Here is a 72,089-nt window from a genome sequence, read left to right as displayed (position 1 = left end):
GACAAGGCATTAACCATGGTAAAAATATCATATGCTCCTGGCATGTCTAACTCGGCACTCTCAAAGATTATCTGGGAGGTCTTTTTTGGACTGTAATGTGGATTTTGGATAGGGTTAGAAAGAAAGGCATGAAGGCTCAAATTCAAATTAAGACCAAATGGGGTATAACTTTACAACTTTTAGAACCATCTTTTATATAAAACAAAACTTCTTCCCTAGTTTCTTTTGAAGTGAGGAATTTTAGAATTTTTTATTTGGTGTGACCGAACCCTGGAATAAGGCTGCCTACCTATCTTGTCGACACAAGAATCAGGTCGAACGTAGTTCAAAGGAATACTTCTTGTTGTTGCTATTTTTGTTTCTACTTTTTCTCTTTTTTTTCTTCTTTTTCTCTCTTTTTTTCTTCATTTTTTTAAAAACATTTTCTTTTGGAATGAACTTTCTAAAACAAACCTTATGGGACATGATTGTTTTTTTTAATGACTCTAACTTGATTCCAAAATAGGGAGGTCAAAACAAATCAGCACAGGCTCAAAAGGGTACCGAAGGGTATAAAGTGTTTGGGTAGGTGAAAGAGGGCCTCCCAATCTCTGAAAATGTCAAGTACAACACATACAATTTGAGGAAGAAAAATGAATATCATGCACAACATTTCTTTTGCAGTTTCGGCATCGATATCAGTGATATGCCTTAATCTTTTCTTTAGTGCCTTCTCGAGTGTTGAACTCTTGTTGGGTAATTCTTTTCCACAATGAGTGTCCTCCATCAGTTTGGGCAAGTTTACCTTGGCATTATCTTATCACGGGAGATGTACTTGAACACAGAGTTCCTTACTTCAAATTGTCCGTGACGCACTCTCTTGTAACAAATTCTTGTCGTCCTATTAACTTCCCAAACTATCTGCCCCAGTTTCACATAATTCGGGTTTTAAATGATCTCAAAATGTCCCAATCTTTACTTATTTTCCTCAAATGTCCGTGTCATCTTCAAGCCTTGTTTCACTATTTCATGAATAGACTAACCTTTAAGACCAAGCTGAGAATTCCATGTGCATGTCATGACACTAGAGTCACCATGAAAAGAACTATAAAAGGAAAAGAGAACTAAACAATAGCTGACTAGAAATAACAGAAAATAGGAGATTGCATTAGACAGACGGTGAAAGGGTTTGAACAACAAAACAAGCAAAATAAACTTGGGTTACAACCCTGGAACAATTCTCGGTAACACTAAACAAGTTACTAAGACTAAATGAACTACGCAAAAATAAAAGGAAGAAAGGTTTGAGTCACAAGACAATATCTGGATTACAACCCAGAAATAACCCGGACAACAGAAATGACAACAAAATAAATCACCAAAACTCCTCCCTGGCTAGTCAAGAAAGGAGTGTCTTTCCAATTACCGAGCTCGACATCCTATCCACTGAGTCGCGCATCAACATTACTATGACCTTCACAATCTCCATCACGTTTACCTTAGCAAATAGCTTTTGGGTCCCTTTTGCCAACTCGTTCTTAAGATCAACTTCTGGAACCGATACTCATAGCGTTGAACACTTTGCGGTAAGTGGCCCTCTAAGGGATTCAGAAGAGTTCTCATATTCCTTTACAACACAAATCATGCCCACCATATGCGTCTCATTATAAACAGGTAATGGACTTTGTCTAGTATCTACTGCATCTTGATTTTGCACGGTAATGTCACATGCATCAATAAGCTTCTGGACTGCTCTTTTCAGATGCCAACACTTTTCTATACTGTGCCCCGGGGCATTAGAGAAACATGCGCACCTTTGAGAATAATCAAAATTCTTTGGGAGAGGGTTTGGCATTTTTATCTGAATCGGCTTCAACATGTCCAATTGCCTCAACCTTTGGAACAGACTGGCATATTATTCTATAATAAGAGTGAAAGACTTTTCCTTTTGTTGTTTCCTTTTCATTTTTTACTCCGACCTCGGTTGGAACCTCTTGCGGGTAGGTGGTTGATATGCTTGTAGAGGTGGGTAAGACATTTGTGGAGGTGGTGCAGGTCATTACGGGTCTTGTGGATATGGAGCATATGGCGGTGCATTATGGATAAAGTACTGGAAGGTGAGGTATGGCTTTGGGGATTTTGTGGAGAGAAGTAGCATTAGGTAGGATTATCTGGAGTACAAGGATATTCATGGGGTCGTTATTGAGGCTAAAAGCATTGAGAAGGAACGCCCACTGGATCTTGTCGTTGGCGGGGTTCAACAACATCTTTTCTATTTCTCTTTCTTCCACCCAAACTTACTGAGATGTTCAGAATGTCTTTCGTAGTATCCTTCATTGCAGAATAGCTCATGATTTTGCCTGACTTGATTCCTTCTTCTACCATCTCCCACATTCTTACCACATCATTGAAAGGTTTACCTAAAGTCGGGATCAAATGATTAAAGTAGGTGGGTCCCTAAGCTTGTAGGAAAAGCTTAACCATTTCTTCTTCATCAATCGGGGCACTGACCCGAGCAGCTTGTTCCCTCCATCTGAGCCCAAACTCCCTAAAACTTTCCTCGGGTTTCTTTTCCATATTAGTAGGGAGTAACGGTCTGGGATAATGTTTATATTGTAATGAAAGTGTCGAACAAAATCTTGAGCTATGTCATCGCATGCATGCCACTTACTGACATCTTGACGAGTATACCATTCCAAGGCTGCCCTACTCAAACTCTCACTTAAATACGCCATCAATAACTCATGTTTCCCGCCAATACTTCTCATTTCAGTGAAATAACCCTTCAGATGGGCCACTGGATCTTCACCCTCGTCATACAAGTTAAACTTTGGCATTTTAAATCCCGCGGGTAGACGAATATCAGGAAACATACACAAGTCATTATAAGACATGTCAATCTGATTTCCCATACCTTGCATGTTCTTTAAGGATTGTTCTATACCCTTCAGCTTTCTGGATATCTCATCCCGCCCTTCTTTTCCTTCGGACTTTTCATTTTCAACATAAGGCTTATTCCGAGGGTTACAATTATAGGAGTTCGGGACATGGTGGGCTAACTCTGGGGAGTAGTATTGGGTATCATGAGATCTGAACGGGTGTTCTCAGTTGGACCTATGAAGGAAAGGTTGTTGAGAATTTGTGATAGTAGGGATAGTGGATATGATAGGAGGGCAATTTTTGGGAAATGTAGTTGGAGGACGAACAATTGTGCTACTAGGGAGGTTGGGAAAGCTATGATAAGTGGGAAAATCAGGAGAATATGGTGGATCATCTGACATTATGACTGGATCTTGGGTGAGGGTAGCATCTAGGAAGCTAGGTGGTGGCGGGGTTGGTGCTTTCCCAGTCATCCAAGCCTGATACATATCTGCCATGTGTTGTCTTAACATCCTTACCTCTTCAACCAACACAGTGTCTTGTTCAACCAATTGCTTTTGGGCACCAGTATCAACCAACTCAATTTCGTTGTCGTCTATAATTGCCTTTCGACTTTATGTTGTAGGGAAGAGTTACCAATTTAGGAACCACAAACCAACCACCCTTCTGCTATTTTGAAGATAACAAAGAGGAACAAAATGAAATCATCACATTAGCATTAGGGCATTTAATATAAGATAATCTCACATTATGTGCAATGCACCTAGTCACAATTATCGGTTCTAAAATAACTTTGAAGGTACGATGGTCATATTGGCATCATCCCAAGTTCATTCTTCTTGACCCTTTTCCGCTTCATTTTTTTTCTTGCGCTCCTTGGTTTGCTCATTTCCTTTTTTTCTCTTTTCTTTCTAATTATCACTCTTTTCTTTCCTCTCATTTCTCACATCCGTCCACTTCATCCCCTTTTTTTCTTCTTCTTCTTTTTAATTTTTAATTTCTAAAATTATTCGATCGAACCCGATGTAGGTTGCCTACGTATCATGTTCCACATGAATTAGACCAAGCGTAGTTCTGGAAATGTAATGGACAAAATAAACTAAAAACAAAAATCTTTTTGGTTTTCTCATTTATAAATTCTTTTTTCTTTTTTCAAAAATACAAAATAGGAAGTACGGTAACAAAAAACTCAACAACCTCAACTTGACTACTTCATATTTGTTTACTACTCGATTTGCATATTATCGATTCGATGAGATATTTTCCCCAAAATTAGGGGGAGAAATTGGTGAAACTAAATGGGAAATTTTGTGAAAAAATCCACCATTGTTTCATATTGATCCACGTGCCTCTATTTGTGAAAATGAGGTGTAAAAGATTGTCCATTTTCAGAAAATAGCAAATCAAATGCTAGATGCATTTATGAATCTGAAAAGGATAACAAAATCACATATCTGTAACGACCCGACCGGTTGTTTTGAGCTCTAGTATGTCGCTCGATGGTTTGAGGCCTTGAGTAGTATCACTTCATATTTTTTTGACTTCTACGCGTAGTCAAAATCGAATTTCGGGAAGTTCATAGCTGATTCGGATGGAAAATTCTAATTTCGGAAGCTTTAAGTTGGGAGAATTGACTAAGGTTTGACTTTTGCGTAAACGACCTCGCAATCAGGATTTGAAGGTTCCAATAGATTCGTATGATGATTTCAGATTTGGGCATTTGTTTGGGTTGAGTATCGGGTGGTCCGGGAGCATTTCGGCGCTTATTATGGAAAGTTGGTATTTTGAAGGTTTTAGAATTTCATAAGTTTGGTTTGAAGCAGATTTTGATGTTATCTATGTCCGTTTGAGGTTCTGAGCCATGGAATAGGTTCTTATTGTGATTTGTGACTTGCACGCAATGTATGGCATCATTCCGGAATGTTTAAGTATGAATCGGACGCGTTCGTCGAAGTTTGAATGTTTGAAAGTTTAAAGAATGTTTCGATCGTCGATTCATGGTTTTGATATTGTTTAGTATGATTTGAGGCCTCGAGTAGGTTCGTGTTATGTTTTGGGACTGGTTTGTGTGATTGGACGGGGTCCCGAGGGCCTCGGGTGTGTTTCAGATGGGTTTGGATGGTGTCGCGCTCTTATTTGATGTTTCGGCGTCGTTCTTTGGGTATAAAGGGCACTATATTGATCAAACTACTTTTGATTTGTGATTAGATTAAACCATTAGAACCGTATCGTAATTACAGAGTCATAACAATAAGAATCATCGAATTCCAATATCATATAAGAGAGTTATGCCCATTTCCGTGTCGGACAAACTTGCCAGTTTCTGGTGCAAAGCTGTGTTCTTCGCGAACGTGAGAGGGGTTCCGTGAACGCGAAGAAGGATTTCTAGGTTGACCAGTCAAAATGAAAAATTGCTGTTCGCGAACACGAAGGTCTCTCGCGAAGGCGATGAAGAAAAATCATCTCGATAGTGTTTTAAATTGAGAATTTTAGTATTTTGGGCATATCTTGAGTTCTAGAGTTCCGTTTGAGGTGATTTTCATGACCTTGTTCTCATCTCAACAAGGGGGTAAATATCTACATGTATCAACCTTTGAACTCTTTCATATCTCCTCAATTCAAGCCAAACAATCTGTATCTATATAAAAACTTCAAACTCCGCTCGAAAAGTCAACCAAATGTCAATACTAGGGCCCACATCTCTAATTCCGAAAAAACTCAAAAAATCCGACAACCCATTTAATTACGAGTCCAACCACACTAATTTTTCTCAAATCCAACTCTGAATCGATAATCAAAACTTGAAAATTCATTTTATGGAATTATAGAAAATTCCTTCGATTTCTCTTTAAAAATCAATAATCTAATGCCAAAAACGAAGATTAGTTCATGAAATTTAATCACAAATGAGTCAAGAATACTTACCCAAGTCGTGTGGAAACTTTCCTCTCCAAAATCGCCCAAACCGAGCTCCAAAATCCGAAAATGTGTATAAAACTACCAAAACCACAATTATAGCTTATGTCCAGGCTTGATCGCACATGCGATCATGTCGTCGCATCTGCGACCTCCGCTTCTGCGGAACACACTCGCACCTGTGAGAGGTCACTGAAGACCAGACATAGCACCTGCAGATATTTCTCCACTTCTGCGCACACGCAGGTGCGGCTCCCACGCTCGCTTCTATGCCACTTGTCGCATCTGCGGCTCAAAAAGCCACTTCTGCGAACGCGCTTTAGTGCCCAATCCTCCGTGTCATGCCCCAAACTCAGAGAACGCGACCGACGCTCAACCGAGTGAACCCGGCTGAGAAAGCATGTTAGATTTCCTTCTACCCAAACTCATCCATAAATAAAGAGGAGATGTACTCCATTAATCAAACATTGAAAAGATTTTATTAGCAACTCCAATTTCATTTCCATTCGCAGCTTCATTCATAATTTCCAAAATATTACAAGTTTATAAATATAATGAAAAAATATGTTCCCAAATACCAACATTTCTAGTTCAATTCCCAACATCTGACTACCACCCACAACCTGTCTACGGAGCCTCTAATTACAACAGAAGAGTAGTATGGAAGTGCCGGCAACAAGACCCCGGCTATACCTCAAAACACAATGTACAACTTGAATGACATCAGGACCGGAATACAGTAGGGCTCACCAAAACCTGTTGAATAGAGAGCGACTGCTAACAAGGACCAAAGCTGCCCGCTGATGAACCACATGCATCCATTAAAGATGCAGTGCCCCCGGCAAAAGGGACGTTAGTACGTATAGAATAATACTAGTATTTAAAGCTAACTGTCCTCTTTCAAAATAGAATGCCAATGTAAGAAAGGGAAAACCGTGGAAACAACAATCAACAATCAATGATATTCAAATGCCAAGTTAAAACATAATAATTTCCAAAATATGAAGATAACACTGTGAAGTGATAATTAAAGTAGGATAATACTATTTTTGGTTGGGAGATCTTTAGCACCGACATACCACTGTTCGCAATACCAATATTCATAGTACCAATACCACCGTTCACAGTACAAATACTCACAATACCAATACCACCGTACTTTTAGCACAGAGTTCGATCACGACCCGATCGGCTAGGCCATCTCATTAGAGACATCAATCATAATCACTATCAAAACCAATACCACTGTAATTGTAGCACGGAGTCCGATCACGACCCGATCAGCTAGGCCATATCATTAGAGACATCAACCGCAATCACAATTTCAATTACAATTTCCAACACAATCATCACCATGTGCGCTGCATGGTGTCGGATCACAACCCGATCGGCTAGGCCGTCTCACCAAAATGTCATATGGATTGATGTCATCCTTTTCTATCAATCAATATCATCCCAAATAAGGGGAATAATTCACAAAAATAACATAGGTACAAATGTATTTACCTCATCATCTTTCACATTGTATGAATCTCCACCAATATTTTCAACCAATAACAACAACAATATTTCTTTGTCTCTTTTGGCCATTCACAAGTTTCTTTATTCAAGGCACGGTGGCCGTATTTGATATTCCACACTTTCATTTCTTCCCTCTCATGTATCATCATCATAAATATCAACATATATACTATTCTGGAAATCACAACTTTAAGTTCATTAGAAATGAACAATTTAAGCAGAATAGATTTCTTTCCGAGAAATAAAATAAAATAATTGGCAATTGATGCGCAAGTTAAAATCATTAACAAGTAACACACCATTTATTCTTGAAATAATTTTTCCTAAAAAGGGTAATACACAATTTCTACTCACGAATATGTAAGAACGCAAAACACATTGAAAATACTCACAAAGCATAGCATTTGTTAAAACAACCACATATAGGCATGACTTGAGTTCATAAGCTTTTAGCAATTCTATTTTCGAAGTCAATTCGAAATAGTTGAATCAAGGTTCATTTCATAACCTTTCTCGCGTCATTTCATTTCATTGGCACCATTGGCCACAAGTATAACTTTCACTCTTGGCACGTTGGCCACACTTTATATCCCCAATTCACTTATTTCACTTCCAACCATCTTTATAGATTATCAACAATAATACATTTCCAATCAAGACTTTAGGTACACATATGAGCAATTAAGAGTCTTAACCATATTGGGATTTTCTCACACAATTTGGCATCATAACCTTCATTTGAAACACGACTTAAAGACATAACATTTTAATGCACATATCATTCTAGAACACATTCCCAAAGGATAACATAATGTGATATGAACATTCGTAACATGTTTTGAATATATAATTCTCGACACTTTGCTTATTCGGTACAATCAAATTTATTGGGAACATCTCAGAACATAGAATAAATAACTTGATACAACCATACTTGAAACTTACGGGAACATCATGGAATTCAATTCTAAGAGAGTAGTTTAGCCAACATACCTCTCTTTGAGCTTTTCTTAAATTACTACAACATTCTGGAAATTCTAGCAATCCCAATCTATTTTGAGACATAACAAAATTGAGCATAAATTAGAAAGGTATTCTTGGTTTCCGCTCATTTGAGCATTTTATCAAATATTAGGTGTGCAAATTTGGCTACAAGGTTCTTCTACAAGATTTTCTTCATTCTACAACTCAATCTTTACTTATTTAAGCTCAACAATCTTTCCACAAACCTTATTGGTACATGCATGTACAATTAATACTCTCATACCCAAGAATCATACTCCTAATCAACCATCTTCTACCCAAATTTGAAATTGAAAACTAGGGTATGGAACCTTACCTCTTAGATTAAGAACTTGTGAGATTTCCTTGTTGGATTTCAAAGTTTGGACAAGATATTGATGAACAAAGCATTTGAGCTCCTTCCTCTCTCTAGAACACTCTCACTTCTCTCTAAAATAATCAGATAATTGCCCAAAATAAGCCCCAAAGCCTATTTATCAAAATGGGGTCGGGTTATGAAAATAAAAAAATGGACCCTCCGAAATCTGGTATGCGGTCGCACAATTAGTATGCGGGTCGCACAATGAACCGCAACATCGGTGCCCAGAACTGGGCTGCACTGGCCAGGTTTGCGACCATTTTTCGGTCGCATAACCACTTTTGCGATCGCATAATGATTCTACGGTCGGACATCTGTCTGCAGAATCATATTTTTCAGCCTTGGTAATTTAGTCATAACTTCGTGTAGGAGTGTCCAAATGACGAACGCTTTGAAGCGTTAGAAACTAGACTGAAAAATATTTTATTTGACTGGTTGATCATCACATAAATCCTTATATATATATATGTAAATATGCTCGTCCAAAGTTTGGTCTTGTGCGTACCTATTTGAAACTTTAGTCTATCATGAAATTTCCAACTTGACTTGGACTTAGGGCTCTCCTTAGACCCCACATCACTTATAATATGCCTCGTACACTTATTATCATATCCAATTGATATCCGTCATATTAATAGTCCTCGTATGCAAATAAAATAATATAATTAGCGCACATCAACTTTCTTTATAGTGCTTAAGTACTTTGATTTTATTTTTTTCTGGGGGGTTACTTTCTCCCCCACTTAAGAACATTTGTCCTCAAATGTTTCACAAGTCACTTCTAATAATAGAATTACCATCCTTTTACCTCCAACCATTATACATAGGCGCTTATGACTACATGGGTCTTATACTTTCTTTCCAAAATCTCAACTTACTTATGGCCCTTAAAATTTGGCTATCTTTACAAATTCTTAAAGATTTCGGCAGAGTTTTCCTTGTAACTAGGCCTATACACCTGTCAGATAATCACCAAAATCAACCTATCAACACATCCACAACTTGACAAAGCATCACCATGTATATCAACATCACCAATCTCATCATTACAGGCATTATTATATCAAGAGTGATATATGGACATGAGCTGCACATATCTAAATCATAACACATAGAAAGTACCTTTCAAATCACAATCATTTGACTATACAGTCAAGTGAGAACATTTTATTTCCTTAACACTTTTGGCTCTCAAGGTGGCCTCCTCGACTTACCGACTTCGCCATAACACATTAACGGAGGCAATCTAAACTCCCGGACTTTTCTAACAAGGATAACAAATAGTTGCTCCTCATAATCAATTTATCCATTAACTTTACCTTCTTAGACATAGACACATGAAACATCGGGTACAAGGAGAACAATAATAGGGAAACATCTTACTCATACTTCCTATTTCCTTCGAGATTTCATAAGGCCTAATGTGACTACACATACTTTACCTTTATTAACAATTCACATAGCATCCTCATGGAGAAAATATTGAGAATAACCCGTTCAATTTCTTCAACTCTAAATCTCTATGCCGAACACCCAAACTAAACCTTTGGCGACTTCCAACAATTAGTCTAAGATGTGCAAGCTTGAATATGACCATAAAATTTCCTATCTAATATATTTAATCACGGGATGTCACTTCTTCTTTGGCATGTGACATATGAGAGGCATAATTAGAAGGATAAAGACATTAGCGTCAGTTATTCTTGTAAGATCATGAGTCATGAAAAGGACAACAATAATTGTTTCATTCCATATGTGTCTTGTTCGGCAATAGTAAGCCTCAAAGAGAAATGGTCAAGTACGTGACACCAGTCGTCTCCTGAATGTATAGGGAAAATCGGTTCGACTCGAAATGAGAATATTTTGGCACCCCGAATGTGATGAGTTTCTAAATGCATGAAATTGCATTACGGTCTTAGCATCAAGTGACACAAGGAATCTATGTCACAAGCCCATGGGGATGAAAAAGAAGTTGAACACTCGTGAGATTATTATCATTCTCAAAACTTAACCTTTGCCAATATTGGTCCTATATGAAAGGACTGGAGATACGACGAATTTGTCTTTCAATTCAATATGCTCATCATAAGGCTGCTTAACTTTCAACCTCACACAAGTGAAATCATGTAGCTAGGACATCTTAATGTTGGGATGAACTCATGTATTGGTTAGAGAGAATGAACTCTTTGCTGTGAGCTAGACATGTTTTTGCCATAACAACTCTCAAGCTGCAATACTAGGCCAATTCATGGGCAACTACAATGCTAGGAACAATATGAGTTATTCACTGAGGCATGATCTAGGTGGACATGAAAGTTATAATGAGATGGGCGAACAAAAAGATCTTTTTGTGACAAATTGACTAAAACCTCAAATTCTAAAGAAACGTTATACAGACAAGTGACCATTTCAATTAACACGTACACATATAATACGTGCTGAGATATGCCCTCATGTTACTAGATAGTGAAAAGGATTCGTGATAATATACACAAAGGTTCAAAGTGATTGTTCAAACCATAGGAGCCACATACACCGGAGAGAAAAAGAGTGGCTCGAGAAGGATCTCAACACTAGGTTGCTTTACATTGGATTTGATACCACATAGGTAAACTTTACGATGGTGCATGCATATGCACAAGTGAGCAGATGTTATTCTTTCGAATCAAAAGTTTCTGCAAAAATTTCATCAAGTATAGTTCCTTGTTAGAATTTAGGAAATCAAGTGGGAAGTATTAATCCTAGAGTTATAACTCATTCTAAGTAAATCATTATAAAACTCAATTCCTCAAGAGGTTGTAAATAAGAGAATTTGTGATAGATTGGCTTCACGAATAATGCGTCTCGTCTAGAAAGTAAGTACATGAAATATTTTGTGATTCAACGTTTTGGTTAAGACTATATTTATATAGGCCCCTTCAATATGGATGCACATATACAATAAGAAAAATAATGTGGTGTTCATAATGATGTACTAAGGAGTGACTTACTTGATGACTTTAGATTGATAGGGCAGTACCTTAATTGATACCCCTCTACTCCACATCCAAAACATACATTAGTACCATAGTGACAGACATACCCCCCGAATGACATCTCCTACACTTCACACAACGGGGATGGGGTCTGCTAAACTGACTCGCCCCACTTACTTGATATTTACCCTTTTGGCATACATCATAAGCATTCCCCTTATCCTTCCTCCAGGACCCGTGACGGGATTAAAAATCTTTGCACCAGCTTGCTGTATGGGCCTTTGGAATTTCCCAAATCTACCACCCCTAACATACTTCTGAGCATACTCACAACATGACGCAAAATATTTTCGCCCGCATATCGGCAGACCGGGATGGGTGTATCCAACCTAAGGGCATTTGTTCTTCTTGTGCTCCTCCTTCCACAACCATAACATATTTCAAGAATGATCCAACATAAACCCGAGTGGCTATTATTTCATATCAAACATTCCGGCTTATTGGTACAAACAACCCTATTTCGTTTCTTAGGTTCTCTCACCACATGATCTAGTGGTGTGGTGACATAAATAGGAACAGGGACATATCCCCTAGTAACTGGTTCTTTCATTTCCTTCTCGCTGCCTCGAACCCGTGGGTTACTCATATGAAAAATGAGACATGACGAGAAAATTAGCTTCCTATCTTGAGTTCTATCGCACGATCTGGAGTATTAAAGAAGTGTGAATTTCCTAAATGTCCAAGTAGCCTCCTCATTATAGATGTGCTCGACAACACACTGATAAGAAGAACTCTACAAGACATGGCTCCGAGATATCCTAGGACACTTTAAAACCTTAGGCTCTGATACCAAGTTTGTTATGCCCCAAACTCGGGGAGCGCAACTGGCGCTCAACCGAGTGAACCCGGCTGAGCGAGCCTGTTAGATTTCCTTCTACCCAAACTCATCCATGAATAAAGAGGAGATGTACTCCATTAATCAAACATTAAAAATATTTCATTAGCAACTATCAATTAATTTCCATTAGCAGCTTCATTCATAATTTTCAAAATATTACAAGTTTATAAATATAATGAAAAAATATGTTACCAAATACCAACATTTCTAGTTCAATTCCCATCATTCGACTACCACCCACAACCTGTTTACAGAGCCTCTAAGTACAACAGAAGAGTAGTATGGAAGTGCCGGCAACAAGGCCCCGACTATACCTCAAAACACAAAGTACAACTTGGATGACATCAGACCCAGAATAGAGTAGAGCTCACCAAAATCTGCTGAATAGAGAGCAACTGCTAACGAGGACCAAAGTTGCCCGCTGATGAACCACCTGCATCCATTAAAGATGCAGCACCCCATGCAAAAGAGATATTAGTACATATGAAATAGTAATAGTATGTAAAGCTAACTGTCCTCTTTCAAAATAGAATGCCAATGTAAGAAAGGAAAAACCGTGGAAACAACAATCAACAATCAATGATATTAAAATGCCAAGTTAAAACATAATAATTTCCAAAATATAAAGATAACACTGTGAAGTGATAATCAAAGTAGGATAATATTATTTTTGGTTGGGAGATCTTTAGCACCGATATACCACTGTTCGCAATACCAATATTCATAGTACCAATACCACCGTTCACAGTACCAATACTCACAATACCAATACCACCGTACTTTTAGCACGGAGTCCGATCACGATTCGATCGGCTAGGCCATCTTATTAGAGACATCAACCACAATCACTATCAATACCAATACCATGGTAATTTTAGCACGGAGTTCGATCACGACCCGATCGGCTAGGCCATCTCATTAGAGACATCAAGCACAATCACAATTACAATTTCCAGCACAATCACCACCATGTGTGCGGCATGGTGTCTGATCACGACCCGATCGGCTAGGCCGTCTCACTACAATACTGTGTGGATTGACATAATCGTTTTCTATCAATTAATCTCAACCCAAGTAAGGGGAATAATTCACAAAAATAACATAGGTACAAATGTATTTACCTCATCATCTTTCACATTGTATGAATCTCCACTAGTATTTTCAACCAATAACAACAACAATATTTCTTTGTCTCTTTTGGCCATTCACAAGTTTCTTTATTCAAGGCACGGTGGCCGTATTTGATATTCCACACTTTCATTTCTTCCCTCTCATGTATCATCATCATAAATATCAACATATATACTATTCTGGAAATCACAACTTTAAGTTCATTAGAAATGAACAATTTAAGCAGAATAGATTTCTTTCCGAGAAATGAAATAAAATAATTGGCAATTGATGCGCAAGTTAAAATCATCAACAAGTAACACACCATTTATTCTAGAAATAATTTTCCCTAAAAAGGGTAATACACAATTTCCACTCACGAATATGTAAGAACGCAAAACACATTGGAAATACTCACAAAGCATAGCATTTGTTAAAACAACCACATATAGGCATGACTTGAGTTCATAAGCTTTTAGCAATTCTATTTTCGAAGTCAATTCGAAATAGTTGAATCAAGGTTCATTTCATAACCTTTCTCGCGTCATTTCATTTCATTGGCACCATTGGCCACAAGTATAACTTTCACTCTTGGCACGTTGGCCACACTTTATATCCCCAATTCACTTATTTCACTTCCAACCATCTTTATAGATTATCAACAATAATACATTTCCAATCAAGACTTTAGGTACACATATGAGCAATTAAGAGTCTTAACCATATTGGGATTTTCTCACACAATTTGGCATCATAACCTTCATTTGAAACACGACTTAAAGACATAACATTTTAATGCACATATCATTCTAGAACACATTCCCAAAGGATAACATAATGTGATATGAACATTCGTAACACGTTTTGAATATATAATTCTCGACACTTTACTTATTCGGTACAATCGAATTTATTGGGAACATCTCAGAACATAGAATAAATAACTTGATACAACCATACTTGAAACTTACGGGAACATCATGGAATTCAATTCTAAGAGAGTATTTTAGCCAACATACCTCTCTTTGAGCTTTTCTTAAATTACTACAACGTTCTGGAAATTCTAGCAATCCCAATCTATTTTGAGACATAACAAAATTGAGCATAAATTAGAAAGGTATTCATGGTTTCAGCTCATTTGAGCATTTTATCAAATATTAGATGTGCAAACCTACAAGGTTCTTCTACAAGATTTTCTTCATTCTACAACTCAATCTTTACTTATTTAAGCTCAACAATCTTTCCACAAACCTTATTGGTACATGCATGTACAATTAATACTCTCATACCCGAGAATCATACTCCTAATCAACCATCTTCTACCCAAATTTGAAATTGATAACTAGGGTATGGAACCTTACCTCTTAGATTAAGAACTTGTGAGATTTCCTTGTTGGATTTCAAAGTTTGGACAAGATATTGATGAACAAAGCATTTGAGCTCCTTCCTCTCTCTAGAACACTCTCACTTCTCTCTAAAATAATCAGATAATTGCCCAAAATAAGCCCCAATGCCTATTTATCAAAATGGGGTCGGGTTATGAAAATAGAAAAATGGACCCTCCGAAATCTGGTATGCGGTCGCACAATTAGTATGCGGGTCGCACAATGAACCGCAACATCGGTGCCCAGAACTGGGCTGCACTGGCCAGGTTTGCGACCATTTTGCGGTCGCATAACCACTTTTGCGATCGCATAATGATTCTGCGGTCGCACATCTGACCGCAGAATCATATTTTTCCAGCCTTTGGTAATTTGGTCATAACTTCTTGTAGGAGTGTCCTAATGACGAAAGGTTTGAAGCGTTAGAAACTAAACTTAAAGATCTTTTATTTTTTTGGTAGATAATCACATAAATCCTTATATATATGTAGATATGCTCGTCCAAAGGTTGGTCTTGTGAGTACCCATTTGAAACTTTAGTCTATCATGAAATTTCCAACTTGACTTGGACTTAGGGCTCTCCTTAGACCCCACATCACTTATAATATGCCTCGTACACTTATTATCATATCCAATTGATATCCATTATATTAATAGTCCTCGTCTGCACACAAAATAATATAATTAGCGCACATCAATTTTCTTAATAGCTCTTAAGTACTTCAAATTTATTTTTCCGGGATGTTACACTCCGCTCTTGCGACTCCCTACATACAGCATGCTTGCTGCATATGCGACCGAAGGGGCGCTTCTGCGACCATCGCACCTGCGCAATACTAGTCGCATGTGCGGAACACCATAACCAACAGCCAAACCAGCCTTGACCAAAATTTCCAAAAGCATCTGAACCTCGTCCGAAACTCTCCCGAGCCTCTAGGGACCTTGTCTGAATATACCAACAAGTTCCATAACATCACACAGACCTACTTGAGGCCTCAAATCACACATATTAATATCAAAATGACGAATCGTACCACAACCAATCTTAATGAACTTTAAATTTTTAACTTTCGCCAATTAGCGTCGAAACCTTCTAGAAATATCCAAATAAACTTTTGGGCATACGTCCAAGTCCAAAATCACCATCCGGACCTAACAAAATCATCAAAACTCCGATCCGAGGTCGAATACTAAAAAATCAAACTTGGTCAACTCTTCCAACTTAAAGCTTCCAACATGAAATTTATTTTTCCGAACTAATTCCGAAACACATGAAAACCAAAATCGACTATTCACACACGTCATACTATAGCATATGAAGCTACTTAAGACTTCAAATAGCTAAACGGAATGCAAATACTCAAAACGACCAGTCTGGTCGATACAACCATTGGGTTCTAAGGATTAAAATCCTAGAGAAAAGAAAAGCAAATGATCAAGATGAAACTACGAAAGAGTTTCAGGAATAAATCCATGATTTAACCAATCCTCAGATTCATGAGAAAATCACTTATCTTGAGACTCAAGAAAATAAGAAACTATCAACAAATCCAATCGATATTTAGACAAATTTGAATCGATTGGATATAATGGTGAATTATGTCAATGCATAGAATGTTGCATCTAGCATTATGCAAGATAGTGAGTATATTGAACCTCAATATGTTGGAGAATGTCAACAAAGACGTGATTGGCCAAAATGGCAAAAATCAATCTAATCTGAGTTGGATTCACTTATGAAACGTAACATTTTTGGGCCTGTAGTTCAAACACCTAATGGTGTTAAGCCTGATGGCTATAAATGGGTATTTGTACGCAAGAGGAATGAGAAAATTGAGGTACAAATATATAAGGCACGCCTTGTTACACAAGTATTTTTATAAAGGCATGGGGTCGATTATGAAGAGATGTATTCTCCTATTATGGATGCAATAATGTTTCGTTATCTCATTAGTTTTGCTGTCCATGAAAAGCTTGACATGAATTTAATGGATATGGTTATAACCTACCTTTATGGCTCACTTGATAATGAGATATACATGAAAATTTCCGAAAGATTTAAAATGCGTGACACATATAATTCAAAGTCCCGAGTAATGTTTTCAATCAAACTGCAAAGATCTTTGTATGGTCTAAAGCAATCAGGAAGAATATGGTATAATCGCCTTAGTGAGCATCTATTAAAGGAAGGTTATATAAATGATACCATTTGTCCATGTGTTTTTATAAAGAAAATAACATAGGAATTTGTTGTACTTGTTGTATATGTTGATGACATAAACCTTATTGGAACTCCTATAGAACACCAAAAGGCAATTGATTATTTAAAGAAGGAATTCGAGATGAATGACCTCAGAAAGACAAAATTATGTCTCGGTCTGCAAATTTAATATTTGACAAACATAATTTTTTTCATCAATCTGCCTACACATAAAAGGTATTGAAACGGTTTTACATGGATGGAGAACATACATTAATTACTCTGATGGTTGTTCGATCACTTGATGTGAATAAAGACCTGTTCCGAACTCAAAGAAATAATGAAAAGCTTCTTGGTCCTGAAGTACTATATCTTAGTGCAATTGGTGCATTAATGTATCTTGCTAATACAACAACGCCTGACATAACTTTTTTAGTTAATGTCTTAGCAAGATATAGCTCTGCCCGTACAAGGAGATATTGGAATAGAATCAAACACATATTGTTGTATCTAAAAAGGGACTACCAATATGGGTTTATTTTATGGCAACGATTACAGCCCCGATCTTGTTGATTATGCTGATGCTGGGTATTTATCCGACTCACACAAGGCTCGAACTCAAACATGCTATGTGTTTACCTGTGGAGGCACTGCCATATCTTGGCGATCAACTAAGCAATGAATCATGGCTAATTCATCTAATCATGCTGAGATAATTGCTATTCATGAAGTAAGTCGAGAATGTGTATGGTTAAGGTCTATAATATATCTTATTCAAGACAAATGTGGTTTGAAGTGTGACAAACTACCCACGATTTTGTATGAAGACAATGCAGCATGTATAGCCTAATTAAAGGGAGGATTCATAAAACGAGATAGGACAAAGCACATTTCACCAAAGTTATGTTTCACACATGATCTTTAAAAGAATGGTGATATCAATGTGCAATAGATTCGTTCAACTGATAATATGGCTGATTTGTTCACCAAATCTCTACCAATGTCAACCTTCAAGAAGCTAGTGTACAAGATTGGGATGCGAAAGTTCAAAGATGTGAATTGATGCTCTCATCAGGGGGAGTTAATACGCATTGTACTTTGTTTTTCTTAAAAGGTTTTGTCCCACAGGGTTTTCCTTGCGAGGTTTTTAACGAGGAAACCAAAAGGCGTATTTCTAAACATGTGTACTCTTTTTCCTTCACTAGAATCTTTTCCCACTGAATTTTATTTTAGTTAAGGTTTTAACGATGCACATTATCTGTTGAATAGACATTCAAGGGTGGGTGTTATAAATAGAATTATTTTTAAGGTGAATGTCTATATTATAGATAGATCTTAGGGTTTATTACTTAGTGGCCAAGTCATATTTTTCCTATAAATAGAGGGATCCTAATCCATTGTAATTCATCCCAAAATTAATAAGAATTCTCTCTCTCTTTTCTCTGCAATATTTTTTTTCTTCTTTTATTGTTTTATTTGATTAAGTTAAATCTTACTTAATTTTCAATTCCAAGAAATTAGGAGTTTTCACCTAGTTTAAATAAGGGTAATTTAATTTAATTACGATTTATTCCAGTACGAAACTAAGTTTTACGATTTATTCCAGTATGAAACGAAGTTTTATGATTTATTCCAATATGAAACTAATTTTTAAAGGGTAAAAAAGACGAACGACATATCTCTAAGGGGTTTCGTACTTTTAATATAGTGTGCGTATATATATATATATATATATATATATATATATATATATATATATATATATAGAGAGAGAGAGAGAGAGAGAGAGTTTAAAACTATCATAATATACTTTTTGCAGAGCCGTCTCAACAAGATTGGGGGCCCAAGGCCAAAATTTCATAGAGAGGCCCTAAGTAAGAATATCAACCACAAATTTGCAATGAAAAAGTATAACATAAAGGTAGAATAATAAAATCGGATCAAGAATTTGATAAGTTAATATACAACAACAACATATCCAGAGAAAATCCACAAAGTAGGGTCTGGGGAGGTAGAGTGTACGCAAAACTTACCTCTGATCTACCTTAGGAAGTTGTCACGACCCGAAATTTCCCACCGACGGGACCGTGATGGCGCCTAACATTTCACTTGCTAGGCAAGCCAACGTTAGAGAATCATTAAACCAATTCCTTATTTCCATTCAGTAATTAACAATAATTAACTAAGATAAAATATAATAAGTGCGGAATATCAGAAAGCTGTATTAATTACTACCACCCGGATCTGGAGTCACAATTCACGAGCATTCTAGAATTTACGACAAGTAATAGTCTGAATGAAAGAAATAGTAGAACAGACAAGATAGACGGGGACTTCAAGGTCTGTGAAAGCCGACAGATCTACCTTGAGTCTCCGGACAGTGGACCAATAGCAAAAATCTTGATCAACCCGAGCTGATATTAAAATCTGCATAGAAAGTGCAGAGTGCAGTATCAGTACAACTGACCCCATGTACTGGTAAGTGTTGAGCTTAACCTCGACGAAGTAGTGATGAGGCTAAGGCAAGGCACCTACAAATCAACATGTACAATTTAACAGTGTATATACAAATAATATAAAGGAAGAACGAAACAGGAAATGTCGGGAGGGGAACATACTGAGGGGAATGCAAGATAAAGAACTACAACAGAATGATTACCGGAGTAGTCAATATACCGGGAATCAACAGGAATAGTGAATACAGTAAGGAAAAATGCATGGCATCACCCATCGTGCTTTTATTCTCAATCTCACTATAAAATAAATAGAAACGGCACGGCATCACCCTTCGTGCATTAACTCTCATATCATGGCATGACATCACCCTTCGTGAATTAACACTCATAATATGGCACGGCATCACCCTTCGTGCATTAAAATTCACAATATGGCACGGCATCATGCTTCGTGCATTAAAATTCACAATATGGCACGGCATCATCCTTCGTGCATTAACACTCACAATATGGCACGGCATTACCCTTCGTGCATTAACACTCACAATATGGCACGGCATCACCCTTTTAACACTCTCCCTTACCATAATGCAATGCATAAATAACAACAGGGAGATTGAATAACAAGTACAAACCTTACTTCAATATTTGGTTCCATCACATCAATCTCAACTTTGAAATAAAAACTCAATTATCACCAGAAAATCCGTAAACACGATAAGAACGATAAATTGAACAACACTAGTATAACACATAGCAATTAGGCATAGGAATGAGACAATATAAGAAAAACTGAGAAACATGGAAAATAGGTAAATTGGCGGTGCATAGGTACTCGTCACCTCACATATACGCCGCTTAGATGAATTTCACTTAGCAAGTAATCTAAGGTACCTAATTCCCTCAAGTCAGGGTTAGACACAACACTTACCTCGCTCCGAAGGCCACTTAATTCTCAATCACAGCTTTTCCTTTGGAATTAACCTCCAAACAACTCGTATCTATTCAAAAATGACTCAATAATATCAAATATTGTTAAGGGAATCAATTATATTGCGTAAGTTAAATTTTCGTCCAAAAATCAAAAAATCGACCCCGGGCCCGCTTGGTCAAAACCCAAGGTTCTGACCAAAATCCTTTTACCCATTCACCCCCGAGCCCGAATATGTAATTAGGTTTGGAATCCGACCTCAAATTGAGGTCTAAATCCTCAAATTTCGAAATTCCTAAGTTCTACCCAAATATCCCTATTTCATTATAAAAATTCTAGATTCTAGGTTGAAATCTTGTTATAAGATGTAAAAGATTGAAAGAAAAGAGTTAGGAATCACTTACCTATAATTTGGGGAAGATTTGGTCTTTGGAAAATCGCCACTTGTGTTTTAGGTCTTGAAAATTTGGGAAATTAATGAAAATTCCCGTCCAAAAGTCATTTTGATCAGCTGCAGATGTCGCATTTGGGACCTGAGCTTCGCAAATGCGAAGGACTCATCGAAAATGCGAAACCCTTCACACTTCTGCTGCCTTCGCAAATGCGAAGATAAGTTCGCAAATGTAACCTTGAGTTTTCGCAAATGCGACTAAATGATCGCATTTGCGATCACTGCCCTTCCCCGAATCCCTTCGCAAATGCGAAAGAAAACTCGCAAATGCGAAAACTATTGGCCCAGCTTCTCTTCGCATTTGCAATGAGAAGCTCGCAAATGCGAACCTCTCAGAGGTCGCAATTGCGATGCCTGATCTCGCAAATGCGAGATCAGAGGCCTGCAATAATATCACATGCCCAGCAGTGTTTTCCAAGCCAAATCTCACTCTGTAGCCTATCCGAAACTCACCCGAGCCTTCGAGGCTCCAAACCAAACATGCACACAAGTCTAAAAACATCATACGAACTTGTTCGCGCGATCAAATCACCAAAATAACACCTAGAACTACGAATTTAGTACCAAATCAAATTAAATTCTCAAGAACACTTTAAAATATCTATTTTCTCAACTGGACGTCCGAATCACGTCAAATCAACTCCGTTTCTCACCAAATTTCATGGACAGGTCTTAAATATCATAATGAACCTGTACTGGGCTCCGAAACCAAAATACAAACCCGATACTAACAATGTCAAATATCAATCAATTCTTAAAAACAAATAATTTCCAAACTTTTAATTTTCATCAAAAAATCATAACTCAAGTTAGGGACCTCCGAATTCGATTCCGGGTATACGCCCAGGTCCCATAATTCAATGAAGACCTACCAGGATCATCAAAGCACGGATCCGGGCCCGTTTACAAAAAATGTTGACCGAAATCAACTAAAATCAACTTTTAAGGCATAAATTCTTATTTTCATCAATTTTCAACATAAAGCTTTCTGAAAACCTGCCCGGACTGCGCATGCAAATTGAGAAGGGTAAAAATGAGATTTTTAAGGCTTAAGAGCGCAGATTCGAGTTCTAAAACATAAGATGACCTTTTGGGTCATTACATTCTCCACCTCTAAAATAATCGTTCATCCTCGAACGGACATAGAAAAGTACATGGGTTGGTGAAAAAGTGGGGATATCTACTCTGCATATCGGAGTCGGACTCCCTAGTAGCTGCCTCAATAGGCTGACCTCTCCACTACACTCGAACTGAAGGATAACTCTTTGATCTCAACTGGCGAACTTCCTGGGCTAGAATTGCCACCGGCTCCTCCTGGTAAGTCAAATCCTTGTCCAATTGGACAGAGATGAAATCTAACACATGGAATGGATCACCATGATATTTCCGGAGCATAGACACATGGAACACCAGATGAACCGTTGATAAACTAGGTGGTAATGCAAGCCTGTAGGCTACTTCACCCACCTTTTCAAGAATGTCAATTTGTCCGATATACCTAGGGCTCAACTTGCCCTTCTTTCCGAACCTCATTACACCTTTCCTAGGTGAAACCCGAAGCAATATTCTTTCTCCAACCATGAATGCAATATCATGAACTTTTACGGTCGGCATAACTCTTTTGCCTAGAATGAGCTGTGCGAAGTTGATCCTGAATAATCTTGACCTTATCCAAGGCATCCTGTACCAAATTGGTACCCAACAACCGAGCCTCTCCCGGTTCAAACCAACTAACTGGCGATCGGCATCGCCTTCCGTATAATGCCTCATATGGAGCCATCTGAATGCTCGATTGGTAGCTATTATTATAAGCAAACTCCGCAAGTGGCAAGAAATGATCCCAAGAACCTCCAAAGTCTATAACACAAGCACAGAGCATATCTTCCAATATCTGAATAGTGCGCTCTGACAGTCCGTCTATCTGTGGATGAAATGTTGTACTCAAATCCACCCGCGAGCCTAACTCACGCTGTACAGCCCTCCAGAAATGTGAGATAAACTGCGTACCTCGATCTAAAATAATAGACATGGCACCCCGTGAAGGCGGATAATCTCACGAATGTAAATTTCAGCTAACCTCTCTAAAGAATAGGTAACTGCCACTGGAATGAAATGTGCTGACTTGGTCAACCTGTCCATAATGACCCAAACTGCGTCAAATTTTCTCTGAGTCCGTGGGAGCCCAACAACAAAATCCATAGTGATACGCTTCCACTTCCACTCAGGAATTTCTAACTTCTGAAGCAAACCACCAAGTCTCTGATGCTCGTACTTAAATTGCTGACAATTCAAACACCGAGCTACATATGCAACTATATCCTTTTTCATTCTCCTCCACCAATAATGTTACCGCAAATCTTGATATATTTTGGCGGTACCTAGATGAATAGAATACGTGGAACTGTGTGCTTCTTCAAGAATTAATTCATGAAGCCCATCCACATTAGGAACACAAATATGACCCTGCATTCGCAGAACCCCGTCTTCACCCACACCAACCTATTTGGCATCACCGTGCCACACCGTGTCCTTAAGGACAAGTAAATGAGGATCATCATACAGCCTCTCTCTGATGCGCTCATATAAAGAAGACCGAGCAATTGTACAAGCTAGAACCCGACTGGGTTCTGAAACATCTAACCTCACGAACTGATTAGCCAAAGTCTGAACATCTGCAGCTAATGGCCTCTCACCAACCGGAATATACGCAAGACTGCCCATACTCACAGCCTTTCTACTCAAAGCATCGGCCACCACATTGGCCTTTCCGGGGTGATACAAAATGGTGATATCATAGTCTTTCAACAACTCCAACCATCTTCTCTGCCTCAAATTAAGATCCTTTTGTTTGAACAGATACTGAAGGCTACGATGATCAGTAAATACCTCACACGAGACACCGTAGAGGTAATGCCTCCAAATCTTCAGCGCATGAACAATGGCTGCCAATTCTAAGTCATGAACATGATAATTCTTCTCGTGAACTTTCAATTGCAGCGATGCATATGCAATTACCTTACCATCTTGCATTAATACTGCACCAAGCCCAATCTGAGAGGCGTCACAATATACCGTATACGATCCTGAACCTGTGGGTAATACCAACACTAGCATTTTAGTCAAAGCGGTCTTGAGCTTCTGAAAGCTCAACTCACACTCGTCTGACCATCTAAATGGGGCACCCTTTTGGGTCAATCTGGTCTTAATAGATGTTCATAATCAATTATAGAATCATCAATTAACTTCATGTTAACAAAAATCTCATTTCAAACCTTCACAATACTAATAACGAGATGCGAGGCATGAAGACCTCATAATTATTTATCGAATTAACGAGTCACATTTAACGCCACCTGGGCGGGCATCCACCTCGTAGGTTACAACTCAATATTACAACACAAATTTGGCAAGTATGCACAGAGAATTCATACAAATATTTTTAAATAAGCCTAGAAGGCATGACTCCCTATTAGTATTATAGTACAATTTTAATTTCACAAGGGAGAATTTAAACACAAGAATTTTTATCACAAGGATCTCATCCTTATATAACTTCCACCGTAGCTCATAGCCCGGTTTAAACATATCAATTTATTTTAAAATACGAGGAACTCGGCCTCAGTTCTGAATCACAAGTAATATGCACATCTTGCCAATCGAAACTTTCCATTTTCTCCTTCTAATAACTTTCGTTAAACAAAATCACAACACATAATGAACCCCACACCGGTAGGGCATATAATTCACAATTTGTAAGTAATTATCCAGAAATACATCAAAACATACCGAAATAAGCACCAGAAAGGCACCTTTAGCCTCACAGATCTTATTAGAGTCCATCATGGAATAATAGGTGTAGTTATCTCCATAAAACCTCCCAACAGAAGTAAACACATAAGTAGATTATAGAATTACGAAGCTCACTCATAAGTAAAGCACAATAGGAGGACTCGTCTTGATACTCAGAACCGAATCAAGTTAAGGAAATTATTCCTTTATTTTAAATCGAGGTCATACCTATAACGACACCATCTGATGTAACGACCTCTACCATACCATAAAACAAATATAACAACGGCTGGGTCTCCACATCTAGGACGCCTTCTACCCGCCTGTCCTCTACCCTTAACTGATCGTGTGGGTGGTGTAGTAACTGTAATGGGGCACGTAGCCTGAGTGCTTTGATGAAATATGCCTCTCCCAAGTTTGGGATAATTTTCTCTTGATATGCCTAGTATCACCGCATTCATAACAACCCATTTGCAGGTTTGGCTGCTCATACTGAGTCTGTGTCAGATAACTAGAACAACCATTGTAGGACACTTATGTCAGTGGTGCATTAAAAGAACTTATTGGAGCACCTCGATTAATCCGATGTGCAAACTGGGCTGGCCGACTACCCGAGCCCCCGCCATAATGATTTATACTTGCAGAGTAGAATCCACTGAATCCCCCAGAACCTCGAGACGTCTTGGTCTCTTTAGTTTCCTTTTTCCTCACCCCGAACACGTTCTAATATCTTGGCAATTTCTACCACTAGTGAAAATGAAGTATCAGCCTGTAGCTCCTGAGTCATACAAAATTTTACAATCATAATTACGTCCTTTAATGAGTTTGTGGACTCGCTCTCTGGCTGTACGAAGTAAAGTAGGAATATGACGGGCTAATCTATTGAACCTGATGGCATATTATGACACTATCATGGTGACCTGACGCAATCGTTCAAACCCTATGTGCCATGCATTACGGAGAGTCCGGGAAACAAACTCTTTCAAAAGCATTTCTGAGAACCGAGCCAAGTAGGCGGTGTTGTATTGTCTGGTCTGCCCTCTTCATAGGCTTGCCACAGACACCTGTGGAGAATTATCTCTCCCAAGGCCAATTTCTTCTTTTGTTATGCTGACTCAACACTGTTGAGATGACCCATTTCTTAACATACTCTTCGATTCTTCTTTGGGGTAAACTTTACCCCTATTTATATATAATGATCACAAAAGTAGAGCTTCATACAGACAATTCTTAGTCCAGAATCTTGTCAACCACTGTACTTCCTCCGAACACCCCAAAATCCGCAACCGTGACGTCCACGCTAAGTAGACCTTCTGTAAATTTAATGTTGTTTCTCTAACTCCTTTGGTACTGAAGTATAAGATTATTACGGAGGCTGACATACCGCAAGTCCTAACCTTATACTCTAGAAAATCTCAGGCCTTAAACACATATGAATTTTGGGAGAACCTTTCAGTACCACATATATACATTTCAGGCCAAAACTGATATAACACATGACTCGCAATCCATTCATTGATAGTGGACTCCCCCACTCGGCGCGAAGTCATAGTTCACCACGTCTGATGGTCCACAATATTAACCTTCACAACTCGTATAAATCAACCAGATGCCAAGGTACGTTGCACCCCCCACATTATTCACTGGGGGATCTCTTTATACATCCGCATCTTCAGTCGGAATCACACGTTGAGGCAATGTTTGAGCATCTCTGGCTCCCTCATAGTTCATCTGCGGCATCACGAACTGTCGATGCACAACTGATACCGAGTGCGCAATGTCATACACGAGTACATACAAAGGAATATGAGATATAGGTTTCAAGCAAAATCAATGCCGCACGATAAGGAATGAAAGAGGTGATATTGTTCCTAAACTTCATAGCCTCTGAGAGATAAGTACAGACGTCTTTGTACCGATCCTTCAGATTCTAATAAGCTTGCTCGTGACTCGTGAGACCTATATAACCTAGTGTCCTGATACCAACTGTCACGACCCGAAATTTCCCACCGACGGGACCGTGATGGCGCCTAACATTTCACTTGCTAGGTAAGCCAATGTTAGAGAATCATTAAATCAATTCCTTATTTCCATTCAGTAATTAACAATAATTAACTAAGATAAAATATAATAAGTGCAGAATATCATAAAACTGTATTAATTACTACCACCCGGATCCGGAGTCACAATTCACGAGCATTTTAGAATTTACGACAAGTAATAGTCTGAAAGAAATACAACTGTCTGAATGAAAGAAACAGTAGAACAGAAAAGATAGACGGGGACTTCAAGGTCTGTGAACGCCAATAAATCTACCTTGAGTCTCCGGACAGTGGACCAATAGCAAAAATCTTGATCAACCCGAGTCGGTATCAAAATCTACACAGAAAGTGCAGAGTGCAGTATCAGTACAACCGACCCCATGTACTGGTAAGTGTCGAGGCTAAAGCAAGGCACCTACAAATCAACATGTACAATTTAACAGTGTATATACAAATAACATAAATGAAGAACAAAACAGGAAATGTCGGGAGGGGAACATACTGAGGGGAATGCAAGATAAAGAACTACAACAGAATGATTACCGGAGCAATCAATATACCGGGAATCAACAGGAATAGTGAATACAGTAAGGAAAAATGCACGGCATCACCCATCGTATTTTTATTCTCAATCTCACCATAAAATAAATAGAAACGGCACGGCATCACCCTTCGTGCATTAACTCTCATATCATGGCATGACATCACCCTTCGTGAATTAACACTCATAATATGGCACGGCATTACCCTTCGTGCATTAAAATTCACAATATGGCACGGCATCATCCTTCGTGCATTAACACTCACAATATGGCACGGCATCACCCTTCATGCATTAACACTCATAATATGGCACGGCATCACCCTTCGTGCATTAACACTCACAATATGGCACGGCATCACCCTTCATGCATTAACACTCTCCCTTACCATAATGCAATGCATAAATAACTACAGAAAGATTGAATAACAAGTACAAACCTTACTTCAAAAAGTCAAAATATTGACCTCGGGCCCGCTTGGTCAAAACCCGAGGTTCAGACCAAAATCCTTTTACCCATTCACCCCCGAGCCCGAATATGTAATTAGTTTTGGAATCCGACCTCAAATTGAGGTCTAAATCCTCAAATTTTGAAATTCCTAAGTTCTACCCAAAAATTCTAATTTCACCATAAAATTTCTAGATTCTAGGTTGAAATCTTGTTATAAGATATAAAAGATTGAAAGAAAAGAGTTAGGAATCACTTACCTATGATTTGGGGAATATTTGGTCTTTGGAAAATTGCCTCTTGTGTTTTAGGTCTTGATCAGCTGCAGATGTCGCATTTGCAACCTGAGCATCGCAAATGCAAAGCTCGCAAATGCGAAGCCCTTCACACTTCTGCTGCCTTCGCAAATGCGAAGAGAAGTTCGCAAATGCGACCTTGAATCTTCGCAAATGCGAAAACTATTGGCCCAACTTCTCTTCACATTTGCGATGAGAAGCTCGCAAATGCGAACCTCTCAGAGGTCGCAATTGCGATGCCTGATCTCGCAAATGCAAGATCAGAGGCCTGCAATAATATCATATGCCCAACAGTATTTTCCAAGCCAAATCTCACTCCGTAGCCTATCCGAAACTTACCCGATCCCTCGGAGCTCCAAACCAAATATGCACACAAGTCTAAAAACATCATAGAAACTTGCTCGCGTGATCAAATCGCCAAAATAACACCTAGAACTACGAACTTAGTACCAAATAAAACGAAATTCTAAAGAACACTTTAAAATTTCTATTTTCTCAACTAGACATCCGAATCATGTCAAATCAACTCTGTTTCTCACCAAATTTCACAGACATGTCTTAAATATCATAATGAACCAGTACCGGTCTCCGGAACTAAAATACGGACTTGATACTAACAATGCCAAATATCAATCAATTCTTAAAAACAAATAGTTTTCAAACTTTTAATTTTCATCAAAAATTCATAACTCAAGCTAGGGACCTCCGAATTCGATTTCGGGTATACTCCCAGGTCCCATAATTCGATACGGACCTACCGGGACCGTCAAAGCATGGATTCGGGTCCATTGATCAAAAATATTGGCCGAAGTCAACTAAAATCAACTTTTAAGGCATAAATTCTTATTTTCATCAATTTTTAACATAAAGCTTTCCGAAAACCTGCCCAAACTGTGCACTCAAATCGAGGAGAGTAAAAATAAGATTTTTAAGGTTTAAGAGCGCATATTCGAGTTCTAAAATATAAGATGACCTTTTGGGTCATCACAGAGGTAGAGAAGTTATTTCCGAGAGACCCTCGGCTCAAGAGAAAGCATGGCAAAAAAAAAAGGCTAGATAAGGACAATCAATTCAATACAGTATGAGAATGAAGGTAAGGAAAGCAAATAAGTCATGATAAAGAAGTCTAAAAAGGAGCAGTAGCTATCATAGATAAACTAGATAATGAAAATACAAGAAACAATAGATAGTAGCAGAAATCGAAAGGTAAGAAACTATAAAGAAAGATAAGTTGATATAATGATATCGAAAAGTGTTGCATTGCTTCAATATAATAATTTCTTGTTGTAATGCTTAGAAGAAGACAACCTTTAAGCCACGGTAAGTTGCCGATTGAGAGACTTTTCAATATTGAGAATAAGAATAGTAAAAGAGAGAATGAAAAAGGCAAATATATAAATAATAATGTGGGCCCGTATTAGTTATTAAGATATAAATTAGGCAAAAACCAAAATAGCTACCCTACCCATATAAGGAAACAATTCATTAAAAGTTATTCCATTCTCTAATTAACAACGATCCTCACATTAAAGTTATTGTACTTTCGCTCCAAAAAATACTTTTTAAATTTAAATGTTCACATATGTTTTTTTAAAATACATATACAATACATATTTAAAGAAAAACTGGGACCCCCAAAAAGTTGGGGCCCCAAGCAAATTCTTTACTGGCCTTATAGTCAAGCCACCAAGGGCGGAGATAAGGTAGTGGGTGCGGATTCGGGCCAATCCAGTGACTTTTTCCGGAACTCTGTATTTGTATTGAAATATTTACTACATCTATATAAATATATACTGTTGAACCCAGTAACAAAAGGGGTCTGGATTTAACGGTAAGGGTTGTGGGTTCGATTCTCACCGAAAGCAATATTTTATCTCATTGCTTTTTACATTTTTTTAACAAATCACAAACTAAACAACAACATTTACTTCTAATAAACATAAGAACGTTTTTCCTCTGACTTTCCTCTAAACAGAGACTAAACTAACATTTTCTCTCTTTAATAAATAAAATATACAAAACGTTTTCTATCTAATAAACAAAAGAACAGAAGCCTTCCAACTCCAAACGACAAACGTTTACTTCCAATTCCCAAATCAAAAAATCTAGGGTTCTACTCTGCCTCTGTTGATCGTCAATCGCTGCAACCACAATCTGTCGGACTCCCTCCAACTCTCCACTGTGTATGATCTTTCTCCCTTAGAAGTTAGACCCTTCTTCCTTCTTCAATTCTTCTTTTCTGATTTTTTGCTTCATGTTTTTCTCTTATATTTTATATTTGATAATTTGTACAAAATATGATTTTTAATCTTTGATTCTAGGGTTGTCCCACAATTTGACCTCTATTCTCTTTGTCAATTTGTGCTTTTGTACTTTCCGAAAGTTGAAACTTAGAATCCCGACAAGCCGACAAACAAGGTATGTGGTCCACTGGTCCTACTTTCTTGTTTTTAATTTCTTAGTGAGACCAACTTGCATTTACATGGGTACTACTACTACTCATAGATAAAATTATTATTATATTTTATATAATAAATATGGAAAGCAAGATTATTAGTTGTAATAAGAATAGGAATGTGAGGCTTAAAATTTACTGCTACTTAGTCATGAATAGAAAGGTTATTCTACGCATAGGGCTCGAATAGATCAGAGGTATTTTCTGTGGTAAGGTTTGATAGAATAGTGGTTAGCCAATAACAAACAGGGTCTTCCAAGTTGAAATCAAAGTTATCATGGCAAGTGTAGGAGCAATCTCCCTCAAGATCAAGTCCACAAACCAACCACCATATTTTAAACTCACAAGTTTTCTTTGTTTGAAGTAGGGACGAAGACTATATCCAAATCAAAGCTTGGAAGCTTGAATTCTTCAGGTGTCGTGCCCAAATTTTGTCAGCACAAAGGTTGTTTGAGAAGGGTTTTACCTGCTAGACATTCCCCTAGTTGAGAATATCATACCTCCTAGGCATTCTCCCCAGTCAGAAGAGTTTTTAGCATTTCTTAAGTTCAGGGGTCTCTCCTGGAGAATAGGGTTAGTTTTAGTTTCCTTAAGTCATTAATCTTTAGCATTCCTTAAGTTCAGGGGTCCCACCTGGAGAATAGGGTCAGTTTTAGTTTCCTTAAGTCGTTAATCTTTAGCTTTTCTGAAGTTCAGGGATCCCGCCTGGAGAATAGGCTCAGTTTTTAGTTTCTTTAAGTTGTTAATCTTTAGCTTTCCTTGAGTTCAGGGGTCCCACCTGTAGAATAGGGTCAATTCTAGTTTTCTTAAGCTGTTAATCTTTAGTTTTTCTTATGTTCAGGGGTCCCGCCTGGAGAATAAGGTCAGTTTTTAGTTTCCTTAAGTTATTAATCTTTAGCATTCCTTGAGTTCAGGGGTCCCACCTGGAGAATAGGGTCAGTTTTAGTTTCCTTAATGTTAATAATCTTTAGTTTTCATTGAGTTCAGGGGTCCCGCCTGGAGAATAGGGTCAGTTTTTAGTTTTCGTAAGTGGTTAATCTTCAGTTTTTTTTGAGTTCAGGGATCCCGCCTGGAGAATAGGGTCAATTTTCAAGTTTAGTCAAGCTCAGTTTATAGTTTTTCTGAAGCTCAATCTCATAGGAGACGGACATCCTAGCCGATTCTCTAAATTTACTCTCATCTTTCATTAATAGCATAGGTGATTTTACAATTTTGCTAACAACTCACAAATCTCTAGTGCAAACTGGGGCAGAAAATATTGTTCGTTTTTTTGGTTTTGATTGTAGGCACCAACCTGGAGAACGAGGTCAATATTACAGAAATTGGTTTTAAGTTCAAATCAGAGAAGCACCAGGAGCCCGCCTAAAGAACAGGATCAACTTTAAGTTTCTTTCAAGATCAAGCAGGAGGATCCCGCCTGAAGAGCAGGGTCAACTTTCAATTTTCAAGTTTAAGAAGCAGGAGCTCACCTGAAAATGCAGGTTTACAAGCACAAGCCTACTTCAAATTCAAGCTTATTTCAAGTTCAAGTTAGAAGCACCAGGAGCCCGCCTGAAGAACAGGGTCAACTTTTAGTTTGCAAGTTCAACTTAGAGACGCATTAGGAGCCTGCCTGAAGAACAGGGTCAACTTTCAGTTTTCAAGTTCAAGTCAGGGGCAGGAGGATCCCGCCTGAAGAATAGGGTTAACTTCCAGTTTTTTCAATTCAAATCAAAAGTAGCACGAGCCGCCTGAAGAACAAGGTTTGCAAGCTCAAGTCTACTCCAAGTTCAAGTTTATTTTAAGTGCAGCAGTAGGATGCCCGCATGAAGAATATGGTCAACTTTCAGTTTTTTTCAAGTTCAAGTCAGCAGGATGCCCACTTGAAGAATAGGATTGTTTTTCAGTTTCATTTTGAAGATTCAGGTAGAGATTCAAGACAAGAAGTAGATAGGATCTTGTATTTTTAATGTAATGGCAGGGACCGCGGATCAGAACCTCGACGACACTTTACTCGACTCTCCACCTCGGTATCCTTCTTTTTCTTTCCTACTTCTGAACTACACGTGGCCTGATTCCTTTATAGCCAAGGATATGTAGGCAGGTCATATACCAGAGCCCGGTCACAATCTTTTATCCACCTTAGTTTTCATTTGAATAAGTGTCGGATCAGAACTCAATTATGTTGCTTACTTAATTCTTTGCTCAAAAACACTTTGTGTTTTCAAGCAAAGAGGGCAACTGTAAGCACGTAGTTTTTGACCCGCACATTAGGATTATCTTTAGTAGTCTTAGTATTTTAGAATATTTATTTGAGTTTATTTCTATAGGATTTCACTCTATTTAAAACATAAAAATTGAAAACTACAAAAATAGTTTCATCCTTATAATATTTCTCATTTTTATACATATATTTATTTAATGTCCTTAGTTTTCTTTTTGGAAGTGATATTATTTTAATTTCGCTATGATTTTAGCCTACTTTCATTTTTATTTTTAGTATGATATTTGAAAAATACCAAAAACAGTTTTATTTTAATAGTTTACTATACTTACATAAGACTAATTAATATTTTGGTAGTATTTTAATAGTTTAGTCTTATTATTTTATCTTGCTTTGGGACAAAAGAGGCCCAAAATCGGCCAGTCCAATTTCATTAGCCCACTAGACCTGCTGACCCCCCCAACACTCCTTTTAATCCTACCCCTTCATTTCTTTTAATCTAATGGTCCTACCCCTTCATTTCTTTTAATCTAATGGCCTTTGTTATTTTCCCACATCTATTTAAAATCCTAATTAGATCCTTTTCTAACCCCGAAGGACCCTAGTCAGCGAGAAAAAAGAGAGCTAAGGGGAGAGAACGGAAGGGCAGCAGCTCTGGATAGAAAGGGTTTGAGATAGCAGACGTTTGAGCTCGACAGTGAGAGAATGAGAGTGAGAAGGGAACGACAATTTCAGTCGGAAAAGGGACAAAAAACGGAAACATAGAAGGGGGAGTTAGACAATAACAGAGAAAAACAAAATCCTTAGCGCCGCAATAGCCATTTTCTCGACAAAGAAGTTCAGTCTCCATCATAGTTAACCTTTGTCTTCCTTATCATTTTGATCCATGCATGAAACCAGAAATACGCTGCCGAGTCCATTCCTAATTTGAGTTTCTGTTGCCGTCGAGATTTTTTCGGTCCTGGTTTCCACTCATATACCGCTATTGTAACTGGAAAGGCTGTCAATCTTTGAGGTCAATTTCTTACTCTAATTTTAAATTTCCTCTCTGTTTCCTCGTTAATAGGCTTCGACGATTATGATTGCCGTGTGATTGTTCTGCTTGTTTCATTGTTTGGTTAAAACTTTCTTAATCTGGTTCATTTATGTTAAAGTTTTCATTGATGCAGTATTTGGGAACAAACATGAGTTAGTTAGTTTTTTATTTACTTAGCTGTGTGAACCATATGATTTGTTTGTGAATTGGTTTTGGCGAGTTGGATTAAAAGTTAAATATGAATTTGCTATCATTTTATTACTAGTAGAAACATTCTGTTTTGGTAAGTATTTTGGACGTCATTGTACCATTGAGAATAGGCATGGCAAAGAACTGGAAAAATTATAATAATTTGAACTTTGGATTATTTTTGTTTGTTCTTTATTTTGCTATACTAATTCATTCGTTCAGAGCATGTTTAGGCCGACCACACTTCGGTAGGCAAATTTAGGACCTTTTCGTGTCATTCGAGGTTCGAGGTTGTTCTTTAGTTTATTATTTTTTTGGGGATGCCTTGAAGAATTTGTAAATATTTTTATTAGTGGAATGCCCCATAGTACATGTATTTGGAGGCCGTGACGAGCACCGTGGAGGAAGTATAGTGTAGGTTAGCTTAGAATTTTAATTTTTCTTTTTTTATTGTTTATTAGGTGGGGACAACCTCGAGCCTCTTTTTGTGTTTATTTTCGCTGTTTGTGTGTTTCTATCTCAATATGAGTATTTCTAAAAGCCAACTTGATCATGTACGCAACCGTGACCTTCACGGGACTTGGAGAATGCCTAATACTTTCCCCCGAGTCAAATGACCCCCCTTATTTGGATTTCTGGTGTGGACCTTATTTTAGAGTCTAAATGTGTTCTAAGAGTAAAATCATTTTTTTTAAAATGGTGACTTGACACACCAAAATCAAATATCAAGTGGCGACCCTAAAAAATTCTTTTGAACACAATTTTTATCACTTTCAATTTGAAAACCCTTTTGAGCTTTACAAAATCATTTTATCTCTTTAAAGAGGGGTTAGTGAGGTAAAAAAAAAAGGGTGTGACAGTGAGTGATATCTATATATATGTAGATCGGATTGCACGCCGCAACAAGCCTTATGACTATATATGTATATGTGAATCGGGTTGCACGATGCAACAAGCCTTATGGATATATATGTATATATGGATCGGGTTGCACACTACAATGAGCCTTATGGCTATATCTATGTAGATCGAGTTGCACGCCGTAACAAGTCTTATGGCTATATATATGTGGATCGGGTTGCACGCCGCAATGGACCTTATGGCTATATGTGAATCGGGATGCACGCCACAACAGATGTTGTACAGTGTTGAGTGACTGAGCGTGGCTAGCGAGAATTGAGACGGGCAGATTGAGTGCTCTGAGTGTGAGTACTTGGGATTTCACTGTGTTGCATCACGTACGATATTCACCTTGGCATGTAGATATAGATATTTCATACTCTTCTTGTCAGTCACAGTTGGCCTATTTTACCTGTGCTGAACTTAGCTGTTGAATCTAGAAGCATGTCCATTTATCTGTATTATTAAACTCTGTGTTTTACTGTATTTTGTGATCTTGTCACTGTTTTAAGACCTCAGATTAGACTTGTTACTTATTGAGTTGGTTGTACTCGCGCTACACCTTGCACTTCGTGTGCAGATCCAGGTGTTCCGGGCACGACAGTTGCTGAATCCTTACAGTTCATCAGTTCGAAGATCATCGATATAGCTGCCTTGTCGTCCGCAGTCCTTGACTCTCCTCCTTTATCTTTTAGTCTTGTTTATACTGTTCTAATTTCCTAGACAGTGTTTCATTGGTTAGACCGTGTTGTTATGTAGATGTTCATGTACTCCGTGACACCCGGATCTTTTGGGAGAATTTTATATTGAGTTACGATGTATATATCCAGTTTTTATGAGACTCTTACTTATTTAAATTTATTTCAGTATATTTGGAATTTAATAAAATGTGGTATGTGTGATATGTCGGCTTGCCTAATACTATGATAGGCGCGATCACAACATGTTAAGGTTTGGGTCGTGACACTACAACTTGGCTTGAATTAATTTTAGATAAACTGTGATTTTTCAGTTCTGATATTTTACCGATGTCCGCTTTTATTACTTGATTATATTTATAGAAATTATCTTGAAATGAACCACGTGTGTGTGAATCTGTTTTATTTAGTATGCTAAAATTATGTCACGTGTATGCGTACACGATTAATAACACTTTATTATTTATTAAGATTGTTTGGCCAAAGTCGCGTGGACGCGTACCTTGATTTATTTTGGAATCATAATTATGTCACGCAAACGTATGCATAATCACGATAGTTTGATTAATATGCACCTAAAGCACACTAGCGACTTGTGAGTTATTTCTTTGCTACATATAGAATTGTTGTGAGGTCATGATTTTATGGACTTGTGGAAGAAGTGTATGATTTTAGATATTTGAATAAATAAGTCATCATATACCAACACCCTATAGCTCAACAATTGAAGCCCAAACTTATTAGGGTCCAAATCTTCCCAACTTTAAAGCAAGTCCGAATACCATATTTCCAGAAACATGATTAAGCATATAACATTTAAGGACTAATTTTACATTATTATTTATAAAATTTTAAAGGCAAATAAATAAAATCAAAATTGATCTTAGCTGCCTTCTTATTCAACCTAACTCAAACAGACATAAAAATGAAGTTGCAAACCATTCACAAAAAATTTATTTTAGAACATGAAATGCAAATAAATAAACACACGGACTCTACGAAATAAGATTAAAAGAATAGAGGAAAGAATAAACATTTAATGCAAAATTTCCAATTAAATGAATCTCCAAGAACATGTACAATAACTTAGACGAACGCCGAACAAGCATAAGCGAAGAAGAACAACAAAGCTAGTGAACAGAGCTCCAACGAAATCCTCGACCTCGACTATTGACTCCACTGTTTGGCGTGTATAAAGGGGTTGTTTTCAAGTATTTTTGCTGGGTTTTGGGTGATAAATTTCTGGATTTTTTGAAAGAAAGAGGAATAAAGAATGAGACGAGTAAAAATTTTCTTAGCACAGAAGAAGAATTATTTTTTTTCAATTCCCTCCACTCTTTCCTCTCCTCTTCTTCTCTTTTTTCTCACATTTTTCTCTTCTATTTATAGACAAATTTTCGGAATTTTTCAGTTTTTTTTTTAAAATCCCCACCTTCCTTTACTTTTATTTTTTAATTTTCACTTTCTTTTACTTTTGATTTTTAAATTTTCACTTTATTTTACTTTTTTTTAATTCCCACCTACCTTTACTTTTTTTTTATTTCCCACTTTCTTTTACTTTTCTTTTTTTATTTATTCCCACATTCCTTTAACTTTTATTTTTAAATTTCCTACTTCCTCTTTTCCACTTTATTTATTCCCACCCAATTTTTTGTTTATAAAATAACAATTCTATTTAATTTTTTCAGTTTTTGTTAAATAAAGATAAAAATAAAAATAATATTATTAATAATAATTGAACTTTTAAATTATTTTTTATTAATTTTTTATCTGACCCTATAAGAAATATGAAACAAACCTAAAACTTTTAGATTAAACACCTAAAAATATTTACATAGTAGAAGGTGAACCCGCATTGGAAAGTGCCTTGCATCTTGCATCTTTGTGTCTTGCATCTTGCATCTTTGCTTGAAATCTTGTAAACCCGCATTGGAAAGTGGGTGTCTGGAATTTGAAACTTGCCCACCCACACTTGGAGGTAGGTGCCTTGAGCTTGGGGCTTGTTGACTTCTTAATTAGAAGCCAAGAAGTTGGATTTGAGATGCTGGTCGTTGTGTGCATTACGTCAAAACTCGAGCCGAATCGTCTTTGTGCTCGAACAATCTTTTTTTTTTTTTTTTTACGATCCGAGTTTGGAACTTGATTCTTGGAAAGATGGGTTGGTGACACATTATCAAAGCTAACTCTGACTATCTTTTGATCGAAAGACCTCTTCTTTTCTGACAATAATTAAAACTACAAGCTTTAATTGTTACAATCTGTGTTTTACGGCAAGGTCCTGCAAATCCATCAAAAACGAACAAAATGAAAAAAAACATTTTCTGCCCCAATTTGGCACTAGAAAATTTTTGCGAGTTATTAGAGAAAACTATAAATTATCTAATTTATTAAAAGGAAGACAAAATCAACGGTATAAAAAATCTATGTGAGGATATACAACCACGGGGTAGTACTATGTGTTACCAAAAGTAAATGAAATTAGAGGAAGGTATCCTATATTACTGAAAGGAAATGTAACCACGGGGTGGCGCCGTGTATTATTGAGAATGAATGTAACAAGGGTTGGTACCCTATATTACTTAAAGAAAATGTAACCCGGGGTTGGCATCCTGTATTACTAAGAAGGAATGTAACCAGGGGTTGGTACCCTGTATTACTGAAAAAAAATGTAAACAGGGGTTGACACCTTGTATTACTGAAAAGGAAGGTAACCAGGGGTTAGTACCCTATATTATTGATATAAGGTGGATCCCCTAGACAAAGAGGTTCTACCTGGGTTAAGCTACGTAAAACAGCCCGAGCGAAGAGTACTTCTACCCAGAAATATGAGCTAGATCCCCTAGGTGAAATGATTCTAACTGGGTTAAGCTACGAAAGTCAGCCTGGGCGAGGAGTACTTCTACCCAGAAATATGAGATGGATCCCCCTAGGCAAAAAGATTCTACCTGGGTTAAGCTACGTAAAATAACCTAGGCGAAGAGTACTTCTAACTGAAAATATGAGTTGGATCCCCCTAGGCGAAAAAGTTCTACCTGGGTTAAGCTACGTAAAATAGCCTGAGCGAAGAGTACTTCTACCCGAAAATATGAGCTGGATCCTCTAGGCGAAAAGGTTCTACCTGGGTTAAGCTACATAAAACAGCCCGAGCAAAGAGTACTTCTACCCGAAAACATGAACTTGATTTCGCTAGGCAAAAAAGGTTCTACCTGGTTACGCTATGTAAAACAACCTGGGCGAAGAGTACTTTTACCCGGAAATATGAGCTGGATCTCCCAAGGAGAAAAGGTTCTACATGGGTTAAGCTACGTTAAACACCCTGAGCGAAGAGTACTTCTACTCGAAAATATGAGTTGGATCCCCCTAGACGAAAAGGTTCTACCTGGCTTAAGCTACAAAAACAGCCTGAGCGAAGAGTACTTCTACCCGAAAATATGAGTTGGATCCTCCTAAGCGAAAAGGTTCCACCTGAGTTAAGCTACATAAAACAGCCTGAGCAAAGAGTACTTCTACCCGAAAATATGAGCTTGATTCCCTTAGGCAAAAAAGGTTCTACCTGGGTTACGCTATGTAAAATAACCTGGGCAAAGAGTACTTTTACTCAGAAATATGAGCTAGATCCCCCTAGGAGAAAAGGTTCTACCTGGGTTAAGCTACGTAAAACAGCCTGAGCGAAGAATACTTCTACTCGAAAATATGAGTTAGATCCCCCTAGGCGAAACGGTTCTACCTGGGTTAAGCTACAAAACCAGCCTGAGCGAAGTGTACTTCTACCTAAAAATATGAGTTGGATCCCCTAGGCGAAAAGGTTCTACTTGAGTTAAGTTGAGAAAATAAGAGGTATGAACAATAGTGATGTATGCTAAAAATAAAAGAAAATGGAAATTTTGAGGAACTTACATCTGGTGATATTCGTCCTTTGAGAATCACTATTCTGCACTGCTTTGTTCCTGCTTCAAACAAATAAAAAGTGTGAGTTTCCAAGTGGTGGTCGGTTTGTGGCCTTGATGCCCTGAGTACCTTGAATTCACGACCACTACTATCGAAGAACCGATTCTGTCAATGTGGTACCAAGATGCTCGGATACTCTGTATCACTTTCTGGAGACCATGGCTTTACCACGTTGCCCCCGACTATTTAATACTCTGATGTCCATGGTATCGCTAACCCTTGACCCTAAGGCAAGGCAATTCTTCCCTTTAAAATCAAAATTGGTTGTCTTGCAGCCAGAATCCGTTTGTGTTCATAGTGCTATCAACTTTTACCATTAAGCGAGCCTTGCTTAGGTGACCTTTTGAGTTTGTTTGAGACACTTTGTTTGTCTTATCAAAAGAGATCACAGACGGATCTATGCTTTCGTCAATGTCGTATATGCCCCAAATTCTGCTCGGTATTACGGGGAAATTTTAGTTAGTTTTGTAGCCATTTCTTTGCTTCATTTTTATGCAAGATTAGACTGAAAGGGACTCAAAGAAAAACTATGGAAAGAACAAAAGAGCAATTGAAAGTGAAAAAGGAATTGTGTCTAAACGAAAGGTGTCCCTTTCGGGGAGAGGAATATGGAGACTTATCTGGAGGTATGTGTCGACGTCAATGAATCATGAAATGTATCTTGGACTGGATGCCTAATCCATCTGAACTATCTAATTCTCAAAATCCATCGCAAATGCTCATCTTGAAACCGAGTTCTTGGTTTTTCTCATGACAGAGTACCGAAGACCCTCATTCGGCTTGGTTATGCATTGCATTCATATATACATGTACATTGACCCATGACCAGATGGCCTTATATATGCGTTTATTATATGTATATGGCGTATGGGAAAAGGTTACTGTGTTATATACGCAGCACCACCTGATCAACTGGTATACGTTGATGATTTCGCCCACAGATGTCGAGATAATATGATAGGATGTCCTCAGTAGCTTGATGATGTTATGTACGTATATACCTATGCATGATATGACATTTATACGCATATGCATGACATTATAAATGTTTAACGATTCATAGAGCTATTCAGACATACAAGTTGAGTTTTCATGTTTCTTTCATGTCTTTAATATACTGCTTTTCATGCCTTACATACTCGGTACTTTATTTATACTAACATCCCTTTTGCTTGGGGACGCTGCATTTCATGCCCGTAGGTCTCGATAGACAGGTTGGCAGACCTCCTAGTAGGCTATCAGCTCAACAGAAGGTGTTGGAACACTCCACTTGCTTCAGAGTTTCCTATTTGGTCAGTATGCTTTGGAGATTTATTGATTGGTATGGCGGGGCCCTGTCCCAACCTTTATGATGTTTATGTACTCTTAGAGTCTTATAGACAGATGTCATATATATGGATGATTGTATGGCTTTGTCGACCTATGTTTTGAATGTACAAATGATCATTTCGGTCTTATAGGCTCGTATGTCACATGTATAAGTTTGTATATCATGTTGGGTCATCCTATATCGAGTATTCTCTTAAGTTTAATTCTGGTTATCTTAAGACGACCTTTTCGGCTAATTTACCCATCATAGTATGATAATTAGGATACGTTACATTGGTACACGGTTGAGTTAGGCATCGGGTGCCCGTCGTAGCCCTTCAGTTTGTGTTGTGACATCAGATTTGAGGGGTTTTGAATCTAATGAGTGAAAATGGAAAGTGAATCATAGGCCTCACAGCCTAGGGACAAAGCAGATGATTCTGCAAGTTTGGATTTGAAAGACCAAAGACGAAATAATGTTTTGGTTCTAAGGTTTAGATTTTGGTGTTTCAGATTTGATCAATAAAGAAGGAAATATTCAGCGAGATTCATGAATAGGGAAGCAGGAGATATGATTTACTGAGAAATATCATGACCTTGCACGAATTTGTGCGATGTCTATTGATTGATGTTCATGGGAGGTTGAGAGAAAAGTGATTGAAATGGGAAATGGGGCGGCTGGGTCTTAGAAGAAATGATTTAGGGTTTGGGATGAGTTGAGTTGCCTCTGGGGTTAAGTATGAGAGACGAAACAAGAGCCATTGGATCACTTGATCGACGATTCAGATTATTTTGAGAATTAGGCTTTTATAATGACTTTTATGAAGAAAATTTAACGGTCGTTGGATTCTTATGATTTAACGGCAGAGATAAAACGAGACGGTCTTTCAAAATAAAATGGAGAAAATAGGATTAATTGTCACGACCCAAATTTCCTTCGTAAGATGTCGTGACAGCACCTAGTCTTTAAGACTAGGTAAGCTTAACAAATATGAGGAATAACTGAAATAATAATTTAAATAGCAAACATCAATTGCTATATAAATGAAAACTGCTGCTCAACATGTACAAAACCGAAAATCCGGTGAAATATAAGTCACAATCTCTAGATACAGCGTGAAACGCTCCTATACATCACTGTCTATCAAATGTAAAGAAATAAGAAAAGGACGGGATAGACTCTGAGGCCTGCGGACGCAGGCATGTGTACCTTGAAGTCTCCAAGCAGCAGCACAATACTCTAATATCGAGGCTGATAGGATGCACATGGATCTACACAAAATATGTGCAGAAGTGTAGCATGAGTACACCACAACGGTACCCAGTATGTGCCAAGCATAACCTCGGTAGAGTAGTGACGAGGTCAGGTCAAGGCCCTACTAGAGATAATAAGAACAAGACAAATAATATAATGACACTATAAAATAATAGGCAAATGAAACAATAAGGGATTTACGGAACATAATAACCTGGAATCCAAGAAGACAATTACAACATGCAAGGAAAACAAGAATTTTACAATTTAAGAAACAACAACAACAATACATCAAATAGAGGTAAACAATAGGGGCGCTCCCGATGTACCGCCTCGTAGTCCCAAAAGTAAATATCTCACAATGGCACGAAAGAAACCTCGTGCAATAATAACACTCTGCACGGCAGAAATCTCGTGACACAACCAATCAGTTATCTCAATAAAAAAATCACGAAAACAACACCTAACCAATGGAACAATGAAATTACAGCAAGGAATCCTACAGTTAAAAGAATGAATATGAAATCAAAGGAAGCAGGTAATTCAACTAAGCATGTTGCACAAATTGCAAGTAAGAGATAAGACACGTAGACATATGACATTAGGCTAAACATGATGAATACACGTATTAGAGTAACTCAAACAAGGGAATAAAAAGGAACTACTTAGTAAAAACCAAATTTTCAACATTTAGCCCGAGTATGCACTTGTCACCTCGTGTACACGGCCTTCATGTATTGCAATTTACCATAACAGTACCAAATCCTAAGGGGAATTTCCCCCACACAAGGTTAGACAAGTCACTTATCTCAAACCTCGCTCAATAAATCCATAAGAAGGCCTTTCCCTCGATTTTCCAACTCCGACTGGCTCAAATCTAGCCAAAATAATTACATACTTATAGCTATAAGAAACTAATTTAAATAATGAGATTATGACTTTAGCGAAGAAATGAAAAATTGCTCCAAAAAGTCGACCCGGGCCCACGTCTTGGAATCGGGTAAAATTCAAAAAATATGAGCATCCATTCAACCACGAGTTTACCCATACCAAAATTACTCAATTCCGATACAAAATTCTCGATTAAAACCTCAAAATCCGGCTTAAGGATTTTCCACCCTTTTCCTCCAATTTCTCAACACAAATCCTTAATTAAATGAAGAAATTATTGATAGATTAGTGGATATTAATCAAAAACAAGTCAAGAATCCTTACCCAAATGTTTCCTCTGAAAATCCCTCAAAATTTTGCCTCAATCCGAGCTCTCTAGGTCCAAAAATCAAAGTGAGATCAAACCCTCAAAATTATGTCTTTTCTGCCCAGTGAAGTCGCATCTGCGAACCCACAACTGCATCTGCAGAATTTTCATCGCACGTCTGGTTCTCACTTAGCCCAGCAACTTCTGCTTCTGTAGACCAAAATGCGCATCTGCGCTCTCGCTTCCGCGGAAGGGTTCTGCTTTTGCGACCCCAGTCTTGGCTAGCCTTTTCTCTTCTGCGTTTCCTCCATCACCCTGATGAGTCAGGTTTTGTGGGGCTCTGACCGCTTCTGCGGTCTCAGCTGGGCAGTCCAATTTTGCATCTGCAGCTCGATGGCCTCATGTGCGCTGCCGCACTTGCAGCCCAAAGTGCACAGGTGCGATTGCATCAGACACAACACTGCTTCAGCTTTCCCACAAGTCCAATATAATTCTGGATTCAATCCGTATCACACCCGGGGACCCCGAGACCCCGTACGAATATACCAACAAGTCCTAAAAATCATACGAACTTAGTCGAGCCTTCAAATCACATCAAACAACGTTAAAAACATGAATTGCACATCGATTCAAGCCTAATGAACTTTAGAACTTCTAACTTCTATATTCGACACCGAAACCTATCAAATCAAGTTTGATTGACCTCAAAATATACACACAAGTCACAATTGACATTACGGACCTACTCCAACTTCCGGAATCGGAATCTGACCCTGATATCAAAAAGTCCACTCCATGTCAAACTTTTCAAAAATCATCCAACTTTCGCCAATTGAAGCCAAAATGACCTACGGACACGCTCCAAAGACAAAAATACCCTACGGAGCTATTGGGACTGTAGAAACTCCATTCCGGAGTTGTCTTCACACAATTCAAACTACAATGTGTCCCATTTCACTCTGAAACCAAATACCAAACCTCTCGGCAAGTCACATAACCACAAAATGAAATAGAGGAAGCAATAAATAGGGGTTCGGGGCTAATACTCTCAAAATGACCGGTCGAGTCATTAAATCCTCCCCCTCTTAAAACAAACGTTCGTCATCGAATGAGTATAGGGACATACCTGAAGTGGTGAAAAGATAAGAATAACGGATGCGCATATCATGCACGGTCTCCCAAGTCGCCTCCTCGACTAGATGACCCCTACACTTAACCTTCACTGGAGCGATGTTGTTCGACCTTAACTTTCAAACCTGCCTGTCCAATATGACCACCGGATCCTCGACATAAGAAAGATCCTTGTCCAACTCGACTGAGCTGAAGTCTAACACATGAGACGGATCGCCGTAATACTTCCGGAGGATGGAAACATGGAACACTAGGTGAACTGCAGAGAGACTAGGTGGTAGTGCAAGTTTGTAAGCCATATCTCCAACCCTCTCAAGAATCTCAAAAGGCTCGATATAACTAGGGCTCAACTTTCCCTTCCTTCCAAACCTCATAACGCCCTTCATGGGCAAAACCCGCTCCCCAACCATGAATGCAACGTCGCGAGCCATCCGATACGCATAACTCTTCTGTAGGGATTGGGCTGTACGAAGTCGATCATGAATCAATTTAACCTTTTCCAAAGCATCCTGAACCAAATCTGTGCCCAATAGCCTAGCCTCACCTGGCTCAAACCAACCCACCGGAGATCTGCACCACCTACCATACAAAGCCTCATACAATGTCATCTGAATGTTTAACTGATAATTGTTGTTGTAGGCAAACTCCGCAAGTGGCAAGAACTGATCCCAAGTGCCCCCAAAATCTATCACTCACTCACGAAGCATATCCTCCAATATCTGAATAGTGTGCTCGGACTGTCCTTCCATCTCAGGGTGAAATGCTGTACTCAACTCCACTCGAGTACCTAACTCATGCTGTATGGATCTCCAGAACCGTGATGTAAACTGCGTACCTCGGTCAGAGATGATAGATACCGGCACGCCATGGATCTTGACAATCCCGTGAATGTAAACCTGAGCCAGTTGCTCCGAAGAGTAAGTAGTAACCACATTAATGAAATGAGCTAATGGTCAATCTATCCATAATCAGCCAAACTGCATCGAACTTTCTCTGAGCCCGTGGGAGCCCAACAACAAAATCCATGGTGATCCGCTCCCATTTACACTCCGCAATCTCTTGCTTATGAAGCAATCCACCTGGTCGTTGATGCTCATACTTCACATGCTAATAATTTAGGCACCGAGCTACATATTACACTATGTCCTTTTTCATCCGCCTCCACCAATGGTGCTGCCTCAAGTCCTGATATATCTTAACGGCACGTGGATGAATGGAGTACCGCAAATTGTGATCCTTCTAGAGAATCAACTAACGAAAGGCATCTACACTGGGCACACATAGCATGCCCTACATCCGTAATACACCATCCTCTCCAATAGTGAACTCCTTGGCATCGTCGTGCTGAACCATATCCTTGAGGATAAGAAGATGGGGGTAATCATACTGATGCTCTCTGATACGATCATAAAGTGAAGACTAAGAAACCACACAAGCCGAAACTCTGCTCAACTCGGAAACATCCAATCTGACAAATTGGTTGGCCAAGGCTTGAACATCCATGACTAATGGCCTCTCCGCTACCGGTAAAAATGCTAAGCTTCCCAAACCCTCCACCTTGTGTCTCAAGGCATCGACCACCACATTGGAATTCCTGGGATGATAGAGAATGGTGATTTCATAATCCTTAAGTAGCTCCAACCATATCCGCTGCTGTAAGTTAAGATCCTTCTATTTAAACAGATGTTGTAGACTCTGGTGATCGGTGTTGACCTCACAAGGGACACCATACAAATAGTGCCTCCAGATCTTCAAGGCATGAACAATAGCTGCTAACTCAAAGTCATGGACATGATAGTTATTCTCATGCACCTTCAGCTATCTAGATGCGTAAGAAATCACCCTACTGTCCTGCATTAACACCACGTCGAGACCAATGCATGACGCATCACAATACAACATATAAGACCCCGAACCAGTAGGTAAAACCAATACTGGGGCTATCGTCAAAGCAGACTTGAGCTTTTGAATGCTCTTCTCAGACTCCTCGGTCCACCTGAACGGAGCACCCTTCTGGGCCAATATGGTCATAGGTGCTGTAATAGACGAGAAACCCTCTACAAATCGACGGTAATACCACGCCAAGCCAAGAAAAATCTAGATCTGCGTAGCTGAGGATGGTCTAGGCCAACTCTGATCTGCTTCAATCTTCTTCGGATCTACCTTGATCCCCTAACTCGATACTACATGACCCAAAAATGCCACTGAATCTAGCTAGAATTCACACTTCAAAATTTTTGGATATAACTTCTTTTCTCTCAAGGTCTGAAGCACAGTCCTCAGGTGCTGCTCATGATCCTCCCTACTTCGGGAGTACACCAGAATGTCGTCAATAAATACAATGACGAACGAGTGAAGATAGGGCTAAAATACACTGTTCATCAAGTGCATGAATGTTGTTGTGTCATTGGTCAACCCAAAAAATATCACAAGGAACACGTAATGACCATACTGAGTCCTGAAAGCAGTCTTCGGGATATATGGCTCCTGAATCTTTAACTGATGATAGCCTGAATGCAAGTCGATCTTGGAGAAAACTCTATCACCCTGAAGCTGATCAAATAGGTCATCAATACGTGGCAATGGATACCTGTTCTTCACTGTAACCTGGTTCAACTTGCGATAGTTAATACATATCCGCATAAAACCATCCTTCTTCTTTACAAACAAGGCAGGAGCACCTCAAGTTGACACAATGCGCCGAATGAATGCCTTATCAAGAAACTCTTGCAACTGTTTCTTCAACTCTTTCAACTCTGTTGGGGCCATACGATAGGGTGGAATAGAAATGGGCTGAGTGCCCGGTAATAAATCAATACCAAAGTTAATTTCTCTATCTGGCGGCATGGCCGGAAGATCCGCCAAAAATACATCTGGATAATCCCTCACTACCGGAACTGACTCGACGGTAAGAGTATCAATACCAACATCTCTCACATATGTCAGATACGCATCACACCCTTCTCAACCATCCCCTGATTAGCCTTAAGAAATGAAACAACTCTGCTAGGAACATAATCTAAGGTACCTCTCCACTTTAACCGCGGTAGACCTGGCATAGCCAACGTCACCATCTTGGCGTGACAATCAAGAATAGTATGATAGGGAGACAACCAGTCCATACCCAAAATAACATCAAAATCCACCATACTGAGCAACAATAAATCGGCTCTAGTCTCAAAACCACTAAGAATAACCAAACACGACCGATACACACAGTCAACAATAATAGAATCTCCCACGAGTGTAGATATATAGACATGCAAACTCAAATAATCACGGGATATGCCCAAATATGGAGCAAAATAAGATGACACATAGGAATAAGTGGATCCTGGATCAAATAAGACGGATGCATCTCTATGATAGACCGGAACAATACCTGTGATGAAAGAGTCGGATGCAACTGCCTCCATCCTAGCAGAAAGAGCATAGTATTTGGCCTGTACTTCCCCTCTACGGCGACCTCTACCTGCTCGACCTCCACCTCTAGCCGGCTGTACAGGTGGAGTGGTAGCTGGTGCTGCAATCATAACCCGAGGACCCGGTAGAGCACGCGGTGCCTGAGTGGTCTGTGGAGGTGCACCCTTCTTGAGCTTGGGGCAATCCCTCACCATATGACGAATGTCTCTACACTCAAAACAAGCTCACGGAGGATGTGGCTGTTGTGGATGGCTCGGGCCTGATAGGCTGGACTGACCACTGAAAGCACCCTGTACAGGAGGTGCACTAGACAATGGTGGCGTATTATAGGGAGCCTGGGGCCTAGGAGTGGCCAAAGTACCACTGGCGGCTGGAAGTGCTGAATGAATAGGGCGACCCACATAGCCCCTAGTCTGACGAGCTGCAGTTGAGGCACGAGTACCACTATATGTGTCAGACTCTCGAGACCTCTTGGCCTCCCTCCCTGTCACTGTAGGTCTCACTTGTACCATAATCATTAGAGCCCTTTGAGGAGGGATCTTGGCGGCTTCTGCATTTCCTATAGTGACAATCGTTCCCTTTAAGTCATATTCTTCATCCAATGTGATCATGTTAACTCCAGGATTTTGGTGATTTGGCGGCGGAATGCTATTCACATTGTGCGGTGTCAGGGTGCACTGAATGGCTCCGCTCTTGATCAGTGTTTCAATCTAATTTTTCAGCTTAAAACAATCTTTGGTATCATGCCCCAGTACATTGGAGTGGTACACATACCTTTTAGTTGCATCGAAATACTTGGAGGGATACTCATGAACCCTTCCTTCCACTGGATGTATCAATCCTGCTCTTCTTAATCTATCGAATAATTGGGCCAGAGGCTTAGTAATCGGGATATAATTTCTAGGACCCCTCTCTTCAAAATTGGGATGAGGGCATGATATAGAAGCGAGTCTGTTTTGATGAGTAGTGGTTTAGACATGAGCATATGGTCATTGTGGGTTCGGGTTGTTGTTGGCTCAAGGAGGGTTGTATTATGGTTGAGGATGATAATATGGCTGGGTGTTATAGATGGGAGTGTAAGTGGGTTCTGGTGAATGATTGTTTATGGAATAAGAAGTGTTTTGGTGATGTGGGTTGGGTTGATAGTAAGGGATGACTGTTGAGACCTCCTTTTTTTTCTTTTTTCCGCTACCGATTGACCTTGATTGGATGGCCTTGCTGGCCGCTTGCAATTCTATCATGGATAGTACTTTGCTAGATTTTATGCTATTTTATATGAAATCTCCCATCTTGACCAGCTCGGAGAATTTCTGTCCCATCATTCTCATAGTCTTTTCAAAGTATATCCCTTCCTGGGCTCTAATGAAATACTTGGTTGATTCACTGTCGTCCACCGGAGGTTGCGCCCTGGTGGCCTCTGACCTCCACTGACGTACATATTCTTTGAATGACTCAGATGGGTTTTTCTGCAGGTTCACCAGTGCGAACCTATCGGGAATGATCTTTGTGTTGAATCAAAAGCGATTCATGAAGTCCTCTGCCATATTTTGCCAACTTCTCTAGTTTTGCGGATCCTGTCGAGTATATGGGGTGAGTGCTTCTCCCATCGGGCTCATTATAAATAACTTTATTCTCAACTTCTCTTTCCTCTCCACTCCGACTAACTTGTCACAATATGCCTTCAAATGCGTGTGGGGATCACCCGTCCCATCGAAGATATCGAACATTTGAGGCTTATACCCTGCTGGCATATCCACATCCGGATGAATACACAGATCCTCGTAGTCCAAACTTTCACTTTTGGGCAACTTAGAGGTTCTTCATTTGTTTTCTCAAAATTTTCAGCTGCTCAGATACTGACTCCTCTTCCTTACGCCTGGCTTCCCTCTCCATCTCGACATATTGGTCAATCTCATAAAACACCCTGACAGTGACATGCGCTGTAAAGGTAAGTTCAGAAATGGCATATACATGGGGGACATATCGCTCATGAGTGGCGGTATGTGCCGCAGGTATGTGCTGGTTTGGGTGAGTTGTAAAAGTTACTCCTTCACGAGTAGGGGTATGAGTTGCATTGGTGGTGATGGGCGAGTTTTGTGGTGTCTGGATGGGGAGTGTGGATAGGGGATTTGGTGGGTTTGCAAGGGTTACTAGAGGTATGACTTGAGTGATAAGAACTGAAGTTGGTGTGTTGTTGTTTTGGCGCAATGTGGAATGGAAGTGATCAGGAATTGAATCCAAAGAAGGAAAACGAGGTGGTTGGGGAAGCGTTGTCATGGCCAGATGCGCTAGTTCTGTGATATGTTATACTTCCTCCCTTAAAGACTCTATTTCCTAGGCCATCCGGGCCACGTGTTCATCATTCCCGGTATCGTCCTTCTCCTCTGATCGCCCCGAGCTGTCGGCTATAACCAGAGCATGATCAGTCAGGTTTTCTGTAGCTGACATCTTTCCCTTTGATCTTAGATTGTACGGTGGTTCCGCCAGTTTCAGTCGACACAAACCAACTTTCTTTCTTTTGGGGTAATAATAAGTCAAAAGAAAAAACTAAGAAAAAAGAAAAGAAAAAGAAACTGGAGTCAGTTTCTTCATTTATACAAGTAGGAAATCACACAGAGCAATTAATTCACGCATTAAGGCTAGCGCATTTCCTAGAATTCGTGGGGACCTCTCATTGCTGGAGGTAGGCCTAAATTGTAGATGTTTGACAAACATTCAAACTTTACTCATTTAGATCTGAAGCAAGTTTATTTTCATTGATAATTTGGACTGAGATAAGTGGGAACGAAGATTACATCACTATTTCATAGAACTACATGGGCTTGGACAACTTTTCCTTTTGGAAAGTAAAATAAATGTGGGGATAAGTACACAAAGTGGGATAGAAGGGGAAATCAACCAACTCTAGTAACCATCTCCGAAGTCATTTCCCAACTCCTCTTCCTCTTCTGGTTCTTCTTCTAGATCTTCTTTCGAGTCTTATTCAAACTCCTCCTCATCATTGTTGAACTCTGACCCTTCCTCTGGATCCTCTTCTAGTTCTTACTAGACTCTATTGTGATACACTCCATTACCCAGTCATCATCTTCAGCAGGTGGCAACATATGATCGATGGATCCTGGGACCATTTGACGGTGCATTGAAGTAGTCATAAGGTTATATGGTAGGATCTCATGGTAAATTTTTAAAGCAGTCATTACGTCCTCTAGCCAGGATACACCCTCTCTGCTTGGCCGGGCCAGCTCGTCTTCCTCATTGATCTAGACATGATACTCAGGAGTGCACCACGAGTTTTGACCCATTGGCATTGTGACCAGGTTGATCCACACTTCTTAGAGCCTTCTTATCCTAGGGATCCGAATCTGTCCATTGTACTTATTCCGTGCAATGCTGTCCTTGTCCATAGAGGTACATCCTAGATCATCCCGAACTATCCGAGAACCCGCAGGGGTGAATATGGTTGAATGCCCTCAAGTCCGATCAGCTCAATGGAGTATTTTAGAGGAGTCCTTAAGATTGCTCTTCCACCTAACCATGATAGCTTCCAGTTGATCCATTCTCCAATCAGATTGGTTAGTATTTCCCTCCACTCTTCTTGCCTATGTGGGGATACCCAATGTCTATCCTCTCGTTGTGGTTGCAGATCATGTTGCTGACACCCACAAAGTAGTCAATTGTGGCCTCTCGCTGGAAGAAATGTTCAGTAGCTAAGATCTGAAGCAGCAAGTTACAATCCATAAATAAATCATACCCTCGCGCACAAGCGAACAAAGCTCTCAGTATCTCAGCTAGCACCATCGGCACCAAAATAGCTTGAAGGTTGCCACGGAAGGTCGCTAGAACCACGGGTAATAAGTTGATGTTGATCCGACCCATTCTCTACAGAAAGACAAATAGTCCCAACAGTGCCAATGAGAAGGTGATAGGCCTTAGACTCTCCCATGTTGCTTGGTCGCATTGAAACTCTCATAAGTACCACTCATAGTTTTTTCGGTGTTCAAATATGTCAAACAACTGGTCGAGGCTCACCTATCCTTCCTCTATATTTCTCAGACCCTAACTGTTGGCCAGGCTTAAAGCATCCAAAAACTAGTAACCAGGCATAGTAACTGGTAGTATCAGCTTCGTTCTGTTGAACGACATCTTCGTGAAACTAGTAACCTCTTCCAATGTTGATGCTAACTCACAGTCAGCAAACTTGAACATCACCTTAGCCGAATCCCAAAACTCGATCAACAGGCGAGTGCACACCCTATCTGCCAGAATTTTCAGCAATGTGGTCAGTGCCCCTAGGTGTGTCCGAATCTCATCTATGTGTCCCTGACGAATGTTCTTCAATCACTGCTTCAACTTGTGTGGCGCTCCCTTCACCATGTTAATCTCATGGATGTTATGGTTGATTTCCATTTTCTGAGGTGGGTAAAAGAAAGGTGTTTCGTAAGTATTTGCTTCGAATCTTTAAGTGTCTTATCAAGTTTGTTTGTCTTTCCACAGAAGTCATGTCGTTGGGTGCATGACCCGTTAACATTAGGGTGACTTTCCTAATTGTGTGTCAATGCCAAGGACCGGCTCACCTAAGGTTTATGTAGTATGGACTATTTTGCTAGAGTAGAGTGTTTCCTACTTTTGAGTTGGTCTGAAGGCTGCGAAAAATTATGTCAGTTGACCTGACAAAGACATTCTCTGAAACTAGAGAGTTTTGAAAAGAAGGCTCGGAGGGGTGTAAAAGACAACCCTCGCATGCCATTATGTGTGAGAGTGTATGGCCAAGACTCGATAGGAAGAAATATGATGATAGTGTATACAAAGCAGTAACAGATAAGAGTGTAACAACAATAAGTATGATAATAAGCACAAAGAGCAAATAAAGCAGGTAAGCACATAATTGCAATTTTATCTACAATTAAAGTAATTTATAAATAAATCTAAATGCCAAATTTAGTCTAAGTATGCTAAGGTCAGAACCTAAGTGTGAAATCCCCAGCAGAGTCACCATGTTGTTGCACCCTATTTTGGACTAGTCAAAACAAGATTCAACTTGTGATTTCTCTGTTGTTGATGAAAGAGAGTCGCCACCTAATATTTAAAGGTATATTAGGGTACCTATTTAATTACTAAAGTTTTATTCTTTATTAGTCTGCTAACCGGTGAGAGTATGGGTAAGAGTTCTTGTTATTCTAAGGGGAAGATGTTAGGCACCCCTTAAGATATACCTGAGGTAGCTCCATAGGACTTAGACTAGATTTAGAATTAATTATTTGTACTATGCCTTAACTAGTTTTAAAAGGGTATGGCTTATCGTTTATTAGGACATAATTCTTATAAAGGGAGTGTATAGTTTAAAAGGGGACAGATTTGAAAGAGTGTCTTAGAAAAAATGATGTTAGTGCATATATGCTTAAAAGAGCTTAAAGGTATATATGATGTTTGTATGAAAACATGTGAAAAGGGAAGTTAAGTTAGAAAACGTTTTGTCTTTTAAGAAGCATGGAGATTTATATTACTCTAGAAAAGTGCTACAAAAGTGAGCCTAAGATATACCTTCGGCTTTTAAACATTTGAGGGGAAGGGGAGGGGGGGGGGGTTAAAAATTTGTACTTGAGGCGGCAGCACCTTATTTTCGAAATGAATTGATTTCCCTTTAGAAGGTCAAACTTGAGTTTCAAATCTGATTTTCCCTTTTTGAAAGAGGAGCTGTCGTCTCTTGCTAAGCTTTTTGGGCTTCAAAATCTTTAAGAAATATTAGCGAAAACATAGCAGTTGATGATACGAACAACATACAATTAGGAAATGTGGGGTTATTTACTAACTAACGCTTCTTTTAATCCTAGGTTCCTTAAGGCTTGCCTATGTTTTATATGACTTACGATATAAAGTAAATCATCAATCCAATATATAACTGTTATATTCATGTGAGATAAAATAACAATAAGAACGCCAAAATGCGACAAGGCAGTAAAACTAAGGCAACGAAGCAGTAAATTATAAATGAGTTTAAAGGAGAGGAATGGACTCTGGTATTTGGGCCTCAAAGAGGAAGGCCCAACAGTAATAGGGACAGCGACATCTGACTTTGAATTTGCAGAAATACAGTAATGCTGGACTTGGGCCTGAGTTTCTTAGGAACTCAACAAGCCCAAACAAATGTACATGTTCAAAGAAGAAAGAGAAGGTCATTAGATATATATTTTGTATAATCAATCATGCATAAAACACATAAGTAAATGATTAGAGCAAAATATAACAAGCTATCAATACTCAAATACTATGAGAACTTATACTAATGTGGCGGTTATATATGGTAAATAATTTACATTGAAAATATTTCGTTGTCATTAATCACTAAACCCAAAGAGAATAACAAGTTTCAATGAATTAAGGGATAAGGAGAGTTCTCCACTCAAGGTCGATGCCCCCTTTGAATCCCCCGACACTTCAAAGTTCCCAAGGGACTCAAGGCCAAGGGCAATGCTTGTGCTGGGGAGAGCAACCCAACCTAGAGTTAAACTATACTCCCAAATACCCCTGACCACTAATGACTCATTTTTCTCTATACGTTTAAATGCCAATAAGGCTCTTTCAATATAAACCAACTACCATAATACCCCTACCACATAAGTATACTTTCTCTTGTCAGAATAACATAAGGACACAGAAACAGGTTCATTTTTATAACTACATTTCCAATACTAAATGAATGAAACACACATTAAACAAGTCTGAAGTTCAGGTTCCCAAACATACATAGAGGCAAGAACACCATAATGTTACCGCTAAAGAACCAAACATTTGGGATCAAAATTTAAGGATAGATAAAGAGCACACAGTTCAGATATGCAGCAACCTAGAAATACAGATGCCTCTGTCCTTGCAGACTGATCATAAATTGGTTAGTTTAGGTCTTGCCACTAACACATACATAGGTTCACAATACTACTTGGAAATCATTAAACTATCAACAAAGGTTCAGACAAACAATCATAGTTAGAAACCTCTACAGGTGTTATTAAAGATACCAGAACATAATCAGAAATCTTAGCGTGACTACAGGTTTATAGATTTAAACATGAAATTCCTAAAGGTGCTTAACAGGATCAAAAATTATCAATATTACTTCATTTTGGAATTGAGGGAAGAAGCACATCTTCCTAATAGTATTAACCTTAGGTAAACTATTATGTCCAAGAAGTAGCAATAAGAAGTTTCTCTTAGGATTTACAGACCAGGTTCAATTCAGATTAGCAAGGAAAGAGAGGACTGAGTGCAATTTCAAAACAGTGTATAGGAACATGAAATCAGGAAGACAAACAGAGGTTCATGCAGTATTTTTTAATCAACTACACATAGATACTTCAAATGAGGTTATGATCTTACACAGACAGGGTGAGTTTCACCTATTATGAGACCAAGTGAGCAATGTCATAAAAGGGGGTTACATACAAGGAAGATATTATACCAAACAGGTTTAACTCAGCTGTACAGACTAAGATTAACATCTAAACATGAGGCAGTTACACTCAGCTTGTAAAACAGTTATCATTCAAACTATAGCAAACATGACTATAACCTACTTTATGAAAGATAACTTGATCATAACAGAATATATGCATAAGGGTTACTGATATTCATAAAAGTTCACCTTAATGAGACTGTTTTATATAGAGATACCTAGAGATGCAACCAACAGTTAAACACAAACATAAGACTGTCATAGTAAAGACTCAGAATCTGCTCTTAGAGTTAATAAATACTTATATAGAGAAGTAGAGCATTTAAACACTTAAATTTCACATGCTTTAGCTAAATGATGAGGGATTAAACTATGAGCTTTAGGTTTGTTCTAGTTAGAATTATTGAATAACAACCTCATCTACAGAACAACAAAATGCAGGAAAAATGTGGTAGGGATAGAGATCACAGAAGAATCATTCAAGAAAATATGAAGTCTAGGCAAACATGAGAAGTCATTAAGGCATATTAAGGAAATTTAATCATGTAGATTATTTGAATTTAGAATAAAAGTCGCTAAGGTCACATAACAACTTAATCAATAGCAATTAGAGATACTCAAAAGTATGAAAAATAACCACGAGTTAACAACACATTATCATAAACTGGAAATAACATCTATACACTAATGACAAACATCATAAATGAACACAATTAGTAAAAGACAATAACATCTTCATGATATTCGAATAAGACAATCAAAAGAGAAAAGGTGGAGGTGTTATGACCTTATCTAGGGAATCAGACCAAACATAGATTCTTTCTAATTGCCTAGGACCCAAAGCTTCAAGCTTGAGTAGTGAAAGCACTCAAAAACAAAAAGAGAAACAGAGATCAGTAGGAAACCTAAATGTTTATGAAATCTTAGTGTTGCTTTTGTGTTCGTGTTAGGTTTGTTAGGTATGAGCATTGAAGGCTCCTTTTATAGTGGCATTCAATGCCTTTAGGGTTCAACAAAATTAAAATTTGATAGTGGAAGATGACGATGAGATGATGATGTGAGCAAACTGAGTGAAATCAGAGAAGAGTAGAAGGGAAAACAACAAGGATTTTTTTACCTGAGAAGAGAGAGTTCGATCGTTGAAGGCAGAAGACCATCGGTCAAGGCTTAAAACCCAAAGATCTCTGCATTTGACTTCTCGATAAAGAATCCTCATAATGAATCCTCTTAACAACTCCATGCATGCTCCGATTTAACGGAGTGAGAGGGGATTTAAACGATTTGAAGTTACATCTTCAAGCAAGGGTTTCAGATGTTAAACCCCATATTTTTGTATGTGAGAGTACGTCGTAAGTCTGTTGATATAAGCTCAAAAATGTGATTATATTTGGAAGTATATAAAGTAAGTTAATCGTGTTACTTTGGAGGTTACAAATATTTAAGATCATGAATAGCAAGTACCAAGAGGGTTGGAAGGCTTATAAGCTAAACAAATTGAAAAAATAAGTTTCGTCAATAATGATAATGATAATGATAATGATAATGAGGTTATATTATGACTTATTTTTGTTGTATGATATCTGTGTGTTATGTTTGAAGTCAAGCGAGTTGTGGAGCAAAAGTTGGCAAAGGTCATGACAAGTTACATTTATAAATGTGCTGAAACTTATGTCAAATGTAGCTGGGCTTTTCACCAAATATAGTTGGAATTACGGGGTGATCTACCTACCAAATTGAATATCTACGAGTCTAGTTTCTAAATCATTTAATCATTTATTGATACAAAATCGTAGTATAGAGATATTCGTATTTTTGCAAGACTGCGCAAGCAACTCCCATGGGACCCACAAAGTCGGTGTAAAACTCCAGCTTGTATTTAAGTCGATTCTAAGTTGTTTTAACTCATTTTTCTCGTCAAAAACAGTTCCTAAACCCTCCTAAATGCTCTTCAAGGGTTCATTCACGATTCTAGGGTGAAAACCTAAGATAAAAACTTGAATCTGACGCTAGAAATCCCGCGGTGCTTGCTAGATCGTAGTTCTTCATCTTGTATCAGTTTTGGAGGGTTCTTCAAAGGTAAGTAACCTCAGATTTAGTGTTTTTCTTGTTGATTAAGCTAAGAATCAGTCCCTCCTTCACATATATTGTACTTTCAAGGCAGAATATAAGTGTTTACACCCAACTTGAACACAACAGTTGATTCAAGAAGAGAATACAACTCATATAGTGTTGTGACGTGATTGAGGGTTGTTGTGAGCTACACTAGCTAGGGATTTCAAGTTTTATCTACTTCTTAAGGTACATAAATCATGTTATTTGTTGTGTTTAAGGTTAATTATGTGTTGGTTTAGTTTTTTGAGTGAAACTCTACAAGATAGTAATTGACATGGCATAAGGAATCATTATCTTTTTTTGCGGGCTGTGTTGAGGCTATATATATAGTTTGTTGTGGCTGGAAATTGTTATAAATAGCTTGATTATGTTATGGCCACTGTTGTTAAGCTTATCTATATGCTGATTAAGTTGATTGAAGAAAATAACATGAAAAATAGGAGGTTAACAATAAAAGTTAAGGTGCTAGGCGTGTGGACTGTATTTGAAGATTATTCTTACGATGTTTTGGCCTGAAAATGATATGGTAAGCATAAGTATGATACTATAGATGTTGTAGGCAGATTCATGGAAAATAAATTGGATTCAAACCATATTTTGTTAATCATAAATTGAGCTTGCCGCTCAAAATGGCCGTTGAAGTAGTTGGAGAGCTTATTGTGAATTATATTATTGTTGTTTGGGTTGTTTGGTGACTTTTGGTAGAATATGGGATGTAGTACAAATAGGGGAGGTACTGTCCATTTTTTGTAGAATATTCGTTTCCAAATATGAGAGTTACAACGCCTATATGATGACGACGAAGTCGGGTTACTCATTATAGACGTAAGAAGATCATATTGAGCTTGCTTGACGATTTGATAGAAGATTTCAAAGGTATGTTAATGCTATCCCTTATTTCCTTTTGGCACAATCCATATGATGCAACGAAACGAGCAAACACGCAACGTTCACAAATGACTCTATTCTTAGAAGTACTAGGGTTGCCTTTGTTCTTGATTCCACATATATTCTATTATTATATCGTCTGTTCATGGGTCTCAAAAAATACGTAAGTTGATATTGTTTATTTCGTGATATTAACCGAAGGCATAATGATCTTATGACATCCCGAGAGATCTTATTGACGTACTTCTTAAGTATTGCATTCATTTATACATGTACATTGACCCACGATCGGATGGCCTTATATGCACATATATTATATGTATATGTGGTATGTGGAATGGTTACGGCGTTATATACACAGAACCACCTGATCAGGTGGTATACGTTGATGATTTTGCCCATAGAGGCCGAGATGATATGATGGGATGCCCTCAGAGGCTTGATGATGTTATGTATGCATATACCTATGCATGATATGACATTTATATGCATAGGAATGTCATTATAAATGTTTCACGATTCACAGAGTTATTCAGACTTACAGGTTGAGTTCTTTGCTCCATATTTCTTTCATGACTTTTATATAATGTTTTTCATGCCTTACATAGTCAGTACTTTATTTGTACTGATGTCCCTTTTGCCTGGGGATACTGCGTTTCATGCTCGCATGTCCTGATAGATAGGTTGATAGTCCTCCTAGTAGGCTATCAGCTCAGCAGAAGGTGTTGGTACACTCAACTTGCTTCATAGTTGCCTATTTGGTCAGTATGCTTTGGACATGTATTGATTGGTATGGCGGGGCCATGTCCCGACCTTTATGATGTTTATGTACTCTTAGAGTCTTGTAGGCAGATGTCATATATATGGGTGATTGTATGGCTTTGTCGACCTATGTTTTGAATGTACAAATGATCATTTTGGTCTTGTAGGCCCGTATGTCATATGTATAAGTTTGTATACCATGTTGGGTCATCCTATGTCGAGTATTCTCTTATGTTTAATTTTGGTTATCTCATGACGGCTTTTTCGGAAAATTTACCAATGATAATATGATTAGAAGGATACATTACGTTGGTACTCGACTGAGTTAGACACCGAGTGCATGTCGCGGACCTTCAATTTGGGTCGTGACATCAGATTTGAGGGGTTTTGAATCTGATCAGTGAGAACGAAAAGTGAATCATAGGCCTCATAGCCTAGGGACAATGTAGATGATTTTGCAAGTTTGGATTTGAAAGAACGAAGACGAAATGATGTTTTGGTTCTAAGGTTCAGATTTTGGTGTTTCAGATTTGATCAATAAAGAAGGAAATATTCAGCGAGATTCATGAATAGGGAAGCAGGAGAGATGATTTACTGAGAAATCTCATGACCTTGCACGAATTTGTGCGATGTCTATTGATTGATGTTCATGGGAGGTTGAGAGAAAAGTGAATGAAAGGGGAAATGGGGCGGCTGGGTCTTAGAAGAAATGATTTAGGGTTTGGGATGAATTGAGTTGCCTCTGGGGTTAAGTATGAGAGACGAAACATGAGTCATTGGATCACTTGATCGACGATTCAGATTGTTTTGAGAATTAGGCTTTTAAAATGACTTTATGAAGAAAATTTAACGGTCGTTGGATTCTTATGATTTAACGGCGGAGATAAAACGAGACGGTCTTTCAAAATAAAATGGACAAAATAGGATTAATCCCGGTCCGTTGATGATATGAATCAACGGCCAGGATGTGTTGTATTTATTTTGTGAGGGGATGTGAAAGGCGACGTGGCATGTTGTGATTGGCTTAGGCGAGATGGCCTGGATCGCCAAGGTGGATGGGAGGGGTAATTTTTGGACTGTGTCAGGCGAGATTGGGCTTATGTTTTGGGCCGAAATTAATTTAAAGAATGGCCAATTTGTGTTTATAAGAGAATTGCAATTATAGCCTTTAGCCTCTTTTGATCCCTTTTATAATTAAATTAAATAAGCTTATTAATTTTTAATAAAATATAGTAAAATTATAATTATTATATACATTACTAACTATTTTAATTAATTATTTATAAGTATTTCATTTTTCGAATTATAGTGTTAATTTCAAATTATTAAGATAGTAGTCTAATTAACTAGAAATTAAGGAGTAATTATCTATAAGGCCTATGTGATGTATGTAAAAGTTATTTTAATAATCATAAAATAGTAAATATATTTGTAATTACATAGTACTAATACTAAGTGATTAATTTCAAAATTAATACTTAATTAATTTGTAGAAATAGGTATTTATTAATAGAAAATACTTTTAAAATATTTATTGTAAATTATTAAGTATAAATAAATTAATTTTAAAATGGAGGGTTAAAATTGACTGTCAACGCTCATACACAAGACGCCCCTCTTATGAATAAGTGAGTCTCCCAACACCCATATAATTGACACAAGAAGCATACAATTGGTTGGCAAGATTGATGACATATTACCCCAATTCATAAACTGCCACGTTTACTTTTGTACTCTTAATTTCTTGCCAAAGTTAAGGAACTAATCTATTCAAACATTCCAAGAGAGTTGTTCGATTTACTGATAGATTTACCTTCAGCTTTTTATAGATTTTACTTCTTAGGGCCAATAACGAATTGCTTCTAGAAAAGTTGATGTAAACTAAGAGTCCACCAAACTATATTGAGAATCTAGTTCTCTATCAGTTCTCACAGAATACACACAATAGTAAGTAAATAACATAACAATATTTTACGTGCAAAACTCCCAGCTCACGGGATTAAAAACCAGAACCTACACTCGTAGGATTTCAACTCCACTAACCGAGAAACTTTAAATTACAACCTATTATAACCTAATATTAAACTCTTAATCCCTCACCTACTTACAATAACTATATTGCAAGCCTCTTTGTAATAACTTTATTATAAAGCTAACCACTTTGACTAATTCTAGTCAAACACAAACACAAAATTTATGGTTTACAAAGGTATCCTACGAGATGCTTCTACATAAGCTGAGTAGGAGTTACAAGTGAATAACATAAAAAAGACACAAAAATACTAAGGACACACGATATACTGAATGTTGGGATCTAGTCCTTCGCTATGTTGCTACTATTGTTCTTCAATGCCTTGGAGTAGATGAAGGCGGCTGCACACTTGAGAGTAAAATATGTTTTAGGTTTTACAAGTGTGTGTAATCCCTTGCCTCATATTGGTAATATATAAGTGAGACCACCAAAGATGATGAAAGAAAGAGTCCGGTACACAGCGTGCTTTAACAATGACTGATGCACTGTTGTGTGTGCAGTACAACAACTTTAACAACTATAAAACGTTGACTTATACTGTGACCGGAGGAACTGATATCTATATATTCCCTCTACCATTCCCTTAACCGATTTCATCGGAACTGTCGCCAAACATTTGGCTTGTTGTTCTGCGCATGGAGAGGCTTTGTATCAGGTTCCTTATCTGGTTCTCATATAAAGTTTGTTAAATCATCAAAACAAAAAGGCACATAACCTATCAAATTTCCCCTTTTTAATGATGAGAAATTTAGAATTGATATTCCCCTTGAGAACTACATCTCCATATTGTTACCCACTACAGAATAGCCATATTCCCCCTAAGAACCTGTTTCTCCCCTTCAATTTCCTTTCCCCTTTTGGCATCATAAAAAGAATTTTACAAGTAAACGCAAAAAGAAGTCCAGCAAAGTTAACTCATGTCACTTGTGTGCACACATCATAACTAAAAACAGAACACAAGAGTATAAAATACATTTAAAAAGGACTAAAATTCTCATTAAATTTAAAGAGAAGAAAAATAAGTAGTAGTACCATCATTACAAAACATCCACAAAATAAACATTACTAAAGTACGACAATCATAGGGAAGAGATATCAAAACAGGACACTGTAGAATAGGATAGGGATGACAAACTGGACACTGACAAGGGGATAATTTAGGGGGCACTAGAAGAGAGAGGGAAGGACAAAGGAGAAAGGGCCTTGAGGAGACCATCCATTCGAGCATTAGCAACCCTCTGCTCATTGATCAACTGCTCTTTTAGGTTCTCCACCTGTTTCCTCAGCTCTGCATTATCAGCTGTCAAGAAGGCAACTTCTGCACCCTTAGCACTGCTAGAACCATGTTTCGTACTGGCTTGATTGAGCTTTCCCTCAAGAATGGCATTTTGGGCCTTCAGCCTCCTTATCTCCTCGTTAGCAACACTCTGAGCATCAATCAACTGAGATTGTAGAATTGCTGCCAACTCCCCCTTTTTATCAATACACTCGCATTCCCCCAAGGTGTTCATTGAGAACATTTACTTACGAGTTCCCATAGCTGCTCTCCCCAAAGGGACTTTAAAATGTTCAAAAACTTTGGTGAGCATGAACCTATATGGCAACCCACGGTTCCCATCCTTGAAGTCTGCCACCTTCTTCATGTGCTCAATCAAGATCCTGGGCGTATTGATAGCAATGTATACGTCCAATGCCTCCAAAAGAACCAGGTCTGCTATCGATGCAATTGAGCGCTTTTCAGCTCGAGGTAGCACGACCTTGTTCACCAACTCAAACATGAGTTGGTATTTTTGAAGTAGTGCCTTCTTGTGCAGTCATTCCCCTTGCTGAACAGCCTGAGGCTTTAGAATAAGCTTCCTAAAATTTGGGGAACAGATTTCCTCAACATTTGAGAACCTCTCAGCAGGAACCTCAAGAATACCTCCCAGCACAACCTCATCAATCACAAAATCCACCCCATTGACCTTCAAGCAGATGGTGTCATCCTCCATAATGAACAGATCAGCATAGAAGCTATGAACTTCCTCCCCATAGACCTTTGGACTCTAAACCTTAAAGAGATGAGTCCACTTTTGAAATTAGCATATTTCAACCAATTGCATCATGTCTGACTTGTCAAGAATGTCAGTACCAAAAACTCTTCCCCACAACACTTTTTGCTTCTTCAACTTTGCTTTACTTTCAATATCGGACACATCGACTCTTGCCCTTTTTGAGGAATCAGGTACCTTACTACCACTTAGCTTTCTCTTGTGAGTCTACTTTTTCCCAACACCTTTTTCCTTCATATCAGGCGTTTCCTTCTCACTAGACTCCTTCTTCTCAATACATTCTTCACCACCAGTTTCAACACTCTTCACAGATGATACCTTCTTGGGTTTCACAAGCATAATCTTCTTAGAGGATTTAAGAACAAGGAACGCAGGTTCCTCATTCACCTCTTCATCCTAACCTCCAAAATTGGCCGGAGGCAGATCCTCCTTATCAACTAATCTATTCTTCACCAGTCCTTTTTCTCTTTTTTTCTCCTTATTCTCCTTTAAAATATTTTATGGGCAACTTTCTTCTGCGCCTAGTGGTGGGTGTTTTAAGAACAGGCTCTTTAGATATTGTCCCACCACTTCTAGCAGCGATGAACTTGGATACAGTCACATTGTCATAGTCCTCCTCACTTCCATCTCTTTATTCTTCTCACACATACTTCATTTCAAGATATACAAAGTCTAAAAGGGATGCATCAAGGTAAGGGGAATGAGGAGGGTCAGTACTATCCAGGGGATATTTAATGGAACATGGAGTTTCATCCCAAGTAGGAGCCGATAACTCCTCTTGGGCAGAGGGACCAGGTCCCTTTGTTGGCTCCCCTGTAGTACTGACTGTTGCCAAGTCACCTTGATACACCAGGTCCCTAGTTCAATCCCTTTTCCCTCCTTCCCCCCCCTAAACCCTAGCACTCACACACCCAGACACATACTCCCCAACTGGACTCCCTTCAGCAACAATAAACAACATATTTTCAATAGCTTCTTTCTCACTCAAATTTTCCAACAATGTAGAATTAGTAAGAGCGAATGAGGCTTTACCTGATGAATATAGGACATTCAGATCAAAACTTTGAATAGAGGGGGTGTCATACATACCTGATGCTGACACATCTCCACCAAGACTAGTGACAACCACTTGGTCCACACTTTCTTCCTCAACCTGCTGACTTAAAACATTTGCACCTTCTTCTCTTTCCACCAGTCCTTCTACTTCTATTTTTTCTGTTATAGTAGAAGGAGAAGTCGAAGTAACAAACTTCTTGGGAGTTTAGCCTTTTTGGCTACAAAGGGAACCAAAACTCGATGGAGTGGGGGAGGAAATAGTAGGTGGTGGTTGGTTGGAGATAGGGGTTTCAATAGGTTAAAGTGGGGGCTCCGATCCAGATGGTTGAGCTTCATTAGATGAAGGCATAGTGTCAATGAGTTAGAGAATACACCAAAATCTTCTAAATGTTGCTTGATCCATAGTAGTTGAGCACAACATGAGGCAGCTACTACATATTCAACTTCTGCAGTGGAGAGGGCCATAGAATTTTGTTTCTTTGTACCCTATAAAATTAAGCATGATCCCAGAATATGTGTCATACTAGATGTGCTCTTTCTATCCACCAGATAACTAGCATAATCAGTATCAACATACCTAATTAAGTCGAAATTATCTCTTGAGGGATAATAGAGGACCAGGTCTTGAGTTCCTTTGAGATATATCATAATTCATTTAGCAGTTGTCAAATGAGATTCTTTAGGACTTGATTGGAATCTAGCACACAACCCAACACTGAACACAATGTCAGGTCTGCTAGTTGTTAGCTACAAGAGATAATTAATGATACTCCAATTCATGATTTCATGTACATGGGAACCAGGTTTGTCCATGTCTAGACGAGTAGTTGTGGCAATAGGAGTATCAATGGTCTTTGAACTTTCCATCTCAAACCTATTCAGAAGCTCCTTAATGTATTTCTGCTGACTTATCATCATTCCCTTAGAGGTTTGCTTAACTTGAAGTCATAGGAAGAAGTTCAGTTCCTCCATCATACTCATCTAAAACTTGCTTCCAATAAGCTTGGCAAACTCCTCACACAAGGAATCATTTGTTGCACCAAATATGATGTTGTCAACATAGACCTGCACAATTAGCAGGTTCCTTCCTCTTTTCTTTAGAAAAAGAGTGTTTTCAATTTTTCCCCTAGTGAATACATTCTCAAAAATGAACCTGGACAATCTTTCATACCATGCATGAGGGGCCTGCTTTAATCCATATAAGGCCTTTTCAATCTTGAAGACATGTTCAGGATGCTCGAGGCATTCAGAACTCGGTGGTTCTTTGACGAAAACATCTTCCTTCAAATATCCATTCAAAAATGCACTCTTAACACCAATTTGGAACAATTTGAATTCTATATGAGATGCAAAAGCAAGAAGAATTTTTGATGGCTTCCATTCTTGCAACTGGAGCAAAAGTTTCATCATAATCAATTCATTCCTCTTGATTATATAGCGTTGAACCACCAACCTGGATTTATTTTTTGTTGTATTGCCAAAATTATCAAGCTTGTTTCTGAACACCTACCTAGTTCCAATAACTGTTCTATCTGATGGTCAAGGAATCAGGTTTCACACATTGTTCCTCTCAAATTGATGAATCTCTTCTTGCAAAGCAGTAATCCTATTAGCATCTTTCAATGCTTCCTTGATATTGTTTGGCTCAATTTGAGACAGGAAATTTGAGAAAGTAAATATGTTTATTGTCTTTGATTTGGTGTAAATTCCTGAATCCAAAGGAGTGATTACATTTTGGAGTGGATGTGAGCTTTTGTGCTTCCAGTTAGATACCCGATTTTCAGGGTGTGAGGGACCAAGTTCCGCCTCAGGGTGTGAGGGACCAGGTTCCGCAGTATGAGACCCATCATTGGTATCCATGAAAGTGTGAGTACTACTTCTCTGCTCACCATCAGGGGTGCCCAGCACAACATCAACAACTCTATTTTGAGCTTCCTTGACCTGATTCATCAGATCTGCCTTCCCGTTTGCCATATCAATGACCTCTCCTGGGACCTTTGAATACTCTTCATCTTGATCATTCTTATCATGTGAATACTTCCCACTTAAGTGGTGTGATTTATCAAAGATTATATGTACGCTTTTCTGTACGCATTGAGTTCTTTTTCATAGACCTAGTATGCTTTGCTTTGTGAAGAATAGCCAAGAAAACTTCCTTCATCACTTTTAGCATCAAATTTTCCCAACGCTTCTTTAACATTATTGATAATAAAACATTTGCAACCAAATTCTCTTAGATAAGTCAACTTTGGTTTTCTCTTATTTAGCAATTCATACGGGGTCCTGTTTAGGATGGACATGATAATGCACCTTTGTATCAGATAGCAGGCAGTGTTCACTGCCTCAGCCTAAAAGTATTTTGGTACACTACTATCAATTAGCATCGCCTTTGCCATATCTTCAAGAGTACTATTTTTCCTATCCATAACCCCATTTTGTTGGGGTGTTTTGGGAGCCGAAACATTATGACTTATACAATTTTGAACATAGAATTCATCAAATTTTGCATTGTCAAACTCAGTACCATGATCAGATCTTGTGCTCATAACATTATTTCTCATCTTCACTTGAATCTGCTTCATAAAGGCAGCAAAAACTAGAAAGGTTTCATCCTTGGTTGTAAGGAACAAGGTCCGTGTGAATCTAGAATAATTATATACAATAACGAAGATGTACTTCTTTCCTCCTCTGCTGGGAATCCTCATAGGTCCACACAGATCCATTGGGAGAAGATCCAGTGGCCTTAACGTACTTACTTCCATCTTTGGCTTGAATGAGGATCTGACTTGCTTCCCTTTGACACATGCATCACACACCTTCTGATCTTTGAACTTTGACTTCGGCAGCCCACAAACCAGGTCCTTCTTGATCAGCTTGCTCAATAGAGAAAAGCTTGCATGTCCCAATCTTCTGTGCAACAGTTCAACATCATTAACAACAGCACTCAAACATGTAAGATCGCCATTATTTAGAGACTCAAAGTCTGCAACATATATATTTTTAAATTTTTTTGCCACAAGAACTACTTCACTAGTTACAAGATTGGTGACAACGCACGGCTTTGATAAGAACTCCACTTTGTTTCCTTTGTTGCAGATTTGAGAGACTCAACAGGCTGTATTTCAATCCATTCACATAATACACATTTTCAATTGAATGAGTGAGTGTTTTTCCAATTTTTCCAAATCCCAGGATGTATCCCTTTTTGCCATTTCCAAAGGACACACTCCCACCTTGCAGGGATTTGAGTGAAAGGAAATCATCAGCACTTCCAATAATGTGTTTGGAGCAGCCACTATCCATATACTATCTTTGTCTACTTCCTTTCACTTCTACCTCATTGCCATAATTATCTTCATTCTTATCAGATTTTGTCATTAGGGCAAATATGGAGTCATATTATGTTGCTTCGCTTTCAACTTCCATCATGGAGGTGTTGCCTTGTTCATCATCACCCTCAGATTCACTAGAGGAATCTCTCCATGCAACAAGAGCTTGTTTCACAACATTATTAGCGGCATCTCTTCTCTTGAATTTCTTGTCGGGACCGGGTTCCTTTTAGTCGTCTTGTCTGTGTTGTGATTGTAATGGTCTTCCTTGTGGAGATGGAAATCTTTGATAAAATGTCTTGGCTTTCCATATTTGTGATAGAAATCATAGCTCTTTGTGTTTCTACTAGAACTGCCCTTTTTAGGAGTACCTCCATTTCTATGAATCATTTTTTGAAACCTCCTTGCCAAATAGGCCATGTCAGCATCATCACGAATTGAGTCACTGTTTTCTTCTTTGAGAACCGGGTTCTTCTCCTTTTTGGGTCCTCTTGTTTCATGATCCTTCTTCTTCATTTCGCAGGTCATCAGATTTCTAGTGAGTGCGTCAATCGTCAGCTTTTACAGATCTTTTGCCTCAATGATATCATTGACTTTGCTCTCCTAAGAACCAGGTAACACACTGAGTATTTTTCTAACCACTTTGTTCCTTGGGATAATCTCTCCTAGAGAATGAAGCTCATTGATGATGGAGGTAAAACGAGTATGCATGTCCGGAATGGACTCATTTTCCTTCATCTTGAAGAGTTCATACTCAGTAGTGAGCATGTCAACAATTGCTAATGATACAATACTCAGTAATGATGCATGCCCTGAATGGACTAATCCTGCTTCATCTTGAAGAGTTCAATTCTAGCTTGATTACTATCCAGGAGAATCAACAATTGAGATTTATATGAGTTCTATCTATAATTAACTAAGACTCTAAAGCTATTGACTAATGACAATCGCAACAAAGGTAAGCAAGGATGATATCAAAGGGGAGAGGATAAGGGTTGATAGGATAGGTGCAAGATAATTGTTTGGGATCTAACTCTAGATAATTCACTTCTAATATTTACGTGAGTCTCTCGAATTCACTCAATTATTAGTTCAAACGTTCAGCAAAAACTCCTCTCTCGATTAATTCTTATCTTCACAAGATGAACCAATATAAGCACGTGAAAATATGCAAGAATGCTTAGTGGATTGGTCTTTAGGAGAACCTCTCTCGATTATCCTCCTAACTAGGTTTAATCAATAATTCAACTAGCCTCTTTCGATTACTAAGAAGAATAAATGAACTCAACCAATAATATAATACAAAGATGTCACAAGTTATGCCTCTCTCGATTACATCAACAAGTGAGTATAGATGCAATAATTAAATCATCCAAAAATGCTTCAATACATAAAACTAGAGTTATAATCCACAAACAATCATCAATACACCAAATCCATCAAACCCTAAAGAGAACTACTCCATAGATATGGAGCAATTCATCACAAATATGATAAAAGTATAGGAAAACATAAATTCAATCCAAACTCGTGTCTTGAGTGAGGAAGGAATGATGAAATCCTTGTGCTCGTGTTCTTCCAACTCCTCCTTAGCCTCCTTAGGTCGAATATGTGTCAAAGGTCCCGAAAATAACATTTTTTCATGTATTTATACCAAGTAGAGTCGGGCCATATGAAATCACCTTCTACTAGCCGAAATAGGAAAAATACTCTGTAAATATTACACAGGCGCACAACATGGGGCGATGCACCATGCGAGGAATTAGTGGGGAAATCCAGAGAGTTAATTTTGACAGACAATAGGAAATTTGCACAGCCGTCGTGCGCCACGCGCCACCCCACACATGAGGATTTCTTAGAGTACGGATTTTTTCGTGCGTTTTGATATCCAGACTTGGTCGTCGACCCCCGAACACGATCCCAGCTTAAGCCCTTGGGCTTTTATTTGGACTTCAAAGCTCCAAATCACTCGAATTAGCTCCATAACATCTACATCACTCGGAATCACTCTGACAAGGTATAAAACACACAATAAGTGCAAAACACTGCCTATTATAGCTCAAACATATATAAAGTGCAGTAATTTAGAGTGCAATAAGCGACTAAAATTCGAGATTATAGCCTACCATCAACACCCCACACTTTAACAATTTCCCGTCCTCGAGCAATCCAACTACACTTCATAACGACACTACCTTTTTAACAACTCTCATAACCCATCACACCAAGAATATTTAAAACAGATTAAGCACAATACCATAACATCCAAGCCTCAAGATTTGACTTAAAAGCACCACAGATTTTTCACAACCTGCTCACTTACTCTAATACAGAAGTCAATGACATTACCTTTCCTTCATGAATCAAGTGCTCTGACACAATAATAGAGAGTAGTTCCACACACAATAAAGTTTAAGAAGAATCAGAAACTCAAGATAGAAAGAATTCACTCATTCTCAAAAACAACATTCATATACCACAAAAGATGTACCATAGGCTTGCCCATAGTGTACTACTCTATTAATTGAGCTCATTCAGTTAAGGATCAAGTAGGACTTTAATTGTTTGTAATGTAGGCTGCAGGACGGTAGGATACATTTAGATATAAGAGTGACTACACCTCCCTAAGCACTTTAATACATACATTTCATTGTTCAAAACCCCACACTTATGTCAAACCATAACTCCACATTTACATCAATATACATTAACTCCCTACTTCTTTAAGCACAATTACATCAAGAGTTACCACTATTATGGAATATTTTTCACAATTATACACTTATTTTTTTCTTTCTTTTTCAATTCAAGTGGCTCTTACTTTTTCAAACTAGTGCACCTTTCTCCTTATTTCATTAGTTCCACTCTAAATCCAAACCAACCACCCCACACTTCAACTTTTACAAAGTTCATAATAATTTCAAGTGCTCACGATACGTAAACGGTTCAAATAATGGGCAATTTGAACAAATAGGTAAAGCTTGTAATGTGGTTGCCAAAGAAACATGATACAGGCTCCAAGGAGTTAACTAAGATATATAAAAATTAGGTGGGTAAAAGCATATAACTGGCTCAACAAAGAAATGCCTATTTCACTTCCAAGACTGAATAAAACTACTATTTCGCTTTGTAAACACACAGGGCAAGTTTTAGACATCAAATGCAATGCATAAAATACACAAAACCTTACACACACATGGCACATGATTCACTCAAGATTGGACTCATCGAGACACTCTAGTCAAAGCAGCTAAGCAAAGTTAAGATCATGCAGTTTAAGGTACTTATACAAGAGTCAAAAATTGAGCCTAAGCATCACAACTAAAGCACTTACCGTTCTCAAGATATTTTAAAATTAAGTGATATTGCCTTCCATTCATACCATAGTACAAGGTTTCCTACTCCTAACAAAAATAAAAACTAACTACACCTAATTCAAACAAAACCCTTGGAAAAGAACCACGGCACAAAGAAAAGCGAATGGAGAATTATTACACTACATACAAAAGAAAATCTTTGTCTTTTTTCCTTCCGATTTTAATTCCCTCAAGAAACCTGTCGATGATATCCATCGTCACGAAAAATTGAAACTTTTAAAAATTTTATGGTTTTTCCAATTACTTTCTATATCTAACTACTACAACTAACAAAAACTAAAACTAAGCTAAAAAATCATAAACCAAAAAAACTAAAACTAATATATATACAATATACAATTATCCCCCACCCCACACTTTAAGTTGTGGCATGTCCCTATGACACACAATTAAAAAGCATAAGGTAAAGGAAACTTCCTTGAACATCTAGTCGGGGTCTAAGTCGAAGTCGGGCTCCATTCATCGCCTTCAAACTAATTCCCACATCCAAGCAGACAACTTCTTCTCAGCCTTCTTGGGGTACACCTCACACTTCTCTTTCTCACTCACCGTAGACTTCTCCTTCGAGCCCTTCACTTTCTACTCAACACTTGCAGCTGATTTTTCCTTTTGTGCCCCTTTTTCTACATTCATATCAAAAGTCACTGTCTCCTCACCCTCTCTAAGCATGAGTTTCTTCTCGTGTATATCGAATATTGATCTACTCGTTGCTAAGAATGGTCTTTCTAGGATGAGGGGGACCTCCTTATTCTCCTCCGTATTCACCACTATAAAGTTTACAGGAAATATGAACTTATCCATCCGAACTAACACATCTTCCACTATCCCGTTGGGTATTAGAGTTGTTTGGTTTGCCAGTTGCAAAGATATTGGCACCGACCTTATCTTTCCAATCTCCTTCTCCAGTTTCCTGTAAATAGATAGAGGCACTAAGTAAATTGAGGCAAAGAATGACATAATGACTTATCAAAATTAATATAGCCTAAAGATCAAGGTATAGTAAAACTCCCTGGATCTCCACACTATTGTGGGAGTTTATCTTCCAATATCGTGTTGTAATGCTATGTGAGCTTCACCACTGAGGTATCCTCG

General features: G+C 38.4%; 1 protein-coding gene and 1 long non-coding RNA gene across 2 annotated transcripts in view; one reads left to right on the top strand and one right to left on the bottom strand.

Moving 5' to 3' along the window:
- Positions 1-2,900, bottom strand: part of LOC104115606 (uncharacterized) — a 5,609-nt gene extending 2,709 nt beyond the window's left edge. Inside the window, exons 1-2 of the mRNA XM_070193900.1 lie at positions 2,671-2,900; positions 1,023-1,084 (exon numbers count right to left, since the gene is read on the bottom strand). Coding sequence (XP_070050001.1) covers positions 1,023-1,084; positions 2,671-2,900 — 292 coding nt within the window. The remainder of the gene's footprint in view (positions 1-1,022; positions 1,085-2,670) is intronic.
- Positions 2,901-33,450: 30,550 nt separating this feature from the next.
- LOC138906612 (uncharacterized) lies at positions 33,451-35,818 on the top strand. Its single transcript, XR_011414102.1, has 2 exons — positions 33,451-33,869; positions 35,560-35,818. It is a non-coding gene; the product is annotated as an uncharacterized lncRNA (long non-coding RNA).
- The last annotated feature ends 36,271 nt before the right edge of the window (positions 35,819-72,089 follow it).

The sequence above is a fragment of the Nicotiana tomentosiformis genome, chromosome 1 (genome assembly GCF_000390325.3).
Source record: "Nicotiana tomentosiformis chromosome 1, ASM39032v3, whole genome shotgun sequence".
Taxonomy (NCBI): Eukaryota; Viridiplantae; Streptophyta; class Magnoliopsida; order Solanales; family Solanaceae; genus Nicotiana; species Nicotiana tomentosiformis.
This window is presented reverse-complemented; position numbering and strand designations above follow the sequence as displayed.